We start from the raw sequence: 72,089 nt of genomic DNA on the forward strand, positions 1-72,089 counted from the left end.
AATACTTTGTAAAAATAAATCTTTAGCTGTAAATGGCACTATCAAAATCATATTGTTCCACAGGCAGTTATTTACATGCTTTTAAAACAACGACATTCACATTGTAGAGAATGAAAACCATAGTATTTACACTGTATATTTCATCTATACTATAACTGTTTTTTGCGTCAACATAAAAAACAGCCACATGCCTCAAGTTAAAGGCAGTTATAAATTTTGCTGCAGCGTGAGTGCTGACTGAAGAATAATCCACCACTGGGCTTAGTTAATCAAGAAATATATTATTTATACGTCATAATTCCCAGATGAAGCATGATTTACACCAATTAGAATGAACAGTAAATTACTCTGCACCTCTTGCCTCTATAGTTTGGGCAACCAACGTGATGGGCTGGATCCATTAACCAGACTTTCCTCAGAAGTCAGTGGCCATTCTTGTCGCCTATATATACATATATATACACATGCACAAACAAAATCTGTATATTACCTTGAATACTATACAAAATTCTTTTTACTGTAAGAAAGCAGTAAGAATGTTTCAATACAGAAACAATTGCTAATTTTCTTTAAAAAAAACAAATGGGAGTTACTACACAGTTCTGAATAAGACTGCCACATTATCGAGAGACAGGGATTTGAAGAACTTTAAAGGCACAGTGAGAAGGGAGTGAGTGCTACATCTGCTGTTCTTTTCAGCTCTTCTTATTCTAAACCAAAGCCCTCTGCATTTGAAATTCCAATGGTTAATTTTTCCTTCAATTCCTTTTTGGTCTTGTAAGGAGGCAGGCAAAGCTGATTGAAGCAAGTGTGAGCAACAGGTAACCTAGAAACATTGTAAGAAATTATATACATTGTTAGTAAAAAATAATTCAGTGAATTACTCATCAATAATTCACAAATAATTATTTCTAACTTAAACTGCTGCTTCGATCCACAGTTTTATGTGTGTGGTGATGCATACATATTCGTATACCTTAGGACACCATTCCAGTGGGAAGGACTATATTTTTGTTCAAAGCAATTCATACAAATTAGTAGCCATGAAAAGTTTCAACTGTCCATTTCTGCATATTAACAGTGCATTCCTGAAGCAGGGGCGAGTTGGCTTAGGAGCCGAAGTGATCTCACAGTGGTGTAAGTGCCCGGTTATCCTGGGATAATGAGCACTTGCGGCTCCGCAGAGGGCTTCCCCACCGGCCCAGGGACGCCACACCGCAGCATGAGGTTCTCCCAGTGCAAATACCCTTTTTCTACTTTGTTCTCTTCTTCTAGGGTTGCCAACTTCCAGGTGGGGTCTGGAGATTTTCTGGAATTACAGAAGATGTCCCAACTATAGAGATCAGTTCCCCTGATCACTTCACCCTCCAAAGCAGCCATTTCCCCAGGGGAACTGATCTGTCATCTGGAGATCAGTTCTAATTCTTGGGGTTCTCCAGACCCCCCCTGGAGGTTGGCAACCCTACTTCCCATGGAGGAAATGGCTGCTTTGGAGGGTCCCTCTCTTCCTCAGACCCTACCCTGTCCAGGCACCACCCCCAAATCTCCAGAAATTTCCTAACCTCAAGTTGGAAACCCTTTCTCCTTCCCACCCAACAGCCAACCTACTTTTATCTGCCCCTCTGTCTTAAGCTTTAAACAGATTTTGCCTCCAGCCTGGAGCTAGCAACACTATCCTCAGGCATGGTCCCAAGGAGTCTTCCCTCAAAGGTCAAAACAGCCCTGAAAAGGGCCCCTGCCCCCTCTCCCTGCCTTTACTCACAGAAACTCCAAAGTAGATGCCATAGCTGGGCCCAGAATGGATCCTTGTGGTGGCAACCGCTGCCAGCAGCGTCTGTGCATGCACTAATTTTTAAATGGGGGGAATTTAAACCCCCATTTTTTTTTTTAGTTTTCAGATTTTTCTGCAAACCTGGGGAGTGCCCCAAGTTTGCAGAAAAACAGCGTTGCTTACCTGTAACTGTTGTTCATCAAGTGGTCTTCTGTGCAGGCACACACGGGAACTGCGCATGTGCAGGCCAGCTGCAGAGAACTTTCTGTGGAAAGCTTCTAGAAGGGATGCTTCCCCTCCCCCCTTCCTGCGCTCCGTCTCAGACAATGGCTCTTCCTGCCAAAACGGTCACATGATGGGGAAGGGGAGTGGCCATCCCTCAGTTCTCTCATCGCCGCCGTGGAGAAGCTTCAGACAATAAGGTGAGGCAACCCACTGAGGGGACAGGAGAGAGGGATGTGTGCCTGCACAGAAGACCACTCAATGAACAAGTTACAGGTAAGCAACACTGTTTTTCATCATTGTGGTTTCTGTGCGGTCCCACACGGGAGAGTGGCAAACTCATTACTCAGGAGGCAGGAACAGTTGTTGGCTGAGATGGAGAGCGGGCTGGGGGGAAGGGGAAGCGTCCCTTCTAGAAGCTTTCCACAGAAAGTTCTCAGTGGCTGGCATGTGCATGCACAGTTCCCATGTGGGACTGCACAGAAACCATGATGATGAAGAATCTGTTTAGCATTGGTTTGGTCTCAATCTGTGGATTTAGGTATCCGCAGATGGGAGTCACACATCACTATTAGATATATAGATGATAATTATGATAATATGCACAATAAATACATTTAATAACATGAAATATCTTTCACTCAGTAACTAGGATTTCTAGTGGCAATTTTTCATCTGTTAAATCAATTGTGAAATGTCTGCAGCTTTTCAAGAAATTCTAAGTGAAATGTTTCTGCAATTTTAGAGAAGTCAAATAATAAGATGGATGGAAACCAAATTATTTACCAGTTTGTGGATGCTTCACTCTTGGAAATCTTGAAATTCAAGTCAGTCATTCCTCCCACTGGTACTCTATCACTTCCTGTAGCAAAATGCAGGAGCTTTTTTTGAAGCTCAAGTGGAAATTCAAGTACCACCTCCCAGAAGTGTCTATAAGATGCATAAAATAAATCTTAGTTCTTAGTTACAATCAGTTCCTACTGCAATTCTGTACATATTACCATTAAGAGTCAAGGGGAGAAAAAATGTCTACCGGATAGTAACATCAGTCTTCTGGTAGCCATCGTACTGAGTTTGTTTCTGGAGGGCATGCATATCCAATTCAGGACTCCCACAAACTAGAATTTCAACCTCTTCAGGGCGAAGCAGCTGTCAAATCATTGAATTTGATAATTAGAGCACACAAACCAGTTAAGCAAGAACTACTGCCTTTAAGCTAATATATTTCTGACTTCTACAGATTTGAACACATGTCCAATTTGCTGTGCTGTCGGTCAAGCTCCAAATATATAATACAGAAGATTTTTAAAGGGGGGGGGGAGGAAACACACTCAGAACTCATTCATTACTGTCCTGTAGAAAACAAAAATAAAGATGTGTTCTCAAAGGAATCTACATCTAAACTTCACTATTTTGCACAACAATTCTCCCACTTATCTATTCAAGCTCAAAAAGAGTTGGTGTTTTGGTCAAATGACCATAAAAAAAGGGGGTTGGTGTTTCATATGTTTAAGCCATATATATATACACACACAGTATTTTTTATAACATTTTCGAACTCTTAATACATCGCTGGGAATACATAATGCGGTAACCCCCAATAAGCTGTACCGCATTATGTATTCCCAGCGATGTATTAAGAGTTTGAAAACGTTATAAAAAATACTGTTCACACTTTTTATGAATTCCCACCAATGTATTAAGAGTTTGAAACTGTTATAAAAAATACTGTTCGCACTTTGTTTGGCCCCTTTAGCTGTGAAGACGTCTTCCAACCACTTTTTAGCCGTGGCATCCAAAAACCCTTTTAAAGCGGTGTTTTTTATAACATTTTCAAACTCTTAATACATTGCTGGGAATACATAATGCGGTAACCCCCAACAGAAATATATGTTGTATACTTTTGTTAGTATCTTGACTATATTGTAATACTGGGAGATCTCCAGGCCCCACCTGGAGGTTAGCAACCCTACTAGCTCCTCATGCAGATGTTTGGGTGTTGAATAGGGTTGCCACCCTCCAGGTAGTAGCTGGAGATCTCCTGCTATTACAGCTGATCTCCAGCCGTTAGAGATCAGTTCCCCTGGAGAAAATGGCCACTTTGGCAATTGGACTCTATGGCATTGAAGTCCCTCCTCTCCCCAGGCTCCACCCCAAAAACCTCCCACTGGTGGCGAAGAGGGACCTGGCAACCCTAGTGTTGAACCAGCTCAGCATTTTATATATGCACAATCCCTAGCATATGTTCTATTTGCCACAACTGTTATTGCTGAACAAACATCAAGAATGAGTTTGCAAATTTTTATTCTTACCATCAATGCATATGAAGCACAGACACTGTGAAATCCATAATAAAATGCTGCAAACTGTTTGTAGATTGATTTGTTGAGAAGGAAGTCTACATAAAGCTGCACGTACTCTTAAAAAGAAAATAATTGGTTTTCAATTTTGTTATGCATTGCTGTTTATTGCAATTTATCCTAAAGTAGAATAGAGTTACCAGCAGTACTTTTATAAGCCAGCTAACTAAAACTAACATTTCAATTGAAAAAAGAAAACCTGCAGTTCTATTTATGCAATCAGTCTACCTTTTCTATTTTGATTGGTAACTGGGATTTTATCACCGTCAGGCTTTAGGTTGTAACACTTGATGACTCCAAATTCTTCTTGAAAAACCTGAGGAAAGAAAAGAGCGATGCCCGTTATTGAAACACCTTTGAGAAAATATGGGACAGTCAACAAGCAGTCATCACATTGGGATACGTCTTTCCAGTAGTTCTATGATGAATGAGTAGAACAGGAGCTAGACATCGCTGAGGAATTCTTGCTATGCTGTCCCTGAAACTAGAGCTGTGGCTATAGAGACAGCCTGCTTCTATCTTTTAATAGATTTTTCATTACTGATCCCTATGAATTTTGACATTGGGCTCAATATAGCCCAGCTACTGATCTCAGTTTCCCTGCTTTTCATCTTTGGCCTAATCTTCAGAAGAGATCTCTCAAGTGCTAATCCTGACCATCCAAACTTCACAGCATGCTCCTATCTCAGCCTTTGCTTCAATCTTTTCTTTCATCATGGAATTCCAGATGGAACACTCCATTGCCCACTGGGCATTAATGTCCTCATCTGAGGACAGAAATCATCTGTGCGCAGATCTTTTGACCCTTAGGCTGCAATCCTAAAAATTCTCAGTCACATTCTCAGCTCTTACAGGGAAAAAGAGAAAGGTAGAAGCCAAGGAAGATTCTAGTACACCAATATTCACAAAAACACATATTTTCTGACACCCCATTGGCAGATGAGCAGAATAGAGATGTGGGGGGAGGATCACTAGGGTTGCCAACCTCCAGGTGGTGGCTGGAGATATCCCGCTATTACAACTGATCTCCAGACAAAAGAGATTAGTTCCCCTAGAGAAAATAGCCGCTTGGGCAATTGGACTCTATGGCACTGAAGTCCGTCCCCTTTCCAAACCCCACCCTCCTCAGGCTCCAACCCAAAATATCCAGGTATTTCCCATCCCGGAACTGGCAACCCTAGCTCCAGGATCATGTCTCTCCCACAAACTGAAGGCTACAATTTGCCCCTTCCCTGGGTGGGGATCTAACCCACTGAATACAGTCTGAACAGCAGGGGGAAAGCTAAATGTTATACAACTGACTGATGTTTTAGAATGTGTCAGAGATATATTTCCAATTTTTTTCATTACATTCAGCCATTAGTTTAACATAATTTTTTTTGTTCAAAACAGGGTATATAAAAAAACATAAAATTAGGTTAATACATTCTTGTTTACAATAAATGTATTTCCATTATACCTGGAAGGTTGAATAAAAATCTTCTTCAACATTCCCTTCATATGTCAGAAGCTCCTTTAGTCCATGAGCCAGCTCCTGTAATTAGAAAAACTTACACAATATATAACACATAGAACATACTTCTTTTCACACAGTTCGCAAAGCACAAGGTGCAGGAGATCAACTGGGAAGGCATGAGCCTTCTCATGCTACAGACACACAAGCACATGCATTGGTGCTTTCTCCACTAAACCATCTAGAAGCAGAGACCAATGTTTTTCTGGTTGTTGCTTTCGTGTACTTTAAAAGAAAAGTGGAAATTTATACATGCGCACATCCTTCACAACTGATAGGGTATACTTGTATTTTGTACTCACATTTCTGTACAGAGTTCAAAATGTACTGTGAAAAAGTATTCACTGACCCTTTCAGGTATTTTACCTACCTCTTCACAAGGCCAGGTGAAGGGTATCAATTTGATGAAGTCTCATAATACATAACTCTGGGCTAAAGTATATTCTCTGTGGGAGATTAATGATCAGATCTATGGATGTTATTTTTGCATTTTTAACCTTTCCCCCTTTTTATTTTGCTTTAGATGGGTGCAGCGGGTTCTAAATTTGAGTGGAACAGTAGCATTGGGGAAGGAGATTTTAACCATTTGATAATTTAAATTCCTTCTCCCAATCTTCAGTGGAACAATTTATACCAAGAAAATGAACAGAGGAAAAAAGATAATCCCATTTCTTCCAGCACCAGTTCTCCAACCACATTTAGAACCCCACCAAGTATATTTAATTTTTTAAAAAATGTCTCAATGTTGAGGAATCCAATGAAAGATGTTCCACATTCCATGTACATTTAGCTGTAGGATATTTTATAGGATGTTTGCTTTGAATCTTTCCTTCAGCTTCCTGGAGCATCATAGAATATTATAAGCTCAGTAATTAAAAAGAAAAAGAAATCTAACCAGGCACAGAATATAAAGGTTGAGTATCCCTTATCCGGACTGCTTGGGACCAGAAGTGATCCATATTACAGATCTTTCCATATTCTGGAATACTTTGGAATTTTTGTATATACATAATGAGATATCTTGAGGATGAGGCCCAAATTCATTTATGTTTTATATAAACTTTACGCACATAGCATGAATGTAATTTTAAACAATATTTTAGATAGTTGTGTGTACATTGAACCATCCGAAAGCAAAGGCGTAACTATCTCACCAGAATACCTGTATCAGCTGTTAAACAAGAGCAACAACAAACTAACAACGGCAGACTTTCAGTCTCCACCTATGATGCAGAGTACACTGTATTTAATTTTTTTTAGGTAAGAGGAAATGTTGAAAGCAGGCAGCACGGATCTGCCTGCATGCCGGCTTGAAGGGGCTGGTTTACAGATCAGTCCAGATATGGGATGTCCAGAGAAGGGATACTTTACCTGCAGTCGCAAAAAGCAGCTGGGGTGATATGGATCAGGGCCCAGTAGGATGGAAAGGTTGCCCATACCATTTATTTAATAAAAATGCCTTCAGGCTGTGATAAGACACAGTTGGGGGGAAAATGGTACCTGTTTTGTTAGCCTACATTCCCCCTAAAGGTAAAGGTCCCCTGTGCAAGCACCGGGTCATTCCTGACCCATGGGGTGACGTCACATCCCTATGTTTCCAAGGCAGACTTTGTTTGCGGGGTGGTTTGCCAGTGCCTTCCCCAGCCATCTTCCCTTTGCCCCCAGCAAGCTGGGTACTCATTTTACCGACCTCGGAAGGATGGAAGGCTGAGTCAACCTTGAGCCGGCTACCTGAAACTGACTTCCGTCGGGATCGAACTCAGGTCATGAGCAGAGCTTTTGACTGCAGTACTGCAGCTTAACACTCTGCACCACGGGGCTCCTACTGGGGATTAAAGCAGTATGTGGGAGCATTTTTGATCCCTAATGTCAGGTGTAATTTGGCCTGCAAATGTAAAAGAACCAATTCTCTGCGAGGGATGCAAAGTCCATACTGTAATGACAAGCTCTTCATGATAATATGTGTTTCATATGATTGCTTTTTATGCTACTTTTGGGAGTGTTTTGGGACACCAGGAGCCAAAAGGGAGAGAGGAAGCTGTTTGACAGCATCTTGGTCCCTTTAAATTTTCAAGGGCCATGATTTTCTATTGGGAGGCCAGGTCTACTCCCATAGAAAATAATAGCCCTTTAAAATTTAATGGGACGGGAGACATACCAACTAACAGCTGATCTAGTAGACCTGGCCTGAGAGGTTAGGTCTACTGCTCATAGGAAAGAATGGCTCCATTATTTCCTCTGGGTGCTAGAAAAGCCAGGTTTACCCATTCAACGGATATAGTTGGCATCTCAGCACCTTTAAATTGTATTTATTTTCTATGGCCTCCCTGCTCCTGAGGCCTGTAGAGGGAATTGCTAAAATGCTAAACCCTGAAAAAAAATCCCCAAAACAGTAAGGATTCCCAACAATTTGGGATAACAGAAAGCATGCCCTTCTGAAATCTGAATGCAAAATTAAAATTAATTTTTTGAAGTGCATACCCCTACTATCTACATTGAGAAATTTAATGGAATATAAACATAGAGTACTGATTCTCATGCTATTTCCACGTCAAGAAGTCACTTTTGGTAGTCACTCTGAGGTGTGATCTAGTTGCAGAGACTAACCAAACATTTTTTGGAGAGGCAGCAGAACATGTAGGCATTTACTATGGGCATAGCTGATGAACACCTGTAGCCTAATCAGGGCCCCTGCATCATTCCCAAGCTGGCTGCCAAAGGAGTCAAAAAACCGTGACCAGCTGCATAAGGAGCTCAAGCAACTGACCTTTGCCCTGATGTCAGAAATTACAGGCCTCATAATGTGAGTCTCATAGCTTTTACCTATACTTCCACAATCCCAACTACAGATTTACTCTGTATCTGAAAATGCCCACTCCAAAACTGCATGACAAGAATTATTCCTTAAAAGTGTTTTTTTTAATAGCCATACTTACTGGCATAACCTGGCATAGGTCATCGATTGTAACACTACCAATTCCCACAGGTGTATTCTGATCACTGGGTACAATAGGAGGACTAAGCAGTTTTTTGTAGCAACATGGTGGAAATCGAATATCCAGTGTGATGCTGTTGTAGACTGCTAGTCCCATTAGCTAAATATTCCATGTTAAGTTTAAAACCACACAATCGTCTATTATATCCTAATATACATTTAGTAATAGCTGAAAAAAGTCTAAAAATGGCTTGTAAATACTATAATACTTACGATTGATGAGAAATTTTGTTCATTTATGTTTAAATTCCTAGCATTTTTAGGACACTGCACTCTAATATAAATGTTGTATAATAGCCAATCAACCAATTACAAGAAAATGATTTTAACAAGGCACTAAATTCTATTATATGTTAGAGCAAAAATACAAGAAAGGGAGAACAGATAACCCAAGAAAAAATGAATGTAAGATGATAGGAAATCTGAAATCTAAACTACAGAAGTTTCATAAATCTATCCTTGCTATTTGCCACTGTAGACAAACTATACTTGTATTAGGGTTGGCAACCTCCAGGTGGTGGCTGGAGATCTCCCGCTATTACAACTGATCTCCAGGCAATAGATCTTAGTCAGACACTACACCATCTCCACAATATGCCAACATTTTCATGGCAGATCTAGAACAACGTTTTCTGAACTCATACCCACTGGCACCTCTCCTTTACTTGAGGTTCATTGATGACATTTTCTTTGTCTGGACTCATGGCAAAGAAGCCCTTGAAAGATTTCACCAGGCTTTCAACGACTTCCACCCCACCATCAATCTAACTATGAATTATTCCGAACAAGAAATCAACTTCCTAGACACCACAGTACGGATCCATGGGGGACACACAAGCACCACATTGTACCGGAAACCGACAGATCGGCAAACGTATCTACATGCGTCCAGCCACCACCCCAACCATATCAGACAATCCATTGTCTATAGCCAAGCCCTACGCTATAGTCGCATCTGCTCCAATCCTTCAGACAGAGATACACACTTGAGAGACCTACAGCAAACATTTTTGCAACTACAATATCCTGCAGATATGGTGCGAAGGATGATTGAGAAGGCCAGAATGATACCCAGGCACAACTTACTACAAGATAAGCCCAGAGAGAATGACAACAGAACACCTCTGGTTGTCACTTATAGCTCCCAACTAAAACCAGTCCAACGTATTATTAAGGACCTACAACCAATGCTGGATTGTGACACTTCCCTCGCTGAAGCACTGGGGGGATGTCCCTTTCTTGCTTACAGACAGCCGGCTAACCTAAAACAACTTCTCACCCATGATGATAAACTACTTAACAAGAACATGGACTCTGGCACCAAGGCCTGCAACAAACCAAGGTGCCAACTTTGCCCTCATATAGATTCTAGGAACACCATCTCTGGACCCACCAATGTCAGCCATACTATCTCAGGTTCATATTCCTGCTCATCTTCTAATGTGATTTATGCCATCACATGCCAGCAATGCCCTTCCACAATCTACATTGGACAAACAGGTCAGTCTCTTAGACAAAGATTAAATGGACATAAGTCTGACATCAGAAACCACAATATTCAAAAACCAGTGGGTGAACATTTCAACCTTCCAGGACATTCTGTTGCAGATTTAAGAGTAGCAGTTCTCTTACAAAGGAATTTTAAAGGGAGATTGGAAAGAGAAACTGCTGAATTACAGTTGATATTCAAACTAAAGTCAATGCATTTACCTGGGCTGAATAAAGACCTTGCATTCATGGCCCATTACCAATGCTGATTTCTCCACACCCATCTCTCCCCTGGACATCACAGACTCTTCTGCATATCACACCTAATCCAATCAAGCCTGCTATTCACATTTACATACTGTTCCTCTACTTAAAGACCGATGGATTCACATTCTAGCTGTATCTGAAGAAGTGAGCTGTGGCTCACGAAAGCTCATACCCTACCAGAAAATATTTTTGTTAGTCTTTAAGGTGCTACTGGACTCTTGCCCTTTTTGACTACTGCAAACAGACTAACACGGCTACCCACTGTGAATTAACTACACCATTTTGTCTCTCTAAATTCCAAATATAATCTCAGAAATTGGAATTTCAATTTCTCCCCCAAACAGAAAGCCCAAACGGGAAAGTAAAGGCCAGAGAGTTATGCTCAATTCTGATGTCCAACTTACAAGCCAGAGTTTGTTCTTGACAAGCATGAACCTGATGAACTAGCAGACTCATGCATTCCCTCCTGCCCCACCTTATGCAAACATGCCAAGATGAGAGACAAAACTCTTCAGTGATCTCCAGTTAGTCAGGACATCCAGATATGGGCACCTTTAAAAAACTGAGTTTCTTTCTCAGTAAACTGGATTCTTAGTCACATTTTAATCCTGGTTGAGAATTCCAGTTAATGGGGAAAAATATAACCTCAGTTTTGGAAGGTGTATTTGAACAGAAGAACTATCTGGACTCAGTGAATCAGGGAGTACCATGTAAGTGGAGGTGAGACAGCATGTGAGAGTCAGCAATTAATCCATTCTTGAATTACACATTAAATGAAATGTAGATGTTACTTTTTATATCACAGCTATTTGTACACTGATAATTGACTTCATAAACAATACAAGGATTCTATGAAAGAAAAAAACCTCAAAGGAATACACAAAGCATAAAATATTCTTGAAAAGGTGTGTCTGCTGTGCATATAGCACCTTCTAGTGGGCAGCAGTAAAGGATACAGCTCCAACCAATCGGAATTCAGAATAATTGTCACAGTTTAAGCTACTAAACCAATGACAGTGGGAATCCTTGTGATACGTAAACATGCCTGTAGAAGAGAGCAAACATTTTATATTAACTACTGTCTCAAATTCAAGTTGTCAAGAGTATTTAAGCATGTTGATTTCAAACTGACTTAAACAGCACAAATGAGTCAAAGTATAAGGACTTCTAGGGGTTTTTTCCCCTAGGTGAGGGCCTTCATGGACTGAATTCCGATGTTAAAAAATAAATTCCATTAGAAAAGCATTAGAAAATAAATTCCATTAAATAATTCAGCTAGCTCACAGACTGCTTTAGCAGTTGCTTTTATTTTAGATTGTGTCCTTCCTTTTCATTTCATTCTCAGAATCTTTCACTCCTATATTTATTAAAGTAATATATATAAATATATAGCTCCTACATTAGATAATATGGAGACTGAGTAGAAAAATAAGGTGGTATAAATCCAACAATGACATCAACAAAGTTATAATGTATGATTCTTGTAGGTTATCCGGGCTGTGTGACCGTGGTCTTGGTATTTTCTTTCCTGACATTTCGCCAGCAGCTGTGGCAGGCATCTTCAGAGGAGTAACACTGAAGGACAGTGTCTCTCAGTGTCAAGTGTGCAGGAAGAGTAATATATATATATATATTCTGACTATATATTACTGACTATATATTACTCTTCCTACACGCTTGACACTGAGAGACACTGTCCTTCAGTGTTACTCCTCTGAAGATGCCTGCCACAGCTGCTGGCGAAACGTCAGGAAAGAAAATACCAAGACCACGGTCACACAGCCCGGATAACCTACAAGAACCAATGAACTCTGACTGTGAAAGCCTTCGACAATATTTATAATGAATGATTTGGCACAGGGAGATGATCCAACAGGTATTCATTTTGCTTTTTTAAAATATTGCCCACCTTTACATTGATTAACTCTAAAATCATTTATGCAATTTTAGAAGAGCTTCAATTTAGATACTTGCCATAGTCTGGATGAAAAATCTGTCGAATTAGAAGCAGAAACCATTCTTTTGTGAGGCCACCCATGTCGAGACCAGCTTCTCCTACAAAAGTAACTTTTAATTTTTTTTTCAAATCTGCTCTCTTCCTTGTCAGCTGTTTAAAAGAATATATATATATATATATATAAATTCAAATTTCAAATTTCAGATACTTTTATTGGCATAGTACAATCTGCAGTATATAAAAGGATAACAATTAGAATATATATATATATAAAGACTACAATTGTTAAAAACAGATCAATTTCCTTTAGCTTTCTTCTGAGCAAAATAACATTTCTATAGTTCTTATTTAACATGAAATATTACTTTACTAGGTTATAGATACTTCAGCATGACTAAACAGAGCTGTGTGGCTTTAGGGGAAACATTCCCCAGGATGGGGGACTGCATTTTCTTCACACCTTGAATCAGAGGGAAAGACCTGAATGCCAGGGTTATAGGAATTAAAGCAATGCCTTAATGTGGCTCATTTCCATACTGATTCTCTTAATTATGTAGATAAAACATTTATTAGCCACCTTTTTTCCTTACAGTGTTCAAGGTGGCTAACAATATAGATAAAATACATAACATAAAATACATAAAATACCTACAAAGAAAAAAAAATCTCTTATGGGATGACAGTTTAATTTCTATGGGAAAGAAATAGTTGATTTACTGAGGGTTCCCCCCCCCCCCATTTGCCTACAGCATGCAGGAAGGCCTGGCTGCAGCAATAATTCATTAAAACGTGCATGCACACAAAGTCAGTCCCTACTACACAAAATTATAAGGAGACCTCAGCTGACATTTTATTCTGGAGGATTATAATTTCTAAAATCTAACACAGTACTATCACTTAATCTAACTGCCAAAGAATGACCTCCGGGGAAAGGGGGGGCACACAGCCAAATCTGTGCAACGGGGCCAGCCTTGGCTACCATTTAGGATTCTTACAAACTCAGGGGAACTCAAAATTGTGTGAGAACACGTGTTGGCTGGGTCCAGAAAATAAGGAGGAGCAGTAGGTGGTGGGCCAACTAGAAAATGAGGCAAGGGGGGGGGGGGGATAGCCAGCCGCAAAAGCCAGAAGTGTAACCAGCAGAAAAAAGGAAACTAGGATATCCACTCTCTGCAAGTTGTTGCAGGATTACATCATATCAAACCATATAAAGATGTGTGATGAGGAGTATTAGGTGCCTAAACATTTCAAATTAATTACTAAAGATAGAGGAAGAGTACCTTCCATTATATTATTCTGTGTAGCATTCACATAGATGTGCTTTATTAATTTCTTTTGGTATTATCCATGACTGTGACAGCATTAAATTTATTTACAGACACTGTGGTGCCATTCTTATATTAGTAAGGTATGAATATGTTCCGTTGTCTTCAACTGAGACATCCAGAATTGGACAAATAATGCCTAGTTTTCTGAGCCCAGAGGCCGATGGAACTCAGGAGGCAGAGTGATCCCACCCGCCAGTGTTTCCTTATTCCGTGATAAGAGGCACTTACGATAGTGGCAAGGGCAGTTCCGTCGGCACCTGGGAGCCACGGAGTTGCATGCCGCTCCCCTGGCAGCGCAGTCTCTCTGGGACCTAAATCCCAGAAGAGACATGCATCGCTGGCATGGGGGGGGGGGAGGTTTCCCAGGGCGGAGCTGACATTAGCCAGCTTCCACAGCCCCTCCAGGTCGAGAACGCCCTCTCCAGCAACAGCGTTACTGTGCCATGTTTTTCCTGGTGCAGCCTCGCTGTTCCCAATGGGGAAAAATGCCCCATTTCCCTAAAAAAAGATATGAACAAAAAGCTCTATGGGGCAGGGGTGTACCCTGCCTTACTCCCCAAAGTGGCTTCCATCATCCCCCCCCCTCCATTTTACCCTTACACCCAGGTTACCCAGCAAGGTTTCATGCCACAGAGGGGATACAAACCTGGATCTCCCAGATCCTAGTCTGATAGTCTAACCACTACACAACACACTGATGGACAGCTTGCCTATAGAATGTTACAGGTCAAGTGACAAGTTTTATATCAGCAAGCAGACAGTGTGGTGTGTCAACTCAGTTGTAGGCATGTGCACCTGTGTAGATTCGCCTGAATGCGACACACAATTATGATTACAGAGTACATAGAAGCGGGCACATTCTGGAAAAAAAAACAGCTTTATGCGCAAAGTATTTTCAGGGTACCAACTGAATTTTTTAGGAATTCAAGGTGTTAAGAGATATTTTCCAAATGTCTTCATAAAACATTTTACATACCTCATCCAAAGAATCACTAACTAGATGCATTCTTCTCACTTTCACATTCAGGAACAACATGTTCATATCAGGCCTCTGCCTCCGAGTGACTTTATCCACGAGGCTTTGCTGTTTAGGATTCAGGGGACAGAAAGATTAACATATAAAACCTCTGACAGAAACTACAGTACATCATTATTTAACAGCCTTTGGATTTCCATCAGACAGAGTCCAAGAGAATGGCCGCCTAAAGTGATACCACACAAACATAAATAAATGCCAGGTGACTGGCATCTTTCTTCTGTGAGCTAAAGGTATGTTGTAGTGGTGACAACAGGAACGATGCAACTAACATAGCACAGTTAGATCTACACTGGCAGAAAACAAACTAACACCATACACCAGTGCTCAGTATCTGTCAGCAAATTATAAATATCGGAGCCCACTTATGACTGTCATTCCCTCACACCTGGCGTCACAATACTGAGGGTAATCACTGACAGAAGAAAGGAGAGAGGGTGGGTGAAAAAAGAGGTACACCTGCCTGTACAGGTAAAATTGCAATCCTGGCAATCATGACTTGCCAATGAGCCAGTCCACCCCTGGCATAAACAAGAAAGCAACTGATTAGATGTTTCAGATAAATGCTTTCCATCTTCATTAAATATCTCCATTTTTTTGTGATGCCTGTTAGTTCTGGTGGAGATGAGATGATTATATACTGCAGAAGGTGAAAATATTTTAAATTGCAAGGCCCACCTAGTCTGTCTTCCTCTCCTGGAAACACTCTCCACCAATCAGATTCCTTACAGATTACCCATATTATCCAAATTATAAGACTCTAGCAAGTAAGCCAAATTACTGGATAAAAGGGAAAAACAAACAAACAACCCCCCAACTGCAGTTCAAACTATTCAAAAACTCTTTAAGATAGGTTTCTGTCACTGCCGTTTGTAGATGAGGCAATTGTTAAACGTCTGCTTTTTCTTTTAGGGTCAGCTCTCTAATCTTGGATGAAGTGCCCAACCAAATGCACAACTAGGGTTGCCAGCTCCGGGTTGGGAAATACCTGGAGATTTTGGGGCTGGAGTCTGAGGGGGGCAGGGATTGGAGAGGGAAGGGAGTTCAATGCCATACAGTCCCTCTTCCAAAGTGGCCATTTTCCCCAGGGGAACTGATCTCTATCCGCGGGAGATCTCCAGCCACCACCTGGAGGTTGGCAACCCTATGCACAAACTACACAGAATATTATGATGATTTTAGTAATCTCTATACCTTCATAAATAAGAATACATACCCGTGCAATATTTATCATTTGCTGTTCTGAGTCCCTTTGAATAATAACTTTTTTTGCTGCTATAGAAATAACGAATGGATATTGACAGAAGGAAAACCTAAATGACAAAGCAAATAAAAATGTAATCATTTCCAAAGTAATCCATTAAAATCCTTCACAGTGAATTAGCTGTGAAATATCTAAAACCAGCTGCCATGAGCAAAGTTAACCAAAGTTTACTTTGGTTTCTTACAGTCACTTTCCTATACACATTACATCAGTGAATACTAGTGCCAAGCCCCATGACTGATGAAAAAGATGAATGCTGGAGGGTGGGGATTTTCAAGGCAGAGGTGGCAGATTGAGTATATAATTATACTATAACTATAGCAACTATAACGGTGTCCCCCCTGCCCACAATTCCTCCTTTCTCCTGTTTTGCCCACTCTCCAGTTGAGGTCACAGACAGGAAATCTGCTGGTCGATAGCAAAAGTGTGTGGGGAGCAAACGCAGCAGGCGGCTTGTCTTCCTCAACAAGAGCTATTTGAGTAGAATCTCACGCACATGCTCAAATGGGAACCTAGAACATGCACTGAAGACCAGACTGAGTCTCCAGGAGTGAGTAACCAGAGGGACCGAAAAAGAACATGTTAACATGAGGAGCATTGCTTTGCATGAATTTTTGCACTGACAGATGCTGAATGTATAATTCAGACATGGACCTCAAGCTTATCCTCTTGCAGTGAAATTACTAAAATTTAAGCTGGAACTTGAGCAAGAACTAAAGCCTTTTATGCAAGGACATTTCCCCATGGTCACCCCCGCCGACTGCTTTGGAGCTTCCTTTTGATTATGCATGCCTTTTTCTGCCAGTCAGAGGTTGCCTCATTCTCCCTGAGCCTTTTGCCTGTGTTTTCCAGATGCTGTTTTAGCCAGAATCTGGAAAATGTGAGCAAAACGCAAGGGGAGAGCGAAGCGACCTCTGACCGGTGGAAAACGCGTGCATAATCAAAAGAAAGCACCAAAGCAGTTGACTGTGGGGAAACGTCCCTGAATAAAAGGCCTAACATTATAAATTAGTCATAGACATGTATATAGAACACAATAGTTTCATCCATAGTTTCAACTACAGCAACTCAGTTGTGATAATTCCATTATCTTTCGTTAGCTGGGACTATCACAGAACAACTATTTTGGAAGAATTTTTATTGCTCTGACAAGCTATAAAGTTCAGGCAATTCTTATTTGCAATCTGATAAGCATTGATTTAAATACTTCAAAACAGAACAAATTAAAGTAAATGCTGAGAAATGAAATGAATGAAGTCTTCTGAATGGCTTTTGAAACCCACAGAATCACACACCTGACTGAAAAGAACTATACAATTAAAACAAATGAGACATGTAACAAAGTGTAAACCTGTACTTTTGCAAGTCAAATTATTATCTGGACTAATTTGACAATCTACTCTATGATTTATACATTTTTGCAAGACAGCTAGCAGTTTATTTTGAAAATTGTAGTTCAAGAGGATGCCACAGCAATAATTAAATGTGGAAAGTTTTCATTTTAATCAAAAGTAAATAATTATAATGCTGCAAACAACAATACTTCAGCAAGATACATAGCAAATTATGCTGTGGCTTGATTTGCTCCAGCCTCCAACTTAAGTCAAATGAAGTGTGAGATTTCATTGGCTGCAGGGAAGGCAACGGAGCCATTCAGAAGAAGGCAGCTGGCCTTTTGCCCTGCTGCTCCCTCTCACCTCAACCCTCTCACTGCAGCTGACGCACCCACCCTCCCTAGGGGCAGCACAAGATTAGCTGGTTATTGTATGGGGTCACTATATAGGAATTTTTCTGTTACTTTTTCTTCTTACCTCTGTGAGTTTCCATAACATTGCCAATTGTGATATTCTTCCATGAGATCAATATGATCCAGTGTAGAATTATATAAATCTGTATATGGAACAATAGGAGGATTTGCTAGATTATTCGCAGCATCTGCAAAAAATACATTTAAATAGTAAAGTTTTGGAAATGGATCTTGAAATAAACTTAGTTTAGAGGCAATTTAAATTGAGACAGTGCCAAAAAAAGGAATAATCTTAACTTACAACATTAGACCTATATTAATGTCAAAGATACAAGGTCAGTTGTTCTAAGATCAATGCAAAGGGCTCACTTCAGGTGGGATAGACATTTAATATAGTTCACTGTAGGCAGATCCCTGCACATTTACTGCTCCTTGATGCTCATCTTTGGTCAAAAAGCTAATGTAGAACATCATACCAGCTCCTCCATATTTCTGTCCTCTTCGCTCCCCGTGACTGTAGAAAAACATATGCTACTGTGGAGAGAAGGCCTTTCAATCTGGATGCATTTCTTGCCTGAACTGTTTTCAGTTTGAAAAGCATCTCTGCGAAGGGGGGGGGGGGTTAGTTTTGTGCTGTCCTTTGGAGGACGGTTTCAAGGCAATCACAAATTTTTGACTGATTTCTAAGGCCAGTTAGAACATCCAGACTGTAGATTCTACAAAACATAAATGGGGAAGGAGACATAAGGCAACAGGCCCAGAGAGTGATAGGCTTTCTTTGGAATATGCCAAAACCAAACTCATACTTCATGATGCTTGTTTAGCAGTCAAATCCTTACTCTATGCTGCAAAATTTCTCTATGAATATGGAAATAAACTTGGAAAATGCCTTATAGATCTCATAGCTGGGGATAATGACAATAATAAATAATAAGTAATGTGGCTGAGCAGCACCAGAAATTCCTGGAAGATACATCGCCTCTTGACCCTTTCCAGTCAGGCTTCCAGCTATGGGACTGATACTGAGCTGGTTGCCCTTACAGACAATCTTTGCCGTCAGCTGGATCAAGATGGGTCGGTGCTGCTGATATTGTTCGACATGTCAGTGGCATTCAAAATGGTCAATCATGATCTGTTGATCTCTCGCCTTGCCGCCCATGGAATCCAGGAGTTGCTTTACAGTGGCTCTCTTCCTTTCTCCAGGGGCAGGGGCAAAGGGTGGCGCTAGGGGAAAAGAGATCAGCCAGGTACCCTCTTCAATGTGGGATACCAGAGAGGTTGTTTAATGTCTATATGAGCCCCCTTGCCCAACTGGTCAGGAATTTTGGACTGTTCTCACCAATATGCTGATGACACCCAGCTCTACCTGTAGATGGACAAAAAAGCGGGACATATGAGTCCACACATGGCTGGGTGTCTGTAGGCCATAGTGAAGTGGTTGAGACAGAGTCAGCTGAAACTGAATCCAGCTAAGAAGGAGGTCCTGTGGCTGGGTTGGCCTGGAATGCGACAGGAGTGCCAACTCCCAATATTTGACAGGGTACAACTAACACCATCTACTTCCATCAAGAGTTTGGGTATTAGGCTAGATGCCTCCCTTTCTATGGAAAGACAGGTTTCCATTATTGTCTGGACAGCCTTCTACTATCTATGGCAAGTCTGGCAACTAAACCCATACCTGTCCCACTCTGATCCATGCACAGTGATCCATGCAAATGTCACCTCCAATCTTGATTACTGTAACTCGCTCTACGCAAGGCTGCCCTTGAAGCTGCTTCAAAAGCTCCAGCTGTCTAAAAATGCAGCTGCCCAGGTCCTTACAAGGACACCTTGGAGGGGACATATTACACTAGTACTCTGCCAGCTCCACTGGCTCCAGATTAGCTTCCAGATCAAATTTAAGGTGCTGGTGCTGACATTTAAAGCCCTAAACGGTCTGGGGCCCTCATAACTTCGTGACTGCCTCTCCTGTAATGTCCCCCCAAGGAGCCTACGCTCCACTACACAAAACCACCTGGTGGTCCCTGGCACAAAGTCAGTTTGGCTCTCCTCAGCCAGGGCCTTCTCAGCCATGGCCCCTGCCTGGTGGAACACTCTGCCTATAGAGATCAGGGCCTGTAAGATGGAGTTGCTCCACCAGGCATACAGTTGAAGGCAGTGATTGTTATGATCCATCTCTATTTACAACCTGGCTGGTCACCGGTGTTGTCATTGAAGGTACTACCTCTTCTGCCCTCTTTTTCCCCTTTTCTTCTCCTGCCTATGATGAGTGGCTGCCAGGCTGCTGGCTTTAAAGAGTTTTAAATTGTATTTTATTGTATTTATTTATAGGGTCTTAAAATGTATTTATAGTATTCATTGTATTTTCATTGTAATTTGAAATGTAATTTATTAATTGTTAACTGCTCTGAGAAAGAATTAAAAGTTGAGCTAATATTATACAAATTGTTATTATAATTTATTATAGAGTGTACACACATTAAAAACAGTAGGCCCAAAACATATAGGCTTCAAATTAAAATTACTAAATAATTTGGGATTAATTACTAAATAAATAGGGATTAAATAAAACTCTTAAAATGATTCCAACAGCTAAAATAGCACTGGATCATAAGGAATATCTAGACAGTAATTAAAAAATCTTAACTGTGGAAAATCTCCAGGACTAGATGGTCTAACAAATGAATTTTGCATGACATGTCTAGAGGAATTTACCCCATATTTAGAAAAGTTATTCAGCCCAACTAATAGGTCACTAATGTAGATACAGGTGTGTATACAATATTTGTTGGATTAATGAATAATAAATAACAATAAAGTCATAATAATAAATGAATAACAAAATTATACATCTTACTAAAATAAAAATTTCTGGGTTGCTGGATCTGATCTATTATCCAGATTGCAAATCTTAGTTGTAGTATGATAAAAAGTAATGATGATAAGAAAAGCATTGTGTTAGAAGACGGAACAAAACCCAGTTGCACCTGGGAAAACCTACTAAATAAAGACAAGACTTTGGTTGCTGATGGAATCCACCAGTTACACTTCTCCACATGAGGCAGCTCTTCAGGGTTCGCAGGAAACAGGCGCAAGGAAATAAACTGCAGCAATCTGTCTATTATCATCTTTAATCTCATCTGTGACAACCTAGAAAAAATATGCTGAAATTATTTTGAGTCTAGATCACCAGCGGGACCTCAAAAATTCTTCATGAAGGTATCAGTTATTTGGAGAAAATTCCATATTAACTGTATTACAGCATGTATGGGAATATTTAAATATTTTGGAAAGATTAAGAAGCAAAATATTTGTTTTGATGTAGCGCCAAATACTATGTGACTGAGCCTGGGGGTCTTTGGGTTTGTACATCCTCTCCTTCCCTCACATGTGTCAAGCTAATTAATGACTTCTGCTTTCGATGCTAGTGAATTTTCAGGGAAAGCACAAGCCACAGTTAGATGATTCAGATGTAAATGCAAACCATGGTTTGCTGTGAACAATGAACTGATTACCCTTCCATATGCAAAGAAAGGAAAGATGAGGATCCCCCAAGACTTATGCATGTAGCATAAACTTGTTTTGACTGATAACTATCATCTTAATCCTTTCCTCCATGGTTCTTTTGCAGCCCAAAGTATGTCCAGGCTAAATTGTTTCTGTTTTTTTAAAAGTCAGAATCAGATCATTTAGAGTATGAGTTATGCTTGCCCAGTTTACGCCAATCTAAGGAGTCCATTAATTTCAATGGGCTTAAACTGGAATAACTGAAAAAATTGGATTACCAGCAATACAATATAATGGATCTTTAACCTTTGAATTCAATATAGAAAATATTCTGTTTTTTTACATAAAAGTTATTCACAGTTCTCAAATCTTGCATTTTGCTCTATTGAATGAAAACATAAAGAAAGCATTAAGTATGGCATGCAAATTGCCAAATACGTAACATTTACTGTACATTATGTATGGTAAATACATGAACAATGTAAAATTAGGATATTGTTCATTTTAAAGCCAAACAGTTGAGACACAAAAAGAATAAAAATTGTCATACTTCAGCATAATTGCATTGATCAGGTTGTTATCTTTCATACTGTAGCTCCAAAAAATGAACAAGGTATAACCACTATGTAGAACATACTCTAGTTTTCTGGCTGGGACCCAAGGTTTCTGTTGTGCCAATAATGGAGCCTTCCACCAGTGAAACATGCTTATTGTATTAGCTCCTTACACCAATGGAAACTCACTGCATCAAAGGAAACTTGGGATCCAGCTCTATAGTTGCTTCAGATTGTGAGCTTTACCAGCTACTGGTACCCCAATGATTTTTTTAAAACTAAGGAACTGATCCAATCAATATTAGCTGGATTACAACAGAGCTGATTGTTCATTAATACAGAGAAACTATACAGAAACAAAAAAGAGTTTACTTTTTAAACCAGTGAATTAGGAAGTGATGATCGCCTTCTGTTAATGCAGCAATCTGTCTTAGCAGGTGAGCATAAATGACATATGTTGATGCATTACTAAACAGAGGATTCTGAAAAAGATTAAAAATACATTGTTAGTATAAACATTAGACTTTACTAAGAAACACAGTAGTAATTAAAAAACTACTGCAAAAAACACCCAGTACGTTTATTTGCTTGAATAGAAGTTGTAAAAGTAATAACAGAATTTTCCTCTCTAGCATCCTGTTGTTGCAAGCTGGTTCCACCCATTGCATTAATGTCACACACAGAATTAAGATAGATAGCTGCTAAAGGCATAGGCAGTCTGGTATAATGCAAGTATTTACAGAGTAAAGGGCAGGATCTGATGACCTCATATTGAGCCAGGTCCCTGAATAGGCCTCCACTTTCTGAGATTCGTTGTGCTAAAGTTAGTACTTTTAAAAAGAGGTTCTTGGTAGCACCAAGACATTGTTCTTCATGATGCACAACCATGTGATGGAAGAATGCCTTTCTTAGTGAACATTTTAATATCCCAGTTATGTGTGTGTGTGTTAAGTGCTGTCAAGTCGCTTCCGACTCATGGCAACCCTATGAATCAGTGTACTCCAAAATGTCCTATCTTTGACAGCCTTGCTCAGATCTTGCAAACTGAGGGCTGTGGCTTCCTTTATTGAGTCAATCCATCTCTTGCTGGGTCTTCTTCTTTTCCTGCTGCCCTCAACTTTTCCTAGCATGATTGTCCCAGTGATAGACACTAAAAATGACTCCCAAGTTACCAAAGCAGGCTGATGTGGCACCTTCCAGGAATCAACAAGTATGCCCTAAAACTGGCCGTTTCGGCACCAAGCTTTTACAACTTTTAATGAAACATTTGATTTCCTCGTGACTGCGCTATTTTCCCTCTGTTTGGCACCGGAAATGTTTTGCAATCATTTAATGTCTGTGTTATCAACAAACACTTATAAGATGATGTTTCCCTTTTTGCCATTTCTAGGATGACTTCCCTAGAGGTGCAGACATGTTTCAGATACTATTCATTTCTCTGCCTTCTCTGTTGAACACTCCCACTGCATTGCCCATTTCCCTCCCATTTGCCCTTCCCAATTCCCCCTCCACTCCGCTCTCTTCATGCTAACCATTATCTGTGGGTTTTTGTTTTTTTTTTGCGTTTTCACTAGCGAAGGAACATAGGAGTGTTTGAGCGTTTGGACCTACCTCTCCCCCAAAAATTTTTTTTGCACGCTGTCCTGGTTTTTCTTTTCCATACTTTATTTCCTGTAAGTGCATTCTGTTGATTATTACATTTTGCTACAGGAAATTGTTTTCCTATAGTGAAGAGGTTAGGGTTTGAGTTAGGATTCTCTGACCCTATGGCCAGGTTTTTCACTGGTGATTGGGGCTGAGGGTTGCCAACCTCCAGGTTGCTGCTATTACAACTGATCTCCAGCTGATAGAGATCAGTCCCCCTGGAGAAAATGAACGCTTTAGCAACTGGACTCTATGGCATTGAAGTCCCTCCCCTCCTCAGGCTTCGCCCCCAAAATCTCCCGCCAGTTGCAAATGGGGACCTGGCAACCCTATCGGGGATCAAAGGGAATGCTTGCAAATAAACTCTGTGGCTTGCTGTCCAGACCAATGAGCCTACATACTTGACTAACACTCGTAACAATTAGACATAGAGTTACCAGGCTGTTTCTTACTCACTCCCCCAGAACTTTTTGGTCTTTTTACTTTCCCAGTGCAGAGAGGGAGGAACCAGGTGGAGCAGCTTTGCCTCAGCTGAGATGCTGAGTGATGGCAGATGATACCCAGTCGCCAGCCTGTGTGTTCTTTATTCCCTTTCCCCAGGACTCCTAATCTTTTTACTGTCCCAAAGCAGAGCCAAGTTGACTATCCTACCAAATGAGATTTTACACGCATGTATCAAGGCTTTGCGTAAGAGTGCTCATAAGTAAATTTACTCATAACTTGGTGTACTAATGTGCAGATTGAAGCAATAAGCCATGGTTATTCACAAAGAAAAGAAACACCAGTAGATGTGTCAAGGTGCCTTTTCAGTACTGTAACAAAGGCAATAAAAAGAAAAATGTACTGTAACAGAAGGGCACCAGAAGGTGTATGTATACCCCCATAAGTAAATATAAGCTTTTATACTTCCTACCTGAAGAAGTATAAAATATGCTCTAAGATCATCTTTTGTTCGAAGCCTGAAAGCAAATAAATAGACCAGCAAATGAAAGGGTATGTATGTACATCACAAATACATTTAACATGCAGTTCCAACTTCTTTTTTAACAGCAAGGAATTGTTGTGTTCGTGCACACAAAAACTATGCTAGTCTTTTATACATTTAACAATTTTCAGCTAGGTTTAAAAGCTTATTATTTTAAAGGAAATATATTACTGTAGAAATGAGAGAGGGCGCGCGCACATTAATAGGGCTGCTGTTTGAGAAACAAAAGACCAAAGCTCTTGCGGATATGCAGAGCAAGTAGTTTGGTTCTTTAGATAATTGCCTGTCCCTGGAGAAAGCTGTCCATAAACTAAATGTCTAAACACAAAACACAAGTAATTTGATGTTTTTAGACTATAAAGGGGAAAAAAATCTGTAGCCATTCATGTGAGTTCTCCACTAAAATATTTGCTTGCTAGAATACAGCAGCATTGTTATAGATTGTTGGAGACTAATGTGGCACAGGGGGACAAAAATGCAGAAAACCCAATTTATGTTAATAATAATCTTCAACTTCAGTACAATAAGGGTTTGTGTCCTAACAACAAACTACAATAAATTGGGGGGGTTATCCCTGAAACTCGCAGTGCTTTTTGGCCAATATACCTGGGGCCTTCATGCAAGCAAACCAGCTCACATTATACTGTTTTTCTTTAGGTGTGCAACAAGTTTGAAGAGGGGGAAAAAAACTTCTTAAGAGAGCCAATTATTTCCTGTACATGAAAGGATACCCCCAGTCTCAATTATGTTTAAGTTGGCTTATGAATTCTCGTTCACCAATTTTGAACTGAACCTTCCCTATAAAAAAATTTTTGGTGGTTGTTTTTTGTTGAAGTCTGATGGCCTTGAGAACAGCAGTATGACACCCATGGTAGATATAAAAAAAATTCCCCATAATCTAAGGCTATGTCCCTGTCCCACAGGTTCAACAGAGGATCTCCCATATATTTTGTTTAGCTGCCCATTTTACAACTCCATTCATTTTAAATTAACCCAGCATATCCCAGATGTATTAGATACAGTTGAGGACCGAGTTAGATTTTTAAAGGCAGACGTTAACTCTAAGATCACGCTTAGTGTGGTTTTTTTTAATCATGTTAGCGTCTAAGTTAAGGAAGAAATCTGTTGAAAATTAGTCTCCGAAGTTGCCATAGAAAGAATATTTTAGGGGAACTATAACATTTAAATCAGCAACAATATGTATATACACACTGTCTGTAACATTTTAAAAAAATTATTCATGTAATTCTGGGTGTTGTGGGTTATATATTTTGTATGGTTTTAATCTGAACATTGTTAAGGTCTGTGACTAAAATATTAATAAACTGATCTTGAACTGAAATCCTTTGCTGAAGCACAGCAGGAAAAATAATAATACAACCAGAGACTGCTGTTGTGAATGTGTCACTCTTGTCCTCTTGTACACATTTAGAGAAATGGGACAGACTTACTGCAGTTCCTTGTGGCTCCACAGTTTACATTTTTTCTTGTACCCATATAAATATGCACTGGCTTGAGGATAATGCTCCCACTCTAGTCAATGAAAGTTTATGCCACAATAAAATTGCTAGTCTTTATGGTGCCATAGGACTATGTTGTTTCTGATACAAGAAAGTATTTGGTTTTCAAATTTCCATTTCAGCAGAAAATATACATTACTTGCATGCTATAAACATGTATAGGTCTGTTATAATTACCCTTTCCATTCCTGTAATAAACCATTAATTGTTCCCTTTAAGACACACTTCTGAATATCTTGAGGCTAGAACAAATGTAGAGGGGAAAAAGCTGTAACTAGCATTTTATTAAAGGAGCAATTTCTACAGTTGTCATTATCACCATGTGGCTGGAACATGACTCACAGTGTTCTTATCAAAAGGACTGGGAATAAAGCACAAATCACACTGTTATCCTCACAGGATACAACAAAACAAAACAAAGAGAACATAATTCAAATTCAGATTAAACTTTTAATTCTACTATTGCCATTCATTTTAAATATATTCATCAAATTATTATTTAAATCCCCCATGACAGGATATACCCTAAATTTTAAATTCCTAATTTTTCCCATATGAACTTCATCAAAGCCTCTTTTGCTGCTCTACATTTCATTCCCCCCACCTCCCAATTTTACTGAGATATCAGAGATGCAAGTCCTATGATAATGTTGGCCCAATGCTTAGTGGGGAATGCAAGTGCACCTTCTTGCATAGTTTTCAGCCCCTCATATATTTGCCATAGACAAACAAGTGACTGTTGCAGTGAAGGAACGGCATTTGATTGAGTGCATGCACATATTCTGAACAGTTACAGGCAATCAGTGACACTGTATAATAGTATAATAATATCCAAATATAATAAAATTACTGAATAACAGTTTATTATTTATACAATGCTTTCAGTGTTAAAAAAAAAAAACCTCACTCACATTATCTTGAAAAACACCCCTTTAACATAGACCAGAATTATCCCCCAAACTGTAGATGGGGTTGAGTTTGTAAAAGTGAGTCATCTGGAGTGGGATAATGATTAGCAGAGAAAGCACCACCTTAGCTTTCTATCCCCCTCCTGCTGCCACCCTGAGCAATTTTTCATGTAGAAAAAAGGATACTGAAAGAAGTTTGGCTCTAAGCATCAGAAAAAAGGTGTCACTCACTTATTAACTAGATGTTCTGGAAAACAGAGTTGCACTTACCTGTAACTGTTGTTCATTGAGTGGTCTGCGCAGGCACACATTGAGACTGCGCATGCACAGGCCAGCCACAGAAAAGACTTCCAAAGCTTTCTAGCAGACTAGGAGCACCCCCTAGAAGTGCTACTCCCTCAGTTCTCTGCATGCTGTTGCCGGAGACCCCAAGAAACTAAGGTTCCAGAGAGTTCTCAATGGGGCAGGAGGGAGGGATGTGTGCCTGCACAGAAGACCACTCAATAACAACAGTTACAGGAAAGTGCAACTCTGTTTTCATCTTCATGGTTTCTGTGCAGTCCATTGGGAGATCAGCGAGCTCACTGAGTTAGAGGCAGGTGTGAAGCTCTCAATGGAAGAGACCATAGATGGCCACCTTCTCAACAATTGTTCAGCATTCCATATTGACATTCACCCAGAACTGTCTTATAAAGGATAAGGGAGCTTGGTGTCCCAACCGAAATATATGCAGGAATGTGGCAAAGAAAAAACAGCACTCTGTTGGAGACAGCCGTGATGTGTAAAGTGGCACTGAACAGCCATGTACTCAAGACAGAGTGTGATAGCTTCTAGCAACCCACAAGGACAGGTTGTGCTCTTAGAGCCTGAGAGCCCAATACAAAGTAGTGTTGGGTCCCTAGCAGACCAAAACCCAAGAAAGTCACATTCAAGAAATGTAAGGAGTGCACAGATGTTTGGCATCAAAACAAGTGTAAGGATAATATTGGGAGACGTGGGGACTGAGAGACAATCCCTGGTAGGCAATCCCGACAGGGACATCAGATTCCCTATCCTTATGAAACTTCATGAATAAAGAGGTTATAGGAGAGAACCTGCAATGTCCTCATTCCACAGTTGGAAGCATTGCATACTAAAAAGTCCCATTACAAATGAAGCACCAGGGAAGTGCAAAAAAATCAATGAAGGGTTATACCTCTGTTTACCACGTCCTTAGAAATTCAATAGGCAAGGGAGAAGTTTAGCAAGGTGGAGTCCCAAACCATGGCCAAAACATAATCAACAGCACAAGAAGCAGGGTCTAAAGCCTGTTACAGCCTCAGCTGAACCTGTTTCCCACCTAGAGGTACAAGATTTGGTAGTGAAGGAGTGGTGCTTGCTAGTCAGAAAATCTGAGGCTACAGCTACAATGCAGGGAAGGAGCTGATCAAAACTACCGAAGTCAACAATGGGAGTGAGAATAAGCTAATCTGCACCATAATAATGAAATAATAATGCAAGAAGTAAAGCCGGCTTGATGTGGCCAAAAAAAGGATGAACAGAAGGCACCATAAATGAACCCTCAGCAGCCTGCAGAGCAATCTGTGCGGCAAAACAAGCAGGGAAAACATCAAAACAGGTTACTCTGCTGAAGGATGAGAAGGGCATTCCACCGTGATGGGGGTCCCTAAAGAGAAAAGAACGATAAAAGGACAGTGCATAGAATGTACCATTGTAGAGGAAGGCCCCTTAGTTGTAGAAAAAATAACAATGCATTCCACGACTATGTGGAATGTTTGCACTGAAATAAGTAAGGTATGTCAAAAGTAAGGTATGTCTAGCGCTCTGGTGAAATTAGCCTTTGAAAAGAACCAGTGAATTGGAGGATCCGTCAGATCACCCCTTGCCATAGAGGGGGACGCCTTCATTCAGGCTGGGGTGAAGCCAAAGCCTTTGAAAAAGAGCTCATCTCCAGCTCTATCAGGTGTCAAAGAGCTCCAACCGGCCTCCACAAGTTGGGCTGCTTTGGTTTGGTCAAAGGTTTCCCCCAAAAAACAAAACATTAAACTCCAGGCTTTCGCCCCAACTCCAATGAGTAGCTGTCACCAACTCTGGACCAAAAGTTAAGCCTCCAAGCAAGGGTCCAGAGTAACCCCTGCCAAGCTTCAAATTCAGTGTGACACTTTTCCTGCCAGGCTGAGACCTAGCCAGGACTGTTCACACTTCCCAAAACTCTCTTAGGTTTTTGGTAGGTGGTTTCACACTCACACACACACACACAAGGCACTTAGATTTAGACTTGGAATCCCAGAGTCATAGACACAGCCAATTTAAAAGGCTAATGATTTATTTTATAACATTTATGCTGGTTACAGGAGAGAAAAGTCATGGAGTTTTAAGCAAGAAAATAACAAAATGATTTAGCATAGCTAACTCATACAATATTCCAGTTTCTAATATTCAAGAGATTTGGCAAGGCTTCTCAAAAGCAATGTTCCAATAGTTACCAGTTTCAAGAGTTCTTTCAGCATACAAGAGTTTCAAAAGGTTGTCCAAAGGTTTCTCCAAAAGGTCAGCTTGACCAGAGTTTTCCCCTCAAGGGCCAAAATCAAATGGGTTCTGATGCCGCTAGCACAGCTCTTCTGCTGTACCCCAAAGCGTGCATGATTTGCTCAGGACTGGTCTGTCCTTATATTCGTTTTCTCAATGGCATGAGCTCATAGAGGCCGACTGAGAAAATGAAAGTAATTAGCTGTTAATTAATCGCTTGGTCAGAATGCTGACTCACTAATTGACGCATTCAGGTGGTGAAGCCTGCAGAACTCCCTGCACCTGAATGTCGTCACAAACATTAAGATAGTGGCTGACTGATTAGTTACCGTGACAACGCACGGCCTTGAATTCTAAAAAGGGGAGAGGAGGCTTTAACGAGTAGCACCTGGATGCCTATCTTATTCCTTCCCCAGAAGCAGGTTTCAAAATGGAACTATTTTACTGTTCTAACATCCCAATAGCACAAAACTCATAGGCCTCCAGGCCTGAACCAAGGAAATAATGAAACCCAAGAAATTGAGGGACCTCAACTTCTTGACATCAGGTCATGCCTGCAGGGTAAATGGGTGATAGAAAGAGCAGGCAGCTCTGTTGTGTGATCCCCAAGGCAGATAAGGCACAGAGAATGGGCAGTTATCAGTGCCATTTTAAAGCCACAGTTGGCACAATCCTGAGGAGGCAATTTTTGAGCCATAACAAGGTAGAATTCCAGAAACATATCTTCTTTAAATGTAGTTTATTCTTCACTAGAATGCCTATTAATGAGAGAAAGAAGTCTCCTCGGCTTCAAGAACGAGGAGAGGAAAACCACAGAACAGCAATGGAGATCCTCTCTTCACAGTGGCAAAAAGAGAACTGAGGGAGTAGCGCCCCTCCTCCTGGTCAGGTGACCATTTTGGTAGTTAACTGCCAGAAGGAGAGGCGCTCCTAGTCTGGTAGAAAGCTTTGAAAATCTTTTCCACAGTTGGCCTGCACATGCACAGTCCTTATGTGGGACTGTACAGAAGCCACAAAAATGAACTGTTTCTTAATATTAAATAAATATATTTGCAAATTCTTATTAGAGTTATCTGTGTCCTATTTTCACCTTGACAGCTTGTAGGGAAATGAGCAAAATTACTCTGGCAAGAAAAGATTGACAGCTGCTAGGAACCATTCCAAAAGATGCCAGACAGGATAAGACTAAACAGAATAGTCACAACTTTATAATAGGGAGATTAGCTAAATTAGACAGAGAAACTCTTGTGCCAGTGTAAGTTAGAGGAGCATTGCCAAGGAAATAACCCTGGACTAAAGTTCCATTCAGATTTCCAAAGGCAGATGAAAGAGAAAAGCTATGCAAACAAGCTAAATACGTTATTTCTGAAAATATATGCGTAAAAATGAAAATATATGCATAAAAATGAACTATATATAACACTGCACTGAGTGAAACTGGCACTTAGTAATCTAGCCTTTGTGTGCACAGCTATCCTTTGTTGATTTCTCTATTAAACATGTACACGCTGGAGACCATAAACAAGTTATTCTTGCATAAGAGCTATCTGATAGAAATTGGTTGTGGTCCTGAATAAGGACTGGATCAGATTTTTATGAGACAACAAAAAGTTACCTGGTATGAACACTGCAGTTTCTGACAATGGATAATGATCTAAAGGATATTTCTTAGTTTTAACCAGCCAAAAGACGTTTCCAATAAGTATTTAAACATTTTGTTCAAAATTACTTTCTGAGGGTAGCCACATTGGTCTGCAGTAGAACAGTTAGATTTGAGGCCAGTAGCACCTTAGGAAACCAACAATACTCTCTTTGTCAGAGCTTTGACTCTCAAAAGCGTATACCCTGATAACTCTTGTTGGTTTCTAAGGGGCTACTGGACTCGAATCTAACTGTTCAAAGAGAGGAGGGGGATCATTGATGGCTCTGCAAATACAAAGAGGTTTCTTTTCCAAGTTTTTTCATGTGTGTGTGTGTTAAGTGCCGTCAAGTCGCTTCCGACTCATGGCGACCCTATGAATGAAAGTCCTCCAAAATGTCCTATCTTTGACAGCCTTGCTCAGATCTTGCAAATTGAAGGCTGTGGCTTCCTTTATTGAGTCAATCCATCTCTTGTTGGGTCTTCCTCTTTTCCTGCTGCCCTCAACTTTTCCTATCATGACGGTCTTTTCCAGTGACTCTTGTCGTCTCATGACGTGACCAAAATACGACAGCCTCAGTTTAGTCATTTTAGCTTCTAGGGTCAGTTCAGGCTTGATTTGATCTATAACCCACTGATTTGTTTTTTGGGCAGTCCACGGAATCCGCAACACTTTCCTCCAACACCACATTTCAAAGGAATCTATTTTCTTCCTATCAGCTTTCTTCATTGTCCAGCTTTCACACCCATACATAGTAATAGGGAATATGATGGCATGAATTAATCTAGTCTTGGTGGCCAGAGTCACATCCTTACCCTTCAAAATCTTTTCTAGCTCCTTCATGGCTGCCCTTCCCAGTCTCAATCTCCTTCTAATTTCTTGGCTGCAGTCTCCCTTTTGGTTGATGGTGGAGCCAAGGAATAGAAAGTCTTGAACAATTTCAATTTCCTCATTGTCAACCTTAAAGTTGTGTAATTCTCCTGTAGTCATTACTTTTGTTTTCTTGATGTTCAGCTGCAGTCCTGCTTTGGCACTTTCTCTTTTAACTTTCAGCAGTAGTTGTTTCAAATCTTCACTATTTTCTGCCAATAATGTAGTGTCATCAGCATATCTCAAATTATTAATGTTCCTCCCTCCAATTTTCACTCCACCTTCATCTAAATCTAATCCTGCTTTCCTAATTATATGTTCTGCATATAGATTGAAGAGATAGGGAGATAAAATACATCCTTGTCTGACACCTTTGCCAATTGGAAACCATTCCAATTTTCATGGTATTGCATTATTCCCATCCAGCATTAATAATGCTCATTTTTTAAAGAGCAGAAGAGGATCAGCCACATCTCAGACTGTCTTTTAGAGCGGGGGGAGAGGACTGTCAGAGGTGTTTTCAAATATGTGAGGTTTTTTGTTTTAAAAAAGTATTTTAAAAGTATTTGTTTCTATGCAGCACTGTTAACTATGTTCATCAAAGTATCAAAAATTAAAACAGGGTGGGAGGAGAATTCTGAGGGTCATGTGATCACACAGCTGGGAGGGGCTTCAATGCACCGGGAAAGGGAAACTGCTGCTAAAAATTGAGAGAAATTGAATTACAATGGGCTGTCTGGAATTTCTGTTGCAAGGGAAATTTCACAAATAATTGCATTAGCAACCAGACTACCATGGAAAACCACCCAAGTATGGAAGCAGTCCAGGACTGGCAAACAGCAGTAAACTTCTTAAAGAGTTCTGCCTTGAAACATTTTCTGAACACTGAGAAACATGGTGTTACTTGCACTTCTTTTGACAACCCATTCCAAAGGTCTGTGGTTGCCATTAAGAATGATGGAATTTGGGCAGAAACAGTTCGAACTCTCTGCAGGCCCTAGGGACAGGAGGGGCTTCATGGAACATGCTGATGGTTCAGCAGAGGCCCCAGTATATCGAGGCATTACAATATGGGGAGTCTTAGAGCCAAACTGATTGTGTGATGCAATAGTTTCAGAAAGAAGAACCAAACCATACTGAAAGAACTGTAAGCAAAGATAATCAACAAAGGAACAGAGGCAAAAAAAAGCAAGGAGATAGAAGGCAGTGAAGAAAACTACACAGTACATAAACAGTACAATCCACTAGCCTAGTAACATTGTAACCTAGCAATGCTGATAGGGTAATGTGGGCAAAGATGTAGTAGCAAGAGATGGGGATGGGGATGGGGCCTAAATTTCACATATTAATTTGAATAATTAACTGTTTGTTTGCAGACTTCTACTACAAATAGACATCCTTACAGATAGAACACAAAATGTGTTGGGCATCAACAGAAGAGCTGTGAAAGGTAGGTGTTTCCTGCCCTCTCTTGGGTGAATTGTTCTGGAAGGAATAGCCCTCCCTTGACTTTTAAGTATAAAATATTCCCAACTCATTTTGTAACTGGCTGAGTTTTCCCAAGAAATATCAAAGCGTTCAGGGTTTTCCTAGAGTTCTGTTCCAGCTCATAATGTTGGTGCATTCTGAGCATGGGAGCTCCCCAACTAGTGCTTTCTATTGGTCCCACTCCTCCTTAAAACATAATCATTTTTGAAGGGCGTGGGAGATAGAATAGCTAACGATTAGGAGGACCAGCAGCAGTAACTGGTAGAAAGGTGTAGCAGCATCCTGAAGGCTTTGCTAGTCACATGAAGTATCCACTGACATTGAAGTGCTGGATAGGACATTTCCTATGCTTCCCGCCTTAAAAGGTAACACTTGCTCTGTTATTGCCAGTCCTCTCCTACTGATAGTAACCCCAACCCCAACAACAGTACATTTTGGGATACTGGCAGTGTGAAGGGCTGGCACCAGGTCCATTATGATTAAGTTCAAATTTTACAAGGAGGGGTTGGGCTTGGTGTTTCCAAACGGGGGGAGTTTTCTTTCCAAACTTCTGGAATTTCCACTCCAAATTTCAAGTCCATTGCTAATTGGCTGTGAATTAGTACAGTTTCGTTGGTAAGCTCAACATGTCTTAATGAAATATAACTGTAAGCAATGGTTGATAAATGCTTTTAATTTAAAAGGTTGCCTTAGTAGTAATATGTATAGTATTCGTAGAATATAATTTTTGCATTGAAGATATCTGAACTATAAATTAGTAGCATAAGTAAATAACACTGTTCTAATTATGTAACAACGGTGATTTGCACAAGACATTTCAATATGCAAAATACTAAACAGAAAATCAGAATTTTAAAAATCGAATTTTTACTTACTGCAATTAGCAAGGCATCATAAACAGCATTCACAAAATTAATATCAACTCCACAGTCTTCAATGGAATCAAAAGGAGCATCACCGTATCTCTGTATGTTGAGATAACAGATGGAACTAGTTACCTGCTTAATGTTTTCCCATGCTTGCATTACAAATGTAAACTCTAGAACTGTTCCATTCATTCGTTAACCTCATTCACTTAAACATTATTAGTTTTTTTTAATTCTTACATTCCAATATATCACAGAGCTAATACATCTAACATTCTCATACATCCATGAACATTGCTGTTGCAATCTTTCTGTTTGATAGTCATACTGACCTCCGGGAGCTGTGCCAGATGCTTACAAACTATAGGACAAATGCCATGTTGGCCTTCTTAATGTCTTTTGAGCAAGAACTGGGAATCTAATTAGAGTCTAATTTAGGGTTGCCAGCTCCAGGTTGGGAAATACCTGGAGTTTTGAGGGTGGAGCCTGAGGAGGGCAGGGTTTGGGGAGGGGAGGGACTTCGAGTCTACCTTCCAAAGCAGCCATTTTCTCCAGGTGAACTGATCTCTGTCGCCTAGAAATCAGCTATAATCCCAGGAGAACTCCAGCCACCATCTGGAGGCTGGCAACCATAGTTTAACTGCCTTGCTGAATTTTTCATTATTCAACAATGTGATAAGCTAGCCTCCGGTAATCTTTTTTCGTGTACAATCTTTATGCTTTCTCTTATTATTAAAAGCATTTTACTAAATTACAAATGCTCAGTCTCACTTTTCATGGAAGGGTCTTGTCTAGATAAGCAGAACAGAACCAAGAACTCAGTCTGGTTCTGTAATAAAGATGATGGCTGTAATAAAGATGAATGAATGAGGGATGTATCACACCAATAAAAGTGGGAGGCCAGCAATAATGCCTGGGGGATGGCAGCTATTAATGAACTGTCTCTGCTATCTGATGTACAGCCCATTCCTGAGCTTTCGGCGGCCAGGGATGGCATTGCTGAGGTGCCACCGCGGCACCTTATAAGCTGTTCCCTGGCCACCGAAAAGCTTTTAAAAGCCTTTAAAAGGCTTTTTATTTTTTTAAATGGGGCTTTTCACCCCATTGAGAACAGCAATGCTGCGCCTGCAAAAAAGGAGTCGCAGCAACGCCAATCTCCCCGCCGGCATGCCGGGCCAAAAGGGGACAGGAAGCTGCCTATTAGCAGCTCTGCTCCCCCCCCCCCGGCACACCCCAGGAATGCCCCCCCCCAGATGCTGGCGCAGGGGTTTGCACCAGTGGGACGCCGGCAGAAGGCCCAGCCAACAACCCCGGGCGGCGTTGCCATGGCAGTGTCGGGAGACCAGTGTCTGGGCCTCCCCGCCAGTGTTGTGGCCACTTAACACAGTGTAAGTAGCCCTGGCGCCGGCATGGGAGGCCCCAATGCCGGTACAGCCCCTTTTTGTCCTCCTGAGGATTTCCATCCTAGGAGGTCAGGAATGGGCTATGAAACTACTTGTAGCCCTGATCACTATAAAAGTAGAAGGGCTGAGTAAATTTACAGTGCATTCCTAAGGTGAGTTACTCCAGTCTAAGCCCATTCATTTCAATGGGCTTAGGCTGGAGTAACTCTTCTTAGGAATGCACTGTTAATCCCTCACCTACCAAACAGAATGTCCTTATGCATCTAGCTAGTATTTTTCCATTCCTTGGTATTTATAAATAATGTATATTACTTGTCAGTGTTCAAATAAAACAGGCTGCTTTTTTTTTTTTTACCTTAAATGCAGTATTGGCTTCTGAAAAAGAATCAAATGTTGTTGAATAAAACTCATACACTGTTTTCCAGTCTCCTGACAACTTCGCTTTTTCTATGTCTTCTCTAAACAGAAAGCACAAAACATGAATTCATTTTAAATGCAGTTTTCAGAATATTTTACAGAAACAACCTTCAATACATTTTAGAGATACAACTGTAGTAAATATTAACCCGAACACACTTATATTGGGTTATGAATCTCTTCCCATATGTTTTAAACCTCTAGGTTATACATAATGTATAATTACATGTATATCAAAATAGCATTTTTAACTATGCAGACTTAAAAATCAAACACCTTTATGTCCTTTTGCATAACATAGCAGAGTACATTGGTGTTGGGATCCAAACAACACCTTAACTACATGCGTTAGGAAAGTTGCCAGCTCTGGGTCGGGAAATACCTGGAGATTTTGGAGGTGGAGCCTGAAGAGGGTGGGGTTTGGAAAGGGGAAGGACTTCAATGCCATAGAGTCCAATTGCCAAAGAACCCTTTTTCTCCAGGGGAACTGATCTCTATCGGCTGGAGATCAGTTGTAATAGCGGAAGATCCAGCCACCACCTGGAGGTTGGCAGCCCTATGCTTAAGGAGGCTATGTCTTTCATGTTCAGAAGCTCCACATGGCTTCATATAGCAGATTCTTTTCATAGATGAGAGATTTACAAATTCAGTTTGTGATTTGGCATGTCTACTGTTCAAAAAAACAAACACAAAACATTGTGCTGGCATCTGCAAGCTCTAGCACATATTTGAACTTGCTCTTTGATCCTGGCCTGGACATTCTCAAAATAAAGTTATATAGATCTTTGAGCTAAGGGTAGGGTTGCTAGGGCTGGCTTGAGAAATTCCTGGAGATTTAGGGACAGAACCTGGGGAGGACAGAATATGGGGAGGGAGCTCAGTGTGTGTGTGGGAGGTGATGTCACTCTAGGACTTCCATTTTTCTGAGATTCTATGGTATACCATGAAGTCTACCCTCCGAAGCAGCTGTTTCCCCTGGGGGAACTGATCTTTGTAGGCTGGAGATCTGCTGTAATTCTGGAAGAACTCCCAGCCTCTCCTGAAGGTTGGTAACTCTAAAGAGCATAAAGTAACGTTGCATTGTCCATCTCTTCTTGTTTTCACACAAATCTATGGAAAAGGGGATCCCTGTCTGGTATAATGGAACTATTATTGTGTAATAACTAGCTCCTATCCCGACACAAGTAATGTGTCAAGTAATGCAACTGGCCACTATCTCAGTAGGGCAAGCTGTTACCCTCACAGTAAATCACATCATGACCCACTGCTGTTTATTTGTGTGTGTGTGTGTGTGAGAGAGAGAGAGAGGGGGGGGGGAGAGAGATCTAGATACTATATTCTACTTCGTCAATGTTAACTTTTATTCCTATATTTTCTTTCCACACAAACTTACATGCATATAGATTTACTGTATCTATATTCGGAGAGAAGGGGGAATAACATCCCACCCTCCAGTTTCAGGTATTATTTTATTTTTGAAATGAAGGGAGTCCCATGGCAACTTCAACAAATAACCAGGGTATTAATTCCAAAGTCCTAGTCAAGCAGTATTTATTGTAATTACGTTATTAAAATAATAGAACATATCAAGAAATCAAAATTAGTAGTGCATTCACTCAAAACAATAATGAACTTACTGGAAGTCTTTCACAGTTTTGGTTTGGATGTGAAGAGGAGCTTCTGGAGGAACAGAAACTTTCATTTCTACTGGAAGTGTATCTATAGAGTTGCGCTGTTTTTGCCTAACATCATGGCCAAGGGGAGGAAGCTCTTTCACTGAAGTAAATAAAAAAAAAACAATTTATGAGATTTCAAGTCCAAACAATTTATCCCTGTGTTAATCTGATTCTTCTAATCTAACATAGTAAATAGTGGTTTTTGCGGAAGCAGACAATCAGGTAAAGAAATTAAAGGAAAAAGGATTGGCATTTTTCTTCTACAACACAGGGAGGGAAAGAAAATTACTCCCAGCTCTTGTATTGTACTACTCAAGTTTAAGGCTAGATTATCAGCAGTATGTTTAAGTAGCCCTGAACTTTAGCATACTATATCATAGGACAAATGAACTAAACTACTGAGGTTTCTAGGTGAGCTAGCAGCAACTCATGTAGCCCCAGAGCTCAACAGGTTTACTCTATGTTGCTATAAAGGGGGAAATTCCAAATCTCCTTCCCACATAGTTCTTTACAGCCCTGCAGCTTGTTACAGTCTAGTAGTGCTATCCATGTAGTTTTTCTTAAAGAAAATACTTTAAAAAAAAGCTGTCTGAAGTGAACTGATTCTATTATGAGGATGAGACCCAGCTTTATCACAGGTGAGACAGAGAATGTTGTGAATTACTTTCTGGAGGCGGTAATAGGTTTATTGAAGATGATCACCCCATATTAAAGTCAATTTAAAAAATGAGATATTGTTAATCAGTAATACATTAACAGCGCATTCCTGACTTCCAGGAAGGGGCTGCGTCGGTGTTGGCCCCCCTGCCCTCCCCGCCGTCATCCGGGCTACTTACGCTGCCATAAGTGGCCCCAACACTGGCAGGGAGGCCCAGATGCTGGTCTCCCGGCTCTGCCGCAGCAGCACCACCCCTGGACGCCGGAAGGCATTCCGGGTTTTAGCAGCTACAGCCTCACTCTTCTCAACGGGCCAAAAGGCCCCATTTAAAAGGCTTTTTTCGAGCTTTTGGCAGCCGTGGAATGGCTTAGGAGGCGCCACAGTGGTGTCTCCTCCCCACCGTCCCCGCACGCTGAAAGCTCAGGAATGGGCTGTTAATCATCCTATCCTAAGCAAAATAACATCATAAAATCATTTAAAATTCACAAACATTTAAAACGTAGCCAATAACAGCTCAGAAAATTAAAAGCACAAAGAACCCATAAAAGAAGCATAAAAACAGCATAAAACCCAGACCATGGTATAAGGAAAGATGTGTAGTGTTATGATTAGCCATACTTATACGATCAGTATGCTGGTCAGCCAGCCTGCAAACATGTTTTGTTTTCTTCTGAATTTTGCTTTTCGGCACAGCTTGCTCTTATTCTAGTGCATACATATAATTTTTAGTAATGATTTTATCATGATCAAGTGCTTACCTCACTTAGGGTTGTCATGCCCCTCTGGCCACTTGCAGGAGGCATGGGCCTCTTATCCTCAAAAAGGTATTAACAGATCTGTCTCCTCCTTTTAAAAGACAGAAGCCTCCCTCAAGGCAACCCATATTAAATAATAATAAAACAATAATAAAACAACAATAATAACATACTAACAATAAAGCAACAACAACAACAACAATAGGACTGTGCATATCGATATGTTGAATTTTTTTAACCGGCAAAAATGGCAACCAAAAACGGGGGCCGAAAAGCATACCTGAATAATGCTGAATAATCCCTCCCTCTCCCTTGCCTTCCATTTCTGTCCTTCCTTCCCCCATTTCCACCCGCTGTACTTACCTGTTTACTGACTCAGATCCACGCCGCTGGCCTTCTACAGAGAAGATGGGCAATGTGGATAGGAACGCCCTGCCTCCCTCTCCAAGCTGAATGCCAGATCGGGCCTCCACATGGTCTGCGGGCTCCATAGAGTCAGAGCCTGCAGGCAACAAGGCTAATGCTCCCCTGCTTATTATTATTACTGCATCTTCTGGGTTCAGGTTTATTAAACCTAATTTTTTAAAATATATATATCTGGGTTTTCCAGATTTTTTTTGAAATTTTTCAGGTTTAATAAACCCAAACCCAAAAAATAATGGAAAAAATAGGTACACACCCCTAATAATAAATGACTGAGTTTATGTTACTCCTTCTTCCACCATCCAAGTATAAAAATCTACCTACTGGACTCAGTTTTATATTTGGATGGCAGAAGGGGGGCAGAGACCCCAAATCACACACATAAGCTTGACTGAATTACCTGAGTGGCCATGAGAGAATCCTCTGTCATTTAAACTAGGAGACTGACCTCTTATACCCTTTTTGAGGATAAATGAGCCATGTACTTTGCATACTGAACATAGAATAAAATGACTACTAAAGAAGTATACGTATTTTTACCCTAGAGTTCCGCCTATTCCTGTATCTGCTGTTGCTGAGCTTTAAAACAGTGCTCTTCCTTGCCTCTAATGTCAGCCCCAACTTTCACAAACGCTTTCTTAAACATGCAGTTGATGTTATTTAAAGTCCTTTCTGCAGTCCCATTTCTTCTAGTGCTTATAGAAAGAAACCTGACATTTGAGAACAGCTAAGCAGGTGGCAAGCTATGATTACCACCACTGATTAGCTTACTACATGTGCAAATTGCACACTCTAAAGCTCATTAGTTACTTTACCCTACAATCCACTGCTGATTTATTTATCTCAGTCATATGTTATGTCTTGCATTTTTTAGAATGCAAGTTCTTACTGTGGAGTGTCATTTACCATGACTATACAAAGACAGTTTTGCTTCCAGGCACCCAAGGCACTGTCACAACGCAAATAAAAACAATGACAGCTACTAACAATAATATACCGAGTACCTCCTGGAGTAACCAGTGACTACATAATGAAGCTTTTTATTCTCTTACCATTTTTTATATCTGCAATAACAAACTGTGTAGGTGAACTTCCAGCATCTTCTTGCTTCTGGCTGATAGTGGAAATGAAGTTGTTGAAAGGGGAAATATCACTTTTGGTTCCCCTTTCCAACCCCTGCAGTTAGAAAAAAGCAATGCAGTGCTGTGATATACAAAGCTTCTAGTACATATACAAAGCTTCTAGTACAAAGAACACATCTTTTGTTTAAAAGGAACACAATAATAATGATTTATAAAGAGCTGGAAATAGCCCAGAATGAATACAAAGTCACCAAAAATGCTGCTATGTTTACAACCAAACGCAAAGAGTGCAATCTTGACAAAGACAACTGTGCTCAGGTCCCATAAGAAATAAGCACACATATACTTCTGTTGGGTAGAAATCTACTTCACACATTATGGGAAATGAACATAGACTTGGAGCAGCATTTGGGGGGGGGGGTTGATGGCAAAAGTTACCCATCCTTGTACATTCTAGCTGGGAGGTAAGCCATATATTTTAAAGACTTTCTCAGGCCAGTGAACAATGGCTTCTGAAGTTCAAATCTGTATTTATTATATATGTCTTTGAAAGTATGTTTGGCCTATCAGACATTATGTTCTCAATGCGTAAACATAAAAATGCAACTTGTAGAGCCCTGGGATGCATACAACGTTTTCTGATGTACAGATGAATCTTGTATAAGACTAGACAGACACAGCAATTCTTTTCAAGTGAATGCTGAAACTGATAGGAAGGAGGGGAAGATATTAGGAAAGCTGAATAAACAGTCTTGTCGAGGACTATCTGGAGACTGTGTATATCAGAGAGTGGCAGTGTGACTGCCCACAGAAAAAACCTTTGACCAGAATTCCTGGTGTCGAGGATTCATTGGCTAGAGGCTAAGATCATCAGAACTGCACTGGCATGGACTAATACTACTTGCCACCTACAGATTGAGATCAGACACTTTGTACTCCCTAAACTTAGGTGCTTTGCTGACAAAACTCTTTATTCCTCCCCATTTTATTTCCAGAAAGGATGTACATATTCTGCCATTTGAGCAACGTACTCCTACCATCCCTATCAGTGCAGTCCTAAGGAGCGTTACCCCAGTCTAAGCCCATTCATTTCAAAGTGCTTAGACTGGAGTAACTCTCCTTAGGTTTGCACTGTAAGTCCTGTGGTAGAGTCATATTTTTCAGGAACTATTTGCGCTGTTATTTCCTTTCTAAAATTGTATCTTAAAACATTCTCTGTCTAAAGTAACAAAGCTAAAGTAGATAAAGCAAAAATATCACATAGCTCCAATAAAGATGTTGAATTACTATTATACCCTGAATTTTAATGTATTATATTTGGACAAAGTACTCAAACCACAAACAGCTCATGCTTCGGCATGTGTTTGCATTTATAAGAAAACTATTTTTTAGAGATGGGCTTTCTGACGATAATATTAAACTACTGTTTAATGAAACAACCAATGACTATTTTTTTTCCATAGCTGATAATCAGCTAGCTTTGAAATAAGAGGCTAAAGACTATAATTTCTCCTATGGTGCTCTAAGAATACTGTTGAACTCCTTTCCACTTACCGAACAAGATTCTGAATAGAGCATATGCACACATGCCGCATACAAATAGTTCTTAAGAATGAGTGCAAATGATTAGTACAGTGATTAAGTATGACGGCACTGGGATGTACTCCATTTTAGGTAGGTGTTCTGAAGGTGGCAAAAAAAAATCCTTTGAAAAAAATAATTGTACAAAGTATGCTACAATGTAATCTACCAAGAAAATGAGGAAAGAAAACGGATGTGTTTTCCTTCTCAAAAATTATAGTATAAAATCCATTATTTTAATTCCATCACAAAGGAGTATCTTGGGAAATTTTTAGACTGAATTATCATAAACTAGCAATAAAAAGACTTCTACAGAACAAAAACTGATTTGTGTTCTATATGATAAATATGGGAGTCTATTCCTTTAGAACATTTTTTGGCACTGTAACCCTTTGTCATCAAAACTAATTCCTTCCTTTTATAAATGACAAATTGGAAAAGGAAAATTAGGAAATAATATCTTCATCATATTGTCGAAGGCTTTCACGGTCAGAGTTCATTGGTTCTTGTAGGTTATCCGGGCTGTGTAACCGTGGTCTTGGAATTTTCTTTCCTGACGTTTCGCCAGCAACTGTGGCAGGCATCTTCAGAGTAGTAACACTGAAGGACAGTGTCTCTCAGTGTCAAGTGTGTAGGAAGAGTAATATATAGTCAGAAAGGGGTTGGGTTTGAGCTGAGTACTGTCCTGCAAAAGTAATACTTCATCATTTGCTCATTTCACTAGCTAATAAAATATAACGTTTGTTTTACTAAATGAAGTTGGACACTTATTACCAAACACACGAAAAATGAGAAATATTAGTAGAATGTCTCAAACAGCTTCTATGAGGCTTTGTTACAGTTAGAGCCCACTGCAGGTCATGAGTAATATCCAAACTATTTTTTCCTTTAGTTTTAATGGTAGAAAAGCCAAACTCAACAATGGTACATTGCAGCAAATGAGATGAGGAAAATTCTTTCAGAGACAGGTATTCACCACTAGTTTTTCATCAAAAGGTTATCAAGTCAGAGTCCTGAAAGTCAGCTTGTTATCTTCTCACAACCAAAGAACTCTACTTTTTTTTGGTGATATCTACATCTCTGATTACTTCTACTCAGGTCCCCCGCAGCAACTGCTGAGATGACCTTGGAGATGGAGCTCATCGGGCAGGCACTCAGCCACTCTGGGAACAAGAGGTGCATGAGACAGGATACGGAGGCTGCAATGGTGAGGGAGTACCTCGCTGAGCCCTAGGAGCTGCAGACCACCAATCCACTGAGCTACTAGGCCAAAAAACAGACATTCTGTGGCCAGACCTCTCTCTGTGGCCCAGAGGCTCCTCTCGTGCTATCTGATGAGTGTGCAAGTGAACATGCTTTTTCACATGTGAGCGATATTGTCGACCTGCATTGCTCATGCCTGCTCCCCTGGGCTGTTGAGCAGTAGGTCTTCCTGAAGGTGAACTTGCTATGGTTCAACTACCCAGTTCTGGAGCTTGATGGTGAGTGAAGTGAACAGATGCTTGTGCCTGCATCCTCTCTCAGTCTTGTGTTGGAAAGTAGGGGCAAAATGCTCTTTCCAAAAGAAAAATGTCACAAGAAAGAAGCAGCAGAGCAGTTACCCAATTTCATTGACAGAATCCCCTCCCAATCCCTAATGCAATTCTAAATCCACTTGCACCAAAATAGCTCAACCGAACCCTAGTAGATGTGCAGAACATGGGAATGCTGGAGGTGGTGCTCACTCGGTTATCAGCCACCCTAAACCAGAACTGCATGCTGAAAATAATACAGCTGCATCAAAATGGTTCTGCATCTTGTTGGAGATGAAAGTAAATTGTAGGATAGGGACCTGTGTGTAGTAGAAACCAGCAGAACCCATAGGATCACCATAAATAATGAAGCTAATCTGCATGTGTGGGAGGTGGGAAAAAAAGAGAACAAGTGATGAAGAGCAGTTACAGCACCTAAGTCTCCTCCTCTGAGGCAGTGATGGTGTGCAGACTGCTGAGAGAGAATGAGAGTACACCCCCCCTGAAGCCTTTGTCTTCATAGACAAAGTATATCAAGAAATGGGTGGATGAGATTTGCAAGGTGACCTGTGTCATGAATGCTCAGAACCCAGAATAAATGTGCATAATCAGCAGTGCCCAAATGTGTATATACTAACTTCAATGGTTCCAGCTTGTTGATAACAAAATTTCCCAGTGTCCCGAATGAATCTTCTCCATGGGTAGTTGTATTCAACAATTCACACAGCAAACACCTTCTTTCATGGAGTTGCCTTGCAGATACTGAACATTACACTAGCAATTGCGCAGAAGAGGAAATATCTGTTGATTCACCTAACTGAAGCTTTTAATATGCTGTGTACTTATTGTGTTTTATTTTATAACCTCTCTCAAGCAGGTTCTCTAAACAGATGGCATAGAAATTTTCTAAATAAATAAGGACAAAGTAGAGGTTTGCTTTCATTTAAGCTTGATCCAAAATGTCTTTGGTTATTTCAAAGGTTAGGATTCTGATGGTGTCATTCAAAAGTGAGATCAGGGTCACTTTTCCTACTTGTTGCTCCTCAAGGACAAGCCTTGCTGCTTCTAGTAGACATGGCGTGACAACATCCTTGACAATTGTATGGGACTTTCTATATTCAGTAATATGGAACACAATGTGATAGGAGGTTTTAGGAACAGCTTCATCTGTCTGAGCAAAGTGTCTATTTGAATCCAAGCAGGAACATTTCAGAATGCGCTCCTTTTTAAAGAATGTGATCATTCAATGTAGTTCTTCAGCTTCTGGATTTATGCTTTCTGCATAAGGACTTTGTTTCAAAGAAAGTACTGATGTTTTTCAGTGATCTTGTTAACAATGCTTATGAAGCCCTACTGTAAAAATGCTTCTTTGTATGGCACTTCCCCCCCCCGAAACTGTGATTGTTACAGGTAAAGGTCCCCTGTGCAAGCACCAGGTCATTCCTGACCCATGGGGTGACATCACATCCCGACGTTTCCTAGGCAGACTTTGTTTACGGGGTGGTTTGCCAGTGCCTTCCCCAGTCATCTTCCCTTTACCCCCAGCAAGCTGGGTACTCATTTTACTGACCTCGGAAGGATGGAAGGCTGAGTCAACCTTGAGCTGGCTACCTGAAACCAACTTCAGTAGGGATCAAACTCAGGTCGTGAACAGAGCTTGGACTGCAGCACTGCAGCTGACCACTCTGCGCCACAGGGCTCCTGTTATATCCCTTTGGAGGGGGGGAATTATTACAGCTTAATCCTCTTCTTCAATTTTACCCCTCTCCACAGTGTAAAGCTACATTCCCACACCTGGGGTTAAATGCAGGCTAGATCCATGTTTGTACAGAGCTCAGAAAAGGAAACAAGGAAAAGAAAACCAACAAATGATAAATGCAAGTGGCACTGTTAGCTTTCTCAGCACACAGTAAGTGACAAAGGAGGAGTTTGCTGTCCAATCAATGCATTTAATTGGGTTCTAACCACGCCCAGGCTACCCTGATCTCGTCAGATCTCAGAAGCTAAGCAGGGTCAGCCCTGGTTAGTATTTGGATGGGAGACCACCAAGGAATACCAGGGTTGCTGTGCAGGGGAAGGCACTGGCAAACCACCTCTGTTAGTCTCTTGCCATGAAAACCCCCCAAAAGGGGTCACCATAAGTCAGCTGGGACTTGACGGCACTTTACACAGACACACACACACACAACCACGAATAGCTCTATAAGAGAGAGCAGCACAGCCCTAGCCACACTGCCACAAAGCAGCCTGGTGGGAAAATGCCTGATTGCCCAGTATTCACAGTGGGAAACAAAATCCCAAATGACAGCATGTTCACTGATATTATTACTATTATATATAGACAAACAATGAATAACTTACAAATAACTTAGCTTGTTGGACCCATATTACCTCCCCCCCCCCCGCCGCCAATAACTTAATTGTCCTCAGGTTAAGAACCCAGACTCGACAGCAGTGATAATCAGTGGCTCGTGATGTGTCACTATTGCTCTACTGGGCACTGTTCCCAAATGTGGTACCTGTGGGTGATGCCATTACTGTATAGGGCTTGTGGTTGGCAGGTGGCTTCCACCTTGAAACAAGTGCCACCACAGGGACTGGAGGTTGGGTAAATGGAGAGCTGCAGGCCTCATGCTAGGGATGGAAGTGAAGGGCCCATCCCCTCCAACAACCCCCACCCTTCTCTGCAGCATCTCCACTCTCATCCCAGCACCCAAGCAGCTGTTGGAACAGAAGTGACCCAACAGAGAAGAGAATAAGACCACCACTACCATGGCAGCCATCTGGAAAAAGAAAAGCAGGCCACAGCGAGGCTGGGGGTTTTACTCCTCTTTCTCCAGTACCAGCTTGTTGTGGGAGCCTTGGCAATGACACCCTCTCGCCTGAGCTGCTGTGCCTTGTTCTGAGGAGAGAGACTGAAGGCAGAGAGGGAACACTTGCTCTCACTTGAGATACACCCTACATGCTCAGAAGCAATCTTATAATGGAAAAGACTATGGTTATATATTTAACACTTGTTAAATTATTGTGTGCTTGTGCTTGGAGGAATAGCACATAGGCAGTCATATGGCTCTTTTGATTGATGGTAATTGTGAATGTGACTCTCCAAAAGACACAGAGGGACTATCATTGCTTCAGGGGATTTAGGGGATTCCCAAATGGCAGCTCCCTGTACTCTTAGTTCAGTATTTCTGAGCTAATAAAAAAGTAGGAGGCTAAAATATGTATGTACCTGCCTGACCATTACAGTAATCTTCGGAGGGCCTGCTTTGGGGGCCCCGGTCTTCTGATATTAGGCAGGTGGCAACCCAGGAGAGCCTTCTCAATCATGGCACCAAAGCTCTGAACTCTCTCCCCAGGGAGATTCTACTGTCCCATTCTGTTGCCATCTTCCACCAGCAGGCCAAGACTTATTTATCACCCTCAGAGATTGGGTTGCCAACTGCCAGGTACTAGCTGGAGATCTCCTGCTATTACAACTGATCTCCAGCTGATAGACATCAGTTCACCCGGAGAAAATGGCAGCTTTGGCAATTGGACTGTATGGCATTGAAGTCCCTCCCCTCCCCAAACCCCGCCCTCCTCAGGCTCCACCCCCAAAAAACCCACCGGTGGCAAAGAGGGACCTGGCAACCCTACTCAGTGATCCCTCCTTCCTAACCAATGTTTTAATTACTGTTTCTATGTCTTGTACGTATTTTAACTGTTATTAATTGTTTAATGATGTGTGTTTTGGGTAGGTTGAGTTTAATGGTTTTAAAATGTGATAAAATGTGAGTTCTGCCACAGAAGTCACGAGTATGATACAAGAAGTCTGTATTCTTTCATATTGTTCTTTCATCACAAATATTTGCAAAGGGCAAGTTACATGCACTCCTAAAACAAATCTACAGCTAGGACTGAATGCATTTTCCAAAAAATTTAAAACTTTGCATCTCAGTAATCCAAATTCTGTGCCAAGAAAAGCTGAATTCTCTACCCTATATAAGTTAAAACAGGTATAAATTAAAAAAATGTACATTTTTTTCATTTTTGCTATTTTACATTATATATTTTGGTTTTGCTAATCAGAGGAAGGGACAAGGATACTGAAGTTCAGCCCCAACCACTAAAAATCTTATTCATGTTTCTCTAGCTTATGAAATTCCAGCAGCTATCAATTACAGCCTTTCAACCTTCAAAGCCATAAGGTCTTAGAACTTGCTTTAAAAAAAAAAATAAGAAGAAAATTAAGATTTCAGGAAATTAATTTGCTGGCCTAGTGCTTATGGGGAGCAGGGCCAAGCCCCCTCTGACTCTCTAGATCAGATGCCTCCCCCAAGTGGCCAAGCTTCCCCTAATGTTCCCCAGACCTTGATTTGCAATAAGGCACAGAGACAGTAGCTAGATGAAATGGCCACAACTTTATTGTTACAGCAATAGGCGTTAGCATGGCATTGGGGTGTGATCCTTAACATCGGCCTACCTGGTGCAGGCCGATGTGCAGACCTACCAGCCCTCCTTGCTGGGAGCAACAGAGATGGCAGTATCTGAACTCACGTGGATGGAAGCCAGCTGTGTGGTTCACTGCCACTTGGAAGGAGGCCCTACCCACTTGCAGCCAAGCTGGGCAAGTCCCTTGACAGCCCCCCAACTGGGCTTGTCCCTGGCAGCCCCCAGAGTTGGGCTTGCTCCAATACATAAAAAAGAAGAAAATTAAGATTTCAGGAAATTAATTTCTATAGTCTGTGATTGTTTCCCTATATTTCCACAGAACACACACAGCCCTATCTATAGTGTCAGATATCTGCAGTTTGAGCTGTCAGAATATTCATATCATATAAAAAAGGTCGAAATTAACTTGAGTTAACTGAAGTTCAGTCCAGTAAGAATTTTCCCCCCTTTTCTTCTCAAAATTGTTTTATAAGTCTTGACGTTTGTTTTGTTACAAAAATATCACTGTGTTCCTGTACTTCCCATCTGTTCCTCTTTCATTGATATACTGAAGCATTTCTGTAACATAGTGATAATTTTAAGGGTTTTTTAAACAAATTTTTCTGACTTCCTCTTTGCTAGCTCCACCCAAGCCATTCAGATAATTCAATAAAATATACAGGTGTATTTGTTATGCATCTACTAAAATAGGTTTTTTTATTTCCTTCAGTCCATAGACATATTTCCTGACCATCTAAACAATAAGACCACCAATTCTTTATTTTTAATTTTAACTTTTAATTTTAAATTTGCAGCTTAGCTTTACAAACCTTCCACCATGCTCGGCACATTTCGGCCCAATATGCAAGACTAGCTTCTTCCCTGGAGCAACTACAACACATTTCAGCTTTATAGCAACCATATTTTACACCTCCCCCTTTTTCAAATAGCAACTTAAAACTATTACTGTATATAAATGGAAACAATCTCAAAACGTTGTCCAGGAGTCTAACTCCTTGGGATGGCGTAGTTGAGTATTTAGCAGACAAGCACTTAACTCCATCAGAAGGGGAGGTGAGACAGCAAGGCATCCTCCAGCAGCCTTCTTGGGACCAACTGCCATTTGGCTCCGCCTCTCCCAAACGGCTTCCATCAGTAGCCATCCCACTCGGCTGCATTAGGGGAAGATAGGGTTGCCCGCTCCAGGTTGGGAAGTACCTGGAGATTTTGGTGGTGGAGCCTGAGGAGGACGGGGTTTGGGGAGGGACTTCAATGGGGTATAACGCCATAAAGTCCACCTTCCAAAGAGGCCATTTTCTTCAGTTGGAGATCAGTTGTAATAGCAGGAGATCTCCAGCCACCATCTGGAGGCTGGCAACCCTAGAGGAAGAGGCCATCAGCTTGCCCCTTGGATCCTTTCCCCCAGACTGCTTCCATCAGTAGCCATTCCATGTGGCTACATGAGAGGGAAAGTAGGCACAATGAACCTCGCTTCATTGACCTGTCGGGGAAACAACTGCCATTTGGCTCTGCATCCTCCCTGAACTGTCTCCTGAAGTGACTATTCCACCAAGTCACTGTGAAACAGCTTTGTCATTTATCAAATATTAGGTGTCCGAATGCATTTGTTTCCTTTTTTCCTCTGTAGGTTTCATCCTGTAGGTATTCTGTTGAATTGTAAACCACCTTGAATGAAATAGCAGAAAGGAAGTATATAAACGTATCAAATAAATATCTTCTATCTGAGTTTATAAAAAGGTTTTCGCTAATGTATAACCTGAGTCATCAGCACAAAAGTGAATGATTATAATTTCTCACCCTTGCCTATTTGTAAATGTTAAAACTATGTAGAATTATTTGCCAGGAAAATAAATGATACTCAGTATTAGTTGGGCTGATTAATGGAGCTAATCTCCTGCTGCTTTTTCCTCCAGATGGCAACCTGCACTTTCCTGTAGCAGGAGAAAAGCTGAAAGGAAGTAGTATGGAGCTCCCTATAGTAGTTATCCAGCATAAGGGTCATTATATAATAACCATTCACATGTGGAGGATAACTTTTAAAAATTATTCTCCCATGAGCTTTATTGTCCAATTAAAACCTCAAAAAGAAGCTTTCCTTTGGATACCATCCACTGCACTCTGGTAGGTCTGGCAAATGCATTGTTGCAGAGATCTAAATGTCTTTTCACCTTCTAGTGCATCTGTTGTAGGAAATGTTGATATTGCTAGTAATAAAACCATTATATTTCGTCACTTATATGTGGCTTTGTTTCATTACCCTGTGGATCTACTATGCTAATTAGTGTTGAATGGGATAAGGTTGTATGAGCTTCAGTACCAATATCGTTGTTGGGAGAAGTTATAAAACTCCTCAGCCTCAAGAACATGCATTCTGTTTTGTGCTTTTAATAACATTTATTTTAGGGGGTTTTTTTAGAGAAGAAGACTTCCCTTCACTATATTATTCAAATGCATGAGCATTGGTATAAACTTTTTAAACATAAAAACATGGTATCCCTCCTATTTCACAGACCTTTTTCTTAAATTTATTTTGAAGGCTGTGAACTCAGGATTCAGTAGATTATTCCTCTCACCCTTCAAGTATAGGATGTCTGTGTTTTCTGTTTATAATCAGGAAATATGTTTTAGTATGTGGCAAGTAATAGAAGATCTTGACTTACAACAGAATGGACTAGAAGAAGCTGAAGGCCTTCCAGACTCATTTTATGTAGCAAATTTCATTTTGTAGGTCACTAAACAGTTGATCAGTGGATTACTTCGCAAGTGTGTGTGTGTGTGTAAAGTGTTGTCAAGTCACAGCTGACATATGGCAATCCCGTATGGGTTTTCAAGGCAAGAGACTAACAGAGGTGGTTTGCCATTACTTTTCTCTGCACAGCGACCCTGGTATTCTTTGGCAGTCTTCAAATACTAACCAGGGCTGACCTTACTTAGCTCCTGATATCTGATGAGATCAGGCCAGCCTCGGCCATCCAGGTCAGGGCACCATTCAAGTAGACAGTTCTAATCACTCATCCCTAGCTCACCTATTGCCTTAAAAACATAGGTATTAAATGATGGTGCAAACTATAGCAGGAAAATGTTAAATGTGTGTTAGTATGCATTATGATTTTAGTGCAAACAGGTATAAATATTTATAATTAGGACCAATAGTACCTTAACATGGTCTGTTAAACACAACCCCCTGGAAAGAAGATTGTACGTGTGCACACATGTGCATGTCAAAAATACAAATGCATTATCACAGTGGCAATTCAAAAGTTAGAAAATGTGTATCTGTTGGGATCTCATTCTTTTCCAGTGCTCCCCCCCCCAAAAAAGGCTGCAGTTCTGTAGGACATGCATATTCAGTATGTCCCATTCACCAGTTATTTCAAGCATGTAGCTAAAAACAGCAGGAACCAATGAAACCTTCCTCTCTTGATAACTTATGTCAATAAGCGCATACATTATTTCAAATCAGCAAGCCACTGGCAGGCTTAAAGTTTTTCAATGAAATCAACCAACGTAGGTATTACGCGCTAACACACCAGATAGCGGCGTGAGAAAAATTCACATGCGCTTACACCTTTGCTGTCATTTATCACTAGAGACATTCATACATACATGGGAAGTTTTGCCTTGGATCTGCCGCTCTCTGGATGCACATTTCCCCCATCCAAATGCTCAGAACTCAGAAATAAGCCCCCCATGCAGAGTTTTGAGAATCTGGATTTTTTTGGGGGGGGGGGAATGTGCATTTAGAGAGCGGCAAGTCCAAGGCGATAAAATGCAGGACGCTGATCGAGTGCATCTCGTTGGGGGCTCACCAAAGCATCTGCAGGAGGGAAGCTTTATTTATTTATTTATTTATTTAAAAGCATCCGACTTACCCCAGAAGCGGCGCCGGGTTCGGCCAGCCGGGGCGGCGACTTCTGGCTCGCCTTCCCCCCTCCTCCTTCCGCCTCCGCCGCCCCCTGCTCTCGCTCCGCGCCCACCGCCTCCGCCGACGGGGGGCCCAAGCTCTCCCCATTCATCCCGCAAGCCAGCAAGAAACGCTTGTCGCCCACCGCGGGCAGCAGGAGGTCCGAAGCGGCCGCGGAAGGCTGCGGGGTTTGCAGCGACATGGCTTCTGCAAGGGCGCCGCTCTCGCTCTCTCTCTCTCCCGCTCTGGTCGACGAGGCGCCGGGGGACGACGGGCAGCCTCCCCCCACCCGCCAAAGCGCAACTTCCGCCTCTCCCCCTCCCCGTCGCCTCAGACGACCCCCTTACCTCAAGGAACGCGCGCGAGCCATGCCCCCACCCCCGCCGGCCCTCCGTTCAAGGGGGTTGCCAACCTCCAGGCGCTAGCTGGAGATCTCCCGCCAAGAGGGACCTGGCGGCCCCAACACCCCCCCTTCCTCGAGACCAGGAAAAAAGGGAACTGACTGGCCCCCTTCTTCTTCTTCTTCTGCCCCAAGGAGTAACCCCCCGCCCCACAAGCGCCAAGGTTTAAAAGCTTCTCCGCCTCCCGGTCCCCAAGCCCCCACAGCCCAGCGCCAAAAAAAAATAAATGAAGGCGCTCCTCGCTCTCTCTTTCTCCCCCCTTCAGCCCTTCCGCCCCCTCAGGGACAACAACGACCTCTCTAGGCCGCCCCCGGCACAAGCCGTCAGCGGCGGAGAGTCGCTGCCGAGCGTCGAAGCGCTCCGCCGCCGCCTCTCCCCGAGACGCCTCCGCAGGGGGGGGGGGAGAAGAGGAGACGTTGAGTCGTGGCGGTTGGCCTCGCGGCCGCCCCCGCCCATTTCCCAACGGCTGGCGAGGAAGGAAGGAAGGAAGGAAGGGAACTCAGACGGGGCTGTCAAGCTGACGGCCTCTTCCCCCACCCCCCCTCTCCTCCCCCGTCGCCGCAGCCGGGCTCGGCGCACCCGCGCTTCTCCACACCCCACGCCGCCACTACGCCGCCTACAGCCCGGGGCCGCAAGGCGAGGCCGCCATGTTGTGGAGCGGCGTTATTATTATTTTTATTATTTTATAATAATTTATAATAATTTATATAATTTATAATTTATATAATTTATACTACTACTACTAATAATTTTTTTAAAGGCCACGCGGCTACGGAGACTCCGTAAAGGAAGCGGCAGAAAATCTTCTCCCACCGACGCGGTGGGGGAGAAGGAAGAGCTTCTCGCCCGTTCTTTACGCAGCTGCCGCCATTCACAGAGAGATTCTCTACCAAGCGGCTTGACGGCACGGCCGGCCTCGTTTACGTCATGTACGCAGCGGGTATCCTGAAGATGCCGTCTGGTTCCCCGCCCCCGTAGGATGGGTGGATGGATGGATGGAGAGCGGCGGCCCGGCTAGGCTCAGCCACAGTGGCGGCTAGACAATATTTCTTGTCGCTCTGGGGATACGATTAGTCTGTTACCTCCCCACCCACCCCCAGCCTTTCCTTCATGGTAGCCCCGTTGGCAGAAAATAGCGAAGATTTGAAACGACTACCGCTGAAAGTAAGAGATGGGTGGACTCAATAAAGGAAGTCACAGCCTTCAATTTGCAAGAGTTGAGCAAGGCTGTCAAAAGATAGGACATTCTGGAGGACTTTCATTCATAGGGTCGCCATGAGTCGGAAGCGACACACACACACTCTGCTGAAAGTTAAAAGAGAAAGTGCCAAAGCAGGACTGCAGCTGAACATCAAGAAGTCAAAAGTAATGACTACAGGAGAATTACACAACCTTAAGGTTGACAATGAGGACATTGAAATTGTTGAAGACTTTCTCTTCCTTGGCTCCATCATCAGCCAAAAGGGGGTCTGCAGCCAAGAAATCGGAAGGAGATGGAGACTGGGAAGGGCAGCCACGAAGGAGCTGGAAAAGATTCTAGGTTAATTCATGCCATCGTATGGGTGTGAAAGCTGGACAATGAAGAAAGCTGACAGGAAGAAAGTCGACTCCTTTGAAATGTGGTGTTGGAGGAGAGTGTTACGGATACCATGGACTGCCAAAAAAACAAACCAGTGGGTTATAGATCAAATCAAGCCTGAACTGACCCTAGAAGCTAAAATGACTAAACTGAGGCTATAATATTTTGGTCACATCATGAGACGACAAGAGTCACTGGAAAAGACAGTCATGCTAGGAAAAGTTGAGGGCAGCAGGAAAAGAGGAAGATCCAACAAGAGATGGACTGACTCAATAAAGGAAGCCACAGCGCTCAGTTTGCAAGACCTGAGCAAGGTTGTCTAAGAAAGGACATTTTGGAGGACATTGATTCATGGGGTTGCCATGAGTCAGAAGTGACTTGACGCCACTTAACACACACACACACAGCCCCATTGGAGAAAGTTTATATTGTAAACTCCTCAGGATAGGAGAGGGCTGGTTTTTTTTAAAAAAATTATTTGCTCCTTTTAACTGGAGATGCCTTTTCAGGAGAATTGCTGACGTGGCTCATGCCAATTATTTATCAAAACCAATGATATTAAAACAATAATATCATTTTATAAAGTGTCTATGATGCAGTAATTAATAAACAGTCTGTTGCCTATCCCAGATGGAAAGTTGTTTCCATTTAGGGCTGCCAACCTCCAGGTTGTGGCTGGAGATCTCCTGCTATTACAACTGATCTCCGGGCGATAGAGATCAGTTCACGTGGAGGAAATGGTCACGTTCAAAGATGGACTCTATAGCATTATACCTCATTGAAGTCCCTCCCCAAACCCCACCCTCCTGAGGCTCCACCCCCAAAATCTCCAGGTATTTCCCAACCCGGAGCTGGCAACTCTATCACCATTACCTTGAGACCAGAAATTATGGTTGCCAAATTATAATTAAGATATCACTCTTGAAGTAAGAAGCTTTCTGCGATGTCAGAAGCTACCTACAAGTTTATCTCTGTTTTGTTCTCTGGAGGGGGAGAAGGATATTTGTGGACAAGGAAAGGGTTAAGAACTTCACTGTTTTGTGGCTCAAAGTTCCATTTCTGCTATCTACTTTTTAAAATCTAAAGGAACCAGTATCAAAGCTCATTATATGCATGACAAATAGCTGCCCCTGAGTAATATGAGACCTACATAAATCAGTTATCTCCCATTATTTTTAATGGATGACAGCAGTCAGGTACTTTTCCTTTCCTTTGGAATGACACCTCTCTCACCCAAACCAAATTACCATAAAGGTACATTGGGAATGAGACATCTTGGAATCCTGCAGATAAAGAGAAGTTTTTGGAGACATCCTGTAAACAGTCCTTTATTATAGCCGTTTGCTACCAAAAGAAATGTTTTCCGTGCCTTATTTTTCTTTCATTTAAGCTGCTTCTCTCAGTTTGGAAGCTTGTTTGCATGGACATCATGCTATACGCCCCAGATATGAAGGGAGCCCCCAGTCTTTGAGGCACCAGCCTCCCAGTCAGCTCTTTCCACCTGTCCTCGGCAACGCTGAACTTCCGAACCTGAAAACTGATGGACAGCTCAGCTCGCAGTGCCTGGAGGATGGGGGTGACCATTTGCGGGCCCATAAAATTGGACCCCTTATCCCAACGCTTATCAAACTTTGGTGTTCGTCTAAGGAGAGTCCCTTGCAGCTACGATGAAAATTTGGTGACTCTACCTCCAAAAATGCCCCCACAGGAGCTTTGAAAAAAATCCACATAGACTATAATGGACCCAATTTTTTTCCGGTAAACCTGGAAATAAAGCCCCTTTACCAGTATGGGTATTCAGCTTATTCTGGGTTTACTGAAAAAAATCGGGCCCAATAAACCCGAACCCAAAATTTGCCAGTTTTCTTCTTTGCACAACCCTATTGGCCACTTAACTGGACTATCCTCAAATGGTATCTTGATGCAAAGCAAATGCATTGTAGTATTTAAAGCTATTTAAATAGAACAAGGAGAGCCCCCTGCTCAGAGCCTGATGAGTTTTGTGAGGGCCATCTGGTTCTGGCTCTTATCTGTTGCCATCTCTACCCCTTTGAACTCGTACAAGCAGTTCGCACCTCCATGTATCTTCCTGAGTCCCCCGCCTCGTCCATGGCGCCCAGGTGCCACCTCTCCTCCCCTGCTGTGCTTTCTGCCTTCACTCCCTCGGGCCGAGTCCGGCCTTGAAATGCTGATAGCCCTCACTGTCTCTTCGGGTCTGTTTGATGTTTTGTGCTGCACCGCTTTGCCTTGTAACCTCCCATGCCTTGCGTGTGAACCTTCATGCCCTGTAGTAGATAAATACTGTAACCCCGATAAGCTAGTCACTCGCAACTTTGAATCCATGAGACTGTCTTCTCTATCTGAAGCCTTCAATAAATCTTTTGTTTCTGCATTCAAGTCTGAGCAATTGATTTGGCGAGGTTTGCCCAGCTAGGTTGGGGACTCTCACATTAAGTTGCGAGTCCTTGCCTCTTCGTTCTGCACCTGTGCCCTACGGGACAGCAATGCCAGGCGACGAGGATAAGACTACTCCTCCGGCCTCGCCGGACGGAAGCGGCGTACCGGAGAAGCCGGACCCAAAGGATGAGGAAGCCAAGCGGAAGGTACCAGGCATGCCGCACCCGGGACCGGGTCCGGGCACAAGACCCAAGAACACCTTTAACACTTGGCTGGATTCTCCGAAAGGTTGGTCACTCTCCCGGACCGAGGCCAAGCACCGCCGCTTGGCCTTGACGGGTACGGGATTCGAGGACGACCCCGCTCGTAGGGACGCTCTGATGGATGAGGAGCGGAGACAGTGGCAGGAGGAACGCCAAGCCATGGTGGAACGCATAGATGCCATGCAGATTGTGATGCAGGAGATGGCTGCTGCCATGGACGCGCTGAAGGTTCAGCCTCCGCCCGGTAACCCTCCGGATGGGACACCGGCGGCTCCCCCCGCGCCTCCTCCCAGCACTCCGGCCCGCCGGGACCTGAAAATCACGTATGATGGGTCGGGGGACCAGTTGACCTTTTTCATGGTCCAAGTGGACATTTTTATGCGGGAGCAGGGCCGGACCTTTACCTCCGAAGAGTCCCAGGTCCAGTATGTGGCCTCCCTCCTGCAAGGCGAAGCGGCCGCGTGGATGGTGTTACAGTACGAGCTCCGCTCCCCTGTGCTACGGAGTTTGGATGACTTTATGATCGCCCTCCGAAACCGGTTCGAGGACCCGAATCTGGGGGAGCGGGCCAAAGCCGCTCTGATGCAACTGCGCCAAGGGACTAAGTCGGTGGCGCAGTATGCGAGCGAGTTCCAGTCCTTATCGAGTCGGATTCTGGACTGGAGTGAGGCTACCCGTGTGCAGTGTTTTAGAGAGGGCCTGAACCCGGACCTGCAGCATTGGGCCTTTATGCAAGGTAACCCCCCTGATGTCGAGGGTTGGGTGCGCCACGCCGCCGACATCGAAAATAGGAAGCAGCTCCTATACTTGTCCAAGCAACGTTCCGGCCGCGACTTTAAACCGAAAGGAGACAGATCAAGTGGGGTCCGTGAACCTCGTACCCCAGGCGGTAGCGGCCCCACGTCAGCGGAGCGCCGCAAACGCTTCGAGGCAGGGGTGTGCTTGGTCTGTGGAGGAAAAGGTCACTTCGCCTCCCAATGCCCGTCCCGCTCCGGACGCCCTGCTTCCATTCGTCCCGTCCCGAGTGAACCAGAGAAGGCTCCCGCAGAGGGTCAACCCCGACGCCGAAGCAACGCTCCGGGACGACGGAGCACTCCCTCGGCGCTACACGCGCACGCCTTGGATGGGGCCGCCAACTCGGCGGGTCCATCGGGACCCCGGATTACCAATGCAACCTCTGACTCTGCCGAGTCGCGGATTACAAATACCTCGTCCCCCTCGTCCAGCGAGGAGGAAGAGTGGGAAACGCCGGCAAAAAACGCCGTCGGTCTGCTGTAAGGGGGGCTCCTCAGCAGACCGCTCCGTCCGTTGTGCAAGGAGCTCCACCGATGGTAAGCGCCCAAGAGGATAATGTTTATATCCGGGTCCACCTCTCCTTACCAAAAGGGGGACCAGTTTTAGAGTTCCCCGCGCTAGTGGACTCGGGATGCGCCCGCACTTTGATTAGTGAGGAGGCGGCCCGGAGGTTGCAGGTCCGCCGCAAACGTCTCCCGGGTCCCCTCCGCTTTTCCCAGATGGACGGGAGTGACTTTAAGAAGGGGCCCGTCACTCACCGAACTACCGCGGTAGTCATGACTGTAGGGGAGCATTGGGAACAACTGTACTTTACCATTGCCCCCATAGTTGCCCCCGTAGTTTTGGGGATGAACTGGCTGCGGGGCCACAACCCCTCCATTGATTGGGTCAAACGAATCCTGACTTTCCCAGAGAATCCCTGTGCCATGCACGACAGGGATCGTCTGCCCGGTACCCCAGTGGCCGCCCTAGTGGGTTCCCCGGGACCCGTTCCCAATGCCCCTAACTTGCCCTCGGAATACTCCCAGTACTCTGATGTTTTTGATGTGCGGGAGTGTGACGAACTGCCCCCGCACCGGGAGACCGACTGTGCGATTGAAATTGTTGGAGACGGCAAGTTGTCCAAGGGGAAGGTGTACCCCATGAGCCCCGGTGAAAAAGCAGTGTTGCGGGACTATTTGGACACCAACCTGGCGAGGGGTTTCATCCGTCCCTCCAAAGCTCCGTACTCCGCCCCAGCCTTTTTTGTTAAAAAGAAAACGGGCGACTTAAGACTGTGTATAGACTTTCGGAGACTCAACGCTGTCACGCAGTCTAACGCTTACCCCCTCCCTCTCATTCCAGACCTGCTAGCACAATTGAAGGAGGGCCGGATTTTCACCAAACTGGATTTAGTGGAAGCCTATCACCGCATCCGCATAAAAGAGGGGGACGAACCCAAAACGGCTTTTTCGAGCTGTTTTGGCATGTTTGAGTATTTAGTGATGCCGTTCGGACTTTCTGGGGCTCCGAGTGTGTTTATGCAATTAATCAATGAAGTGTTACATGATTTGTTATTTAAGGGGGTGGTGGTATTTTTGGATGACATACTCATTTATTCTGAAACCATGGAAGAGCATGTCCGGCTGGTGCGAGAAGTCCTCCAGCGGTTACGGGACCACAAGTTATATGCTAAGGTGTCTAAATGTGAATTCCACCAGCCTTCCATTACCTTTTTAGGCTATGTAATCTCCCACCAGGGGTTAGAAATGGATCCCGGAAAGGTTCAGGCAGTACGGGATTGGGAACCCCCTACCACGCGCAAGCAACTGCAACAGTTCTTGGGGTTTGCCAACTTCTACCGCAATTTCATCCCCAACTTTGCACGGGTGGCCCTTCCCCTCACTTCCCTCCTGCGCACCAAGGGAAAGGGTGCTAATGCCGCTTTGCCTTCGGCTCGCTTGCAGTGGTCCCCTCCCTGCCAACAGGCTTTTGAGGACTTGAAGCTACTCTTCTCGTCCGAGCCGGTCCTGGCTCACCCGGACTGTACCAAACCGTTTGTGGTCCAGGTGGATGCCTCCGATGTGGCTATGGGAGGGGCACTTCTGCAGCGGGACGAAAACGGCGCCTTAAGGCCATGCGCCTATTTCTCCAAGAAGTTTACCCAGTCCGAAATCAACTGGGCCATCTGGGAGAAAGAAGCCGCGGCAGTCAAGCATGCTCTCACTGTGTGGAGGCATTTTCTAGAGGGGGCGGAATTCCCGTTTGAAGTGTGCACCGATCACAAGAATCTGGAAGCCCTCAAAGGGGCTAGAAAGCTCAACGCCAAACAAATACGTTGGGCTCAGTTCTTTGCCAAATTCCGGTTCACCCTCAAACACGTGCCCGGCAAGGAAAACGCTCTAGCGGATGCCCTATCCCGACTCCCCCAGTACCGCAACGATTTTGATCGTCCAGTGGACTTGCTATTCACTCCAGAGCAAAGGGGAGAGATCCTTGGTTTGGCGGTCTCCACCCGGTCACAAACCCGCCACCCCAGTGGTCCCTCGCTCAAGGGAATTCCGGAGGCTTTTCAGCAACGCCTCCGAGAAGCGTCCCTACAGGAAGCGGAGCAGCAGACGCTCCCATCCGGTATAGAGCAACAGGAATCCTGGTGGGTGCAGGGAGGGAAACTCTATGTCCCTGCCTCCCTTCGCAAGGAGGTTTTGGGACTGGTCCACGGAGCCAAGCTGGCCGGTCACTTTGGGTTTGTCAAGACGTTACATTTAGTGAGACGACAGTTCTGGTGGCCGGGCATGAGGGCGGACGTGGAACTGTACGTGCGCAGCTGTCCCATATGCGCCACCGCCAAGAACAGGGGGGGTAAAACCCCAGGGCTTCTGAAACCCCTGGAGACCCCCGCCCGGCCATGGGAGGTAATCGCCATGGATTTCATCACCGATCTACCCCCCAGCAGGGGCAAAACCGTACTATGGGTTATAACAGATCTCTTTTCCAAGCAAGTCCACTTTGTCCCCTGCACGGGACTCCCGTCGGCACAGGGGTTGGCCAAAATGTTTGTCACCCATGTCCTCAGACTTCACTCGATCCCCAGGAAGGTCCTCTCCGACAGGGGGGTTCAGTTCGTCGCCAAGTTCTGGCGAGCCTTCCTGAAACTCATGGGGGTGGGGGAACAGGGTCTCTCGTCTGCCTACCACCCTCAAACTGATGGCCAAACCGAACGGGTGAATGCCGTGGTCGAGTGCTACCTCCGATGCTATGTCAATTACCACCAGGATGACTGGGTGGACTTGTTACCTTTCGCCGAATATGCGTACAACAATGCCCCCCACTCCTCCACAGGGTTTAGTCCTTTTCGAGTGGTGTACGGGACTGATTTCGGCCCTTTTGGTGCCGCCCCCGTCACCCCCGAACTCGAGGCAGTGCCTGAGATGCAGGAATGGGTACTGGCGGTCAGTTCTACCTGGCCCTGGCTACAGAAGAACCTTGAACGGGCCAAGCGGAAATACAAGGAGCAGGCCGATAAACACCGAACGCAGGGATGGGAACTCCGGGTGGGAGAACAGGTTTACCTTTCCACAAAAAATCTGCGTTCCCTCCGACCCTGTAAGAAACTCAATGACCGCTATGTGGGTCCCTTTCCCATTACCCGGGTGATTAACGAGGTGACTGTGGAGCTGGATCTGCCCAAAACCCTTCGGGGCGTGCACCCCGTTTTTCACATTAGTCTACTCAAACCTTTCGTTTCCGCTCCCCAGTTCCACCCCCCTTCCAAACCTGAAGTGCCCACTGTTGTGGGAGGGGATACCCACACGGAAGTGTCCAAGGTCTTAGATTCCAAGTGGAAAAAGGGGAAACTGTTTTACTTTGTACGATGGAAACATCTGGGCGCTGCACATGATGAATGGGTCGCAGCCCCCCATATGGCAGCCCCCCGACTAGTACACGAATTCCATTGCGCCTACCCCGAGAAGCCTCGGCCTCCCGAACTCGCGGGAGGGGGGCCTTAAGGGGGGCAGAATGTGAGGGCCATCTGGTTCTGGCTCTTATCTGTTGCCATCTCTACCCCTTTGAACTCGTACAAGCAGTTCGCACCTCCATGTATCTTCCTGAGTCCCCCGCCTCGTCCATGGCGCCCAGGTGCCACCTCTCCTCCCCTGCTGTGCTTTCTGCCTTCACTCCCTCGGGCCGAGTCCGGCCTTGAAATGCTGATAGCCCTCACTGTCTCTTCGGGTCTGTTTGATGTTTTGTGCTGCACCGCTTTGCCTTGTAACCTCCCATGCCTTGCGTGTGAACCTTCATGCCCTGTAGTAGATAAATACTGTAACCCCGATAAGCTAGTCACTCGCAACTTTGAATCCATGAGACTGTCTTCTCTATCTGAAGCCTTCAATAAATCTTTTGTTTCTGCATTCAAGTCTGAGCAATTGATTTGGCGAGGTTTGCCCAGCTAGGTTGGGGACTCTCACAAGTTTATAAGAGCCACAAGTTCTCTCCCCCCCGCTGCATCACCACTTCAGTTCTGCTTTCCTGGCCACCTTTTCACTAAACCCTATTTTGTCTTTTCAGTTCCTTTCTGTAAAGTCATTTAATGGCAAGGATGTGTCTGTCAGTAGCAAATTTTCAGTGATCCTCCCTCTGCCGCCAAGAGAGATTGGAGGGCATTATGAAAGTGTAATTGCTTTCCAACTGTCCTGCACCAGGTCTGAGTGTACACAGAAGAGGCTGAAGGCATTCTTGTAAAAAGAAATAGAACTAAGTTACCTTAGGATATAAATATAGCTATTTATACCCCACATCTTCCAAGTGGGGATCCAAAGCAGCTTACAACATTTCCCCTCTTCCATTTTATCTACACAACAGCCCTGTGAGGTAGGTTATGGTGAGAGAGAGTGGCTGGCCAAAGGTCTCCAAGCAATTTTCTATAGTAGAACAGGGGTTTGGAAAAACAAAAGTTCAATGTCCAATATTTCCCCCTTGGTATTTCTTTTTTAAAATCCTGCAATCCCAAATGACGTGTCATGCTGGCAAAACATAACAACAGGTTCTCAGATTTCAGTCTTGTTTCCAATACCTTCCCCCTTCTTTTCATTCTATTGAATAAAAGCTGAAGAAAATCTGTGAACACATGAAGCTGCCTTATACTGAATCAGACCCTTGGTCCATCGAAGTCAGTATTGTCTACCCAGACCGGCAGCAGCTCTCCAGGGTCTCAGGCGGAGGTCTATTCACATCACCTGTCTGCCTTGTTCCTTTAACTGGAGATGCCGGGGATTGAACCTGGGACCTTCTGCATGCCAAGAAGATGCTCTGCAAAGTGAGCCACAGCCCCTTCCCCATAAAATAAATGAGTTTTAGGTAATAAATAAGAAATGTGACATAACATCATGGCGATACAGTTTTCCAACTAATGAATCAGAGCATGGCATATAGAAATTTCTGGCCATGGCCCCTCTGCATCTCTCCCTAATGTATAGTTGAGGCCCTTTGTACCTTTAAGTAGACAAGATCATCGTCATAAAATTTATTGAGGTCTTTGACCAGTATAACAAAAGTTATCCCAAGATTTAACAAAAAATCCAGATTTAAAACAATGATTCAATACAACAGAACAGTCTACATCTTTACAACGGCTTTACTATCATTCCCCGAGTCTTACATATCCCTAAGTGGGCAAGATGTTATCAGTGAATGGGAGAACATCTTTGAGGCAGATAAACAAGAAAGCATTGACATGTAGCCCCCAAAGCATGCCCTGTGATCCACTTGACTTGGATTCGTCCTCCTTTAATTAGGGAAACTGACATTGAAGACATGATAGTGCTTGTAAGGGAATTTTATTGAAGTATGAACCACAGCAGCTTGAGGTGTGCCCCGGAGGGTGACGCTTGGCTCTTTTTAAGATCAAGAATCACAGCGGGTGTTCCTGGTACCCTCGCCTGCGAAGGCCTACTACTGAAAGGACGGTAGAGCTTTTAATCATCAGAGTTCAGATTTGCTGTTTTTCATGAACATTTAAGACAGTCAAAAACTGCCTTATTTTGCCAATGATTTTTAGTACTCTAGGGGGGAAAGTCACTTCTTTTTAAGATTATCTTCACTCCCACTTGTCTTTATTTACCATTAGTAATATAATGCTACTAAGATTAATTGGATTAATTAAGATAACAGTGTGATCCTTGATTGACTGAGATGACCCACCCAAGTACTCCAGGAAGCTCTGCCTTCACAGTTGGCCTAAGTGAGGTAATTCCTATAGTCAAATGTGATGGGTTATACATGGCATTATGGCAAGATCGCATTCACAATGTGATCTCTGGCTGGCTAGGGTCACCCATTTGACTAATCCAGAAAAGATGAAAGAAGCAACACACCAGGTGCAACAGCAGCATTTTCATGCCTCCACCCCATGAAAACTGCATGATTTAAATGCTTTTTCAGGAGAGGGGGGGAGACACACTGTACCTCATCAAAATTGCTATTTAGAATCCAGTAACTGAAACTAACGAATGTTCATCACAGGCATAGTAAGAGTTATGATTTTAGGTTGTTTTTTTCCCTTCCCATAATACCCATAGAGGATCCTCTAAATCAAGGGTGTCAAACATGTGGCCCAAGGGCCGGATCTGGCCCCTTGAGAGCTCTTATCCGGCCCGTGAGCTAGCGGAGGCAGCCACTGCCCTAGCCCAGGGTGTCAATGATCAAAGACTGTTAAATAAAAGAAAATACTGTAAGTGTTATTGTTTAAAGCACATTTGTATTTTAAAGTAAAAATATATATATCATTAATTGGTTTTGCCGGTGTCTTCTACACAGTTTGCATCTTCTGTACCTGGCATTAAATTTTACGGTACAAATGGCCTGACCAAGTGACATTTATGTCATATCTGGCCCTCGTAACAAATGAGCTCGACACCCCCCCCTCTAAATGATTTTCATCTACAAAATACAGGAATTTAATGAGCCAATGAACTTTCACAAAACCTTCATGAATTATATGCAGATATGTGTGTCTGTTTTGGCAAAAGTAATATTAATTAGCTGAAGTATAGTAGGAAGCATGTCAAGCTGCTTGATGCTGTGCCTCTCCCTTCTCTTACCATCAGGGGACAGTCACAGTCTAGTTGAGGCTCTGTTGTTGCCTACTTGATGATAGAAAACACATGGGCTCCAAGAAGGCTGCAATACTAAGTGAGCCCTGTGGAACACAATGGGGTTTGCTTCTGAGCAAACATGCATAAGATCGGATAGTTAGGTATATTTTAAAATTATAACATGAACTCCCATCTGTGACAGGCAATTAGAGTTCTTTCAGTTCCTTTCAAAGTCACCAGGGCTGCCAAGTGCTTATGCATTTCTATTCAAAAAAGTAAAAAATAAATAAATCGATATATAAATAACCTTTCAGGAGGGCAAAGCTTATTCTTGTTATAGAGCTTTATTCTTTTTCTTACATTGGTTTGAATGTCACGTAAATAGTGTAGCTCAATTGCTGTAGTATATCTTGTATGCAATTTACTATCATATTCCTCTAAGTTGGAGGGTTGTTTAACCCCCCCCCCCAAAAAAAACCCTGGTCATTCAAAATTCATACTTCAAATGCCATAGTGTTCAGTTTAATCTGTCACTCCGAGCTTGTTCTAAAAACAGAACAAGTCATAGTTTTTTCCTCACATATCAAATGATTTGTTTATGCAGATCTTTCATGTGTGCAGTTTTCTAAAGGCACTGCAAATTAAGATCAAAACACCTTATTTCATTTCCTAGCAGGTATTGTCCTCAATCAATCAATCAAGACTAATGGCAAAAAACCAACGGTGTTATCATAGTGGTGAAGAGTATAGTTCCACATATCTATTCCAAATAACACTTCATCAGAATATAATTATACTTAGTAGGTAAGTGGGGATCCATAAAAATTGCAAAGAGGGAGGTGGCAGAGGAAGGGAGCAAAGAGAGACATTGTTTGGCTTTACTTTTTTCCTGTATGCTTGAAAGAGAGTAGGAATGTTTTTAACAGTTGTAGATGTTTCCTCAATGGCAGCCAATTGTTCGACAGCATATCCTGAGGACTTGGGATTTAGGATTCCTCTGTAAAATGTTAGCTAGTTTAGGAAAACTGGAGAAGTTACCTTATTGCTTTGTAAATGGTTTGTGCACTTTTCTTCATTATATTTGAATTCTACATAATTCTTTTTTATTGTCAAGTCACATATGAACTATGGCGACCCCTGGTGGGGTTTTCAGGGAAAGAGTCATTTAGAGGTGGTTTGCCATTGCCTGCCTCCGGGTCATAACCCTGGTATTCCTTGGAGGTCTCCCATACAAATACTTGCCAGGGACAACCCTGCTTACCATAGCTTCTGAGATCAGAAGAGAATTATTTCTTAACGTCCTGCATTTCATGGCCTTCTAACCCTGTTTATCTTTTTCTTTTTTTCTTTTTTGGCATAACCTCACATGTAAATGTCTGCCTAGTGAGGACCCACTATATGCATGTGAGGAAATGGCTTCAGTCTACTGAAGCTTATGCTACAATTTTTAAAAGTTAGTCTTTAAGGTGTTGCTGGAGACTACTGTTTAAAACTGTTATGAGGTGATCTCTTAATAGCTCTAATCTTGAATGAAATCTTGGAGAAGGTGATCCTTCCCAGCTTAGGGGACAGAATTAGGTATGTGAGTGTCTGTGGAAAGGCAGCAGGTTTGGTGTTTGGAGCTGAAGCAGAGAGATGAAATTATGAGTTGACTGGGGGAGAAGGGGGGAGGTACACAATCTCTCTCTCACTGCTGTCTCCCCCCACCCAACCCAGGGATCTGATACAAGGTGCTGCACCTGCTGCCTCTCAGCATCCCCACATGCTCTATAAATAAAAAAGATACTACAAAAATGCCATAAGCACCCAGAGTTCTTTAGTTGAAAGGGAAACCAACTCTGGAAGCATTATCCTTGGAACTTCTTATCACACAGGGCAGTGGTCACACATAACAGTATGTGCAAAAAACCCCAAAATAGCACAATTACCTGATTATGTCAGGGTGGGAGTATGAAAGCAATCTAAGTTCATGCCCCAGTGTTTCAAGCACATCTATGAATATTCTTTGAATCAGTGCCAGGTGGAGTACTATTTGACAACAGTTCTCACCAACAAAGCTCTATTGTGAAAAGTCAACCTCTCTTCTGCTTTCTGGCATGGATTTATCTCTTCGGACTGGTATTTGGGATGAGCAGGAAACAGGTTCTATATTTCATGTGTACCCTTCAGAAGACCTTTCTCTTATATATAACTCATTATCATATGAAAGCATGTCCAACTTTTAATCTGAAATGTTTATAAAAACCAATCCTTGGATAAATTCAATTATCATCCTTTTGACTTCTCAGTTTTGTTTTGAGGACCCTGTGGTTTGCTGTCCTTTGGGACTTCAGGTCGTTTATGCATGGGAGTTTAACCTGAGGTTCGTTTCTCGCTGGACCCACACTTTCCTACAGGGGATCTATGCACCAGCAATCTCCAAGCTCAAATCAAGAAGAATTTGAGTCCCTGCCCGAAATGCTGCTTTGTAATTGGCTGTAGTGAGAGAAAAGCCCCCCCCCCGAAATTCAACTGCCGCATAAAAAAGAATTTTAAGAACAAAAACAAAAAACGGAGGGGGGGGAGAGAGAAAGAAACCCAAGCCTTGTTTTAAAAATCCTTTCTTCTGCTCAGAAAGAACTCTGAGGAAGCAGGAAGCATTTGAATCCCCACCCCTTGACGCACTGCTTGGTAATTGGCTGTGGTTCTGTCTGTGAGAAAAAAGAAGCTTCTGTTCCCCACGCTTTGCCTTAGGCATGGGGATTTCACACGGGCTGAGCTCAGGGAAGATGGAAAAATTGGGTTAATAGAGGAACAGGAAGTTCCAGGATTTGTGAGGGCTGGCAGCGAGATCATCTCTAATGGATGGAAAACTCATGCATAACTCCAAGGAACAACCGAGACAGACGGGGGGTGAATGTGAGTGAAAGTACCTGGTGTCCTAGTGGAAGTATTGCTTGTCTATAAATTATGTAACCCAACAAGTGTCTTTCTGTTTGCTGCACCTTAAAACACACTTGATCCTTTTTAAAGGGTTTTTTTTGTTAAAAAAGGGGGGGCTATGGCTGTCTCTCTTCTTCCCAATGTGAAGGCTTACAGTCTACCCCCTTCCCATCCCATAGGAAAATCATTACACAACTTGGTGCCAATATGTACACAAGACACAGTGGGGGAAACTATATACTGACTTAACAGTTCTAAATAACAATACTCACAATAGTGGGGACAAATAAATGTATGGGGGATTAGACACACCATTCTGTTAGTACAATTAGATTTGCCTCTAATTTTTGAGAACTCGATATATTGTTTAGTGATGGAGTAATGCTAACATAACAAGTCTTAATGTGATCAGCTTAGGCAGTGATTCCTCCAAGGACCTAACTACACATTACATTTTTTCCAGGTATGCCCCTCAGTCAAGTCAAATACATGTTTTGTGTGCTCCATGCTTCCCAGGAACCTGGGGTCCCAATTCAAATCAAGACCACAGCACACCAGGGGAAAGGGCTTATACCTTCTCCTCTATCTGCCCCATCAGAAGCTGCCCATATACTGACTACATGTCAGTTTCTCCAGCAGAGCAAATATTGGCTCTGTGGGGCCATATCAGGTTGGGAAAATGGTGCAGGAGGGCAGGTCTAAGCATTTTCTTCCCATACACCATTGTACCAAACTGAATTGAGCCCAATCATTAGGGAGGAACAATACACCTCTGCTCCCTTCTGAAGGCGACTCCCAAGTTGTCGAGAGAGTGGCTATTTTTGTCACTGAGGACCCTGATACTACAGTCATTGGAGAATTGGGTACAATTAGGGCAGATTAGAATTGGCTGGGATTGGGGCACTTAGCAATGGGAACTGTGAATTACTTGCAGGGTAATAACGAGTGGGATTGTGAAAAGGAGCCCCTGTCTCCTCTGTCTGGCTTGTCAAACTTGATGGGTAGGGTTGCCAGCTCCAGGTTGGGAAATACCTGGAGATTTTTGGGGTGGAGCCTGAGGAGGGTGGGGTTTGGGGAGGGGGGGACTTCAATGCCATGGAGTCCAATTGCCAAAGTGGCCATTTTCTTCAGGGAAACTGATCTCTGTTGGCTGGAGATCAGTTGTAACAGCAGGAGATCTCCAGCTAATACTTGGAGTTTGGCAACCCTATTGATGGGCTTTAACTAGAACTTAATAATACACTGTGTGGTGTGACTGGTTTTGTTCCTTTAAGAAACCAGTCAACCAAGGGATACTGGTCAATTCTTCCCACACAGGTGACCCTCCTGTATCTGAGGAACAGCCCAATTCATATTCTCTGTGTGGGCCCCATTTGCTGCCTGGTCATTTTCTCAGATGTTGTAGGTTATACCCTCTCAGGCACTGCTGACTTCCCATTTTTGCCCTTCAACTCTTATGTGTTTGAGGCACATGGATATGACCCTGACATATACCATTTATAATTAGATGCTCTGAAAGAAATGAGATCACTCAGATGCCTTTTAAAGCTAGTAGCCCATGTGTAGAACCACCCTAATTATGTTACTCTGAGATAAGTGCCATTGAATTCAGTGGGGCTTACCTTCTTGGAAAATGTCTTTAGGAATGCAGTCTGAGTGTACCTCAGATTTTTTGAGAATCTGAACCCTTGTGGCAATGAATGATCCAGAGTGGAAACTGCCTATGAAGACAATTGCCACATGGTCAGCTGCAGTTCTTGATCTGTGATCCATATACATTTGGAAGGGTAGCTCTTAGCAACAGAAGATTGTATGATTAAACCAAAATGATAGTTTCATTATTACCTATGGCAAGAAATTTACAAAGAAAAGCAAGATGGCATCTTGCGTAAGACTAACTCAAATTGGTATAAGAACTGGCAAAATTTTGAATTTCATACATAGACCTCAGTTAGTCCAACAAATGGTTTCATTTTACCTACCTATCAGGACCAACAAGAGACTGAGCCAAAGAAAGCAAGTACATTTGGAACTTGTTACTTTGGAATTAACACATGACATATCATGCTACCCTTCAAGGGCAAAGTCTCCTAGTCTACTATTTTGACAAATTCAATTAAGGGTACATGACTTCAGTGTCATCTGAATAGCAGTGGTTAGGAATGATACCTGATAATGAGATATGTGGCTTTGATTCCCATCTAAGGCTCTTTAACATGTACCTAAAAATATCCCACGTTGGGTGCAGAGAAATATGCAGCATGCAGTGTGGAAAGATAGGGTGTCAATTGCCACAGAAGTAGAGGGACTACTGAAATTGTGATTAAAAACGCTAAAAACTAGCAAAACATGCCAGTGCTTTGTTCAAATTCTCTGTTTTCCCTCCCCAATGGAAAAAATGCTATAGTTAGAAATGATTCACAGGTATTATACCGTATGTTACATTACCACCTAAAGTTCTATTTTTGTTGCAACACAATGTATATTTTAACAATTTTATGAGTTATTCCCCCCCCCTGTATTTTGTACCTGGTGACTTTTTGGTGTTATTATTCTCGTTTAACACCAAGTTTCAAACATATTTACAATAACTGACTATTTACATGAGTAGCCAAGCTTGCTGCCTCTTCAGCTGGGAATTACTTATAAAAGGTTATGCGTTCATCTAACATCAGATGGTAATCCAATAAACGCTGACATCCCACCTTTTTTTTGTATTTTCTTCTTTATAATCAAGCTGGTGGTAACTGAATGTTTCTTAGCATTGTTCTAAAGCAGGTGCACACAACATGCGAGGAACTGGTCAGCTCTATGACGGAAACCTGGGGCTTGATAAATGTTCTGGTTTTGTTGCTTGCATGGGACAGCAAAACCAGCAAGGTAATCAACCATTTGACAGAGCTCAGTCCAAGGCTGCAGGCAGGACTACATTTGGCTTTATGGGTACCAAGCTGAGCATGTTCTAAAGCAGTGGTTCCCAAACTGTGCTCCACGGGGCACTTTGTGCTCCACGAAACATTTCCTAGTGCTCTGTGAAGAGATTGGAAAGAAAAATAAACCAGACAAGATCTCAAAATTGTAAATTTTTGCAGCCATGAACTGTGTGTAGGTAAGTAAAAATTGTTTTAAATACCAGATCTATGTGTGTAAAATATTGTGGGTTTACCATACTTCCTTTGAATTCATTCTCAAATGTGTTTCCTTACTTTGTTTTTTGTTGTTTTTGTTTTTTTGTGTATGTAGTGAGATTAGTGGAGAAAATAAACTTTTTAATGACATAAAACTTGATGTTTAACATGCTCAAATGCTTAAACTACCTTCAATCGTCAATACTACTGTCATTTGGTTAAGTATATAGGTGCCAGGTGAAAATTAGTGCTCCGGGACCAAGTTCTCTTCTGAAAAATGCTCCATGACTCAAAATGTTTGGGAAGCGCTGTTCTAAAGAGTCTTAAAAAATCCACTCTATATATCATGAGTGCAAAATAAAAACTCTCCTAGTCATTGCTGAAATTCCATCATCTACCAGTACGACCCAGACAGACAACTCAGGAAGGGGCGGCGGTGAAAGAAGCAGGTTTGATTCTGAGCTTGCTGGGTTCCCCCAAGTTCAGGGAACAAAATAGTTGTCCCTCTTTACATTCCATGAACTCACCATTCACTACTAGGGGAAAAGTAGAGAGTACTCCTCTAGTCGAAAAGGTACCAAAAGCAGTACATATGGGAAACAATGGTTGCATCAAAAATCAAAGTTCAGGACAATTGCTCAGCAATAGTTTATTGATTGTGTTTCCTTTTTGGAATATGATCCCTCCAAAGCTGAACACTGTTAAGTCTCTCTGATCTCAAAGACTTCAATCTCCTCGCTTCCTCACTTTTTATCCTCACAACAGCCCTGTGAGGTAAATTGCAAGAGTCAGTAGCCCAAAATCACTCAGTGAAGTTCACGGCTTTGAACCCATGTTTCTCCAGTTCAAGTATGACACTCTTAACACCAATACCACACTGGCTGGATCATGCTCATTTGCTACTATTAGAGTCACCTGCAAGCATAGCATCTAAATCCTGGTCATGAGAAGTGGGACATAAAACAGAGGACTCAACAGCACAAGTTATCACCCATTTAAAGGTCAAGGTCCCCTATGCAAGCACCGGGTCATTCCTGACCCATAGGGTGATGTCACATCCCGACGTTTACTAGGCAGACTTTGTTTACGGGGTGGCTTGCCAGTGCCTTCCCCAGTCATCTTCCCTTTACCCCCAGCAAGCTGGCTACTCATTTTACCGACCTCAGAAGGAAGGAAGGCTGAGTCAACCTTGAGCTGGATACCTGAAACCAACTTCCGTTGGGATCGA

The 72,089-nt window shown here is 42.6% G+C and overlaps 1 protein-coding gene across 1 annotated transcript; it reads right to left on the reverse strand.

Moving 5' to 3' along the window:
- Nucleotides 1-560: 560 nt before the first annotated feature.
- HECTD2 (HECT domain E3 ubiquitin protein ligase 2) lies at nt 561-52,505 on the reverse strand. Its single transcript, XM_056849564.1, has 21 exons — nt 52,272-52,505; nt 40,844-40,967; nt 37,917-38,055; nt 36,218-36,320; nt 34,469-34,558; nt 26,336-26,400; nt 24,567-24,612; nt 22,382-22,491; nt 20,950-21,098; nt 18,013-18,136; nt 16,154-16,250; nt 14,878-14,985; nt 12,591-12,723; nt 11,573-11,661; nt 8,803-8,961; nt 5,813-5,887; nt 4,582-4,669; nt 4,306-4,412; nt 3,027-3,142; nt 2,780-2,923; nt 561-826 (listed from the first exon to the last, which is right to left on the reverse strand). Exons 1-21 carry the CDS (start codon nt 52,503-52,505, stop codon nt 706-708), a joined length of 2,421 nt encoding a protein of 806 aa, XP_056705542.1. The 3' UTR covers nt 561-705.
- Between the last annotated feature and the right edge of the window lie 19,584 nt (nt 52,506-72,089).

The sequence above is a fragment of the Euleptes europaea genome, chromosome 5 (assembly GCF_029931775.1).
Source record: "Euleptes europaea isolate rEulEur1 chromosome 5, rEulEur1.hap1, whole genome shotgun sequence".
Classification (NCBI taxonomy): Eukaryota; Metazoa; Chordata; class Lepidosauria; order Squamata; family Sphaerodactylidae; genus Euleptes; species Euleptes europaea.

What these genes read in the sequence shown, in the direction of transcription:
- HECTD2 (XM_056849564.1), bottom strand. Translation starts at nt 52,505, where the DNA reads ATGTCGCTGCAAACCCCGCAGCCTTCCGCGGCCGCTTCGGACCTCCTG. An exon ending in AAAACTGTGAAAGACTTCCA is followed by an intron (nt 36,321 to 37,916) that starts GTAAGTTCATTA and finishes CTTTCTGTTTAG; the next exon opens with AGAAGACATAGAAAAAGCGA. An exon ending in AAATGATAAATATTGCACGG is followed by an intron (nt 14,986 to 16,153) that starts GTATGTATTCTT and finishes AATCCTAAACAG; the next exon opens with CAAAGCCTCGTGGATAAAGT.